The 72089-nt window shown below is 43.2% G+C and overlaps 1 protein-coding gene across 3 annotated transcripts; it reads right to left on the bottom strand.

The window, feature by feature from the left end:
* Window positions 1-27655: 27655 nt before the first annotated feature.
* LOC111146602 (antizyme inhibitor 1) lies at window positions 27656-59659 on the bottom strand. Of its 3 annotated transcripts, XM_022502226.1 has the most exons (13): window positions 59302-59659; window positions 54359-54496; window positions 47439-47584; window positions 41843-42041; window positions 39370-39543; window positions 38753-38925; window positions 36682-36816; window positions 35350-35431; window positions 34820-34894; window positions 33564-33726; window positions 30727-30842; window positions 30202-30416; window positions 27656-29986 (listed from the first exon to the last, which is right to left on the bottom strand). In XM_022502226.1, exons 4-13 carry the CDS (start codon window positions 41942-41944, stop codon window positions 29875-29877), a joined length of 1347 nt encoding a protein of 448 aa, XP_022357934.1. In that variant the 5' UTR covers window positions 41945-42041; window positions 47439-47584; window positions 54359-54496; window positions 59302-59659; the 3' UTR covers window positions 27656-29874. The 3 variants fall into 3 exon arrangements, with proteins under 3 accessions (XP_022357934.1, XP_022357933.1, XP_022357935.1); XM_022502225.1 differs by lacking the exon at window positions 47439-47584; XM_022502227.1 differs by lacking the exon at window positions 47439-47584 and having other exon boundaries at window positions 30727-30839; window positions 59302-59656.
* Window positions 59660-72089: the final 12430 nt, after the last annotated feature.

Here is a 72089-nt window from a genome sequence, read left to right as displayed (position 1 = left end):
CCTCCTAGAGCCTCCCCCACTTCTCCCCTCAGCACTCAGAACAGGAAGTCTTCACCATCTTACTGCTGTGAGGGGCTGACAGGGAGGGATAGCGATGCCAGGTGGCAGGAGTGTCCGAGAGCACTAGAAACACTCAAAGCCAAAAGGGGAAGACAAGGAAGGCTTGACCCCCCTGTGTGCAGAGAGATCTGAGGAGGGCTGATGGCAGAGACAGCACCTAGCATCCCTTGGTGGCGGGGGCGGGGGGGAACACCATGGGGGCCTATGTCCACAGTCTGACTGAACTCAACCAACCACACAGGCTAAATTTATGAATTTGATCACCAGGGAGCATGGTTTCCCGTCTCAGAATCTCTAGGTAAGGTGTACAAGGGCAGGGGCTGGAGACAATTCCCTGCATGCTGTGACCACCACAGCCTAGCCCTGAGCACCCACTGGGCTCTGCGGGAGGACGGCCAAGAGCCCAGGAGATGGAGTTCCTGGTGTGTGCACAGAAGCACAGCTGTTTCCTTTTAGCATTATTTTCTAGTGCAAATTTCAATTACAGCCAAGTGTTGGAGGTGACAAGGCAGGCAGAAAGCTGTAAGAGCAGAGTAACAGAGTTGCTGGTAGGTATTTCCTCCCGAGCTAGAATTTTCATGGGCAGCAAAGTGGACTAGGACAGCCCAGGTTTTAGAGCCAGAGTGGTCTGGGTAGGATTTCTGACCCCACCACTTATCAATTGTGTGACCTAGGGAAAGTTCCATAACCTCTCCTGGCCTGCTTCATCTTCTGTAAAAATGGGATTAAAAGCACGTCGCCAGATTATCAGAGAGATGTTTTACTCCTAGGCTGTCCTTCCTTCCTTTCTCTGCCCTCCAGTGAATGTTCTGGTCCAACATACAAACTGAAACTTCCCAGGGCAGGCCTGCCCCTTCTCCCTCCCTCTCCTGTCCTGTTCACTGGGAAAGGACACAAGAGCAGCTCCCACACAGCCCTGGGAGGAAGGCCCTGAGGAGGGCCTGCGCTTCATCCCTGCTAGCCTAGCAGGGGGGCTGGGAGGGGGTGGGCTGCAGCTCTCAGGCCCGAGAGCCCCACTGGCCTCTGGAAGAGACTGCTGGATTCTCACCCAGTGGTTTCTCCAGGGCCCTTAGGCACAGGTGCCCACACTTCCCTTTCCCAGGCTACCTTTGGGCAGTACACAAATAACTCACCCGGCTAATGCCCCAGATTGGCACTCCAACCTTGCAGGAAAGGCCTGGGGAGATTCAGTGACCTCAGCCCCAGAGAATGTGGGGGAATTCAGCATGAGGCAGGGCCAACACAGCCAGACCTGAAGGGGAGGTCCTGGCAGGCTACGGAGTGTACAGGGTCAGCTGAGGTGTGGGGCCCTATTTCTATACCCCTGGGAGTCAGGGTGACCCCTCAAGCCCATGGAAGACAAACCAACCTGCTGCACTTACATGTTACCCATTGCCACCCTGAGCCCATCTTCTCCATTGGCAGCTGCCCAGAGAAGCCCGAATTGCTTTCAGGTTGACTTCAAGGCTTCCTTCTGCAGCTGCTGGGCCCTGCCTCTTCCCTCTAGGGACACAGAGCTCCGAGAAGAGGTCCAGAGTTTTTTCCCAGCACCCCCCTGCCCCCCGCCCACTGTGGCCGCCGTAGAGCCAGACGCCTGGCCTCCCCAGAGTCCCCATGACCTGGCCTAGTCTTACGAGCCTCCCTTCCAGAACTACCCCCTCTCTCTTCCCCTTGGAGGCCTACCCAAGGTTGCCAGATGGAGCAAATAAAAATACACAATGAATAGTTAAATCTGAATTTCAGAGAAACAATGAATATTTATTGTAGTATAGATATGTACTATCCAGTATTTGGAACATATCTCTCCTAACGAAATATTTGTTGTTGTATCTGGCTTCCGATTTAATAGGTCATCTTGTATTTTATCTTATAACCCTGGCCCTACCTCATTCTTTAAATTCTAAGAATGTCCTTTTTCTCTGTACTTTATCTGTGGGGAGACAACTGGACAGTAGGGTACGTGCAAGGCATTAGTGTTTTTCATGTTATTACAGATATTAATCTGGTCTTAAAACTCTGGAACTCTACTGATGTTTGCTAACACTTCTTAAACTGAACTTTTTATTAACTACATATTTTGTAGTCACTTATTAAAATAAAAATTTCCAGTGGGTAATTTTTTCCTTTGTTTTTCTTATTTTTGTTACCCATATGTGTTTTGGATATGCCCTGCTAGTACATAGGAAACCATTCTTACCCTATTATCAATGTTTTTAAAAGAAAATACTATTTTACCTTTCTTCTGTTCTTTTTTTTTTTTTTTTAGATTTATTTATTTGTTTGAGAGAGAGAGAGTAAGGGCAGGGGGATGTGCACACAGGGAAAGAGAAACCCAAGCAGAGTCTACACTGAGCACAGAGCCCGACTCAGGGCTCGATTTCATGAACCTGAGACCACAACCAGAGCCAAGACCAAAAGTCGGGCGCTTAACCCACTGTGCCAGCCAGGCACCCCTCTTCAGTTCTTTTTAAGAAAATCTCAGCCACCATGTACCCTGTTTCCCTTTGGAAGGGGAAGCTACCAGGTGGGTCCAGCTTTCTCGAAGGGGTGCTCACTGGTGAATGGCAAACACTCCTGGTATATGCACATTCTTGAAATTGTGCTCTGGACTTGGAGTATGTGAGACCCGAGACCCAATGCAAATGGCCAGGGCCACAGGGGAGTCTCCCTTTGGGCATGCTTGGGGTTATAAGAATGTCTCCCTTCTAGGTTTGCTGCCTTCTGCAAAAAGGTAACTGAAATAGCAATGTTCCAACGTCCAGGCTCACAAGAGTAGGGAGCGGCGAGGGCTCCTCCAGGATAGGCACAGAGCTCCCTGCTCTCAGCCTCAGGGCACGTGGCAACTACCTGAGCTACATTTGCCATGTCTGAAGTGTTCTAGTGCCCCTCAGCTTGGAGGGTCTGACCTGGCAGCCACCACGCCCCTCCGAGGTCCAACTCCAGGTCACTGGGGAAGAATTCTTAGAAATACGCTGGCCCTCTCCGGGCAGTACCCTGGCAGGGGACCAGCTTGGTCCCTCCCTACCCTGGCAGGGGAGCCAGGCTTCCAGCTGCCCAGCCCCGCTGAGTCTAGAAGCTAGAAGCCAGACCTGGGACGCAGGCCTTCCTCAGCCACACCAGGCAGGGCCTCCCGGGTTGAACCCGCAGGGCTCCAGCTGCAGGTTCCCCCCTCCTCCCCCCTCCCTCCCCTTCCCACGCCTCCCTCCCAGGATTCCCGAGGACTTTGTCAGTGTGCCTCACGCCAACATCACACCCACCCTGACTCAGAGCCCGTGAGACAATATACATGCCACTCAGAGCTCACAGCACGTACCCGCCTTCCCGGAGCACTGGCTGGGGAGGTCTTTCTCCTGCCTCTCATCTCCTTCCACCTGATAGGAAGCGCCATGGTTAAGCACTCAGTCACAGATTGAAATTGCTGGGTTCAAATCCTGGCTTTCCCACTTTCTAGGTTAGGTCACTTAACCTCTCTGTGCCTCAGTTTCCTCATCTGCAAAAGGTGGCCAATCATGATCCCTGCCTCGTAAAGCTGTCGTAAGGATTAAATGAGGCAATGCATAAAAAGAGCTTAGAGAAATGCCTGGCACGTTGTGAACATTGGCTAAATATTACTTACTGGCCATTATCGAGACTTGGCAGGTGTCCTCCATAGTCATCGGCATGGTGGCAGTGGCACACAACGCTAGGCCCTGAAGGGAAGGCATACAGAAGGAAAGCTGTGGTCTCCATTCTCAGCTCCAGTGTGCCCTTGGAGAAAACCTGAGAGCACCTGCCTGGTAGATTTCTGTCGTGCTTTGTGACCACCTTTATACAAATCCTTCGAATGTTCTACCTGTGTTTGGGGAAAATCCCGCAGTCCAGGTCCATGCCCCTCTCAAGGCAGAAGCCAGAAACTCGATCTCCCAGCATCCTTTGCAGGGGAGAACAGGCTCCACCAATCAGATGTGTTCACGTGAGACCTTGCGGAAGCAGGAGACCTTGGGCCCCTCAAGGGCAGACAACTCTCCTCCATGCTTTCCTCTGCTTTTCTGTAGGGGGTGTTATAAACTGAATGGTGTCCACCGCCCAAAGATACGTTAGAATTCTAAACCCTCGGTTCCTCAGAATGTGGGCTTTTTGGGAGATGGAATCTTTTCCAAGATAATCAAGTTAATGAGGTCATTAGGGTGAGCTCTAATCCAATATGACTGATGTCCTTATGAAAAGGGGGGAATTTGGACCCAGAAACATGCACATAGGGAGAAGGCCATAGGAAGCTGAAGGCAGAGACAGGGTGCTGCCTCTCTAGGCCAAGGAAGGCCAAAGATGGCCAGCGACCGACCAGCAGCTGGGGAGAGGCATGGAGGCACAGAAGCCACCAGGAGGAACCACGCTGCTGAGACCTTGATCACAAATTTCTAGCTTCCAGAACTGTGGGAGGATACATTTCTGTTGTTTAAGGCTCCCAGTTTGTGATGATTTGGGATAGCAGCCCTAGAAAATGAATACAGAGGGGAAGTTCCAGTGCTTCTGTGTCAAATGGAAACTCCTAAGAACAGGCAATTTCATTTGTTTTACTTACTAGCACATAGAGGGCCCCGAAGAAATGCATGTTCAGTAAATGAGTGTCTTCTTCAGAGTTCACAGCACAGGGCCTACAGGACAGAGAAAGGTCCGACAGTCACAGGGCGGGGGGCGGGGGCGGGGGGGCTCTTATCTATTACTATCCAGCTCAGCTGTGGTCCAGGAGGGAAAGTACCTGCCAGATATCCGAAGAGCCCCCGATGCAACAGGGTCTCCGGCCTGTGTGGGCGGCCACAGGGCCTTGCACCTTCACCAGAGACACCTTAGAAATCCCATTTGAACTCTCTCATTTTAAAACCCACAAAGCCCATGGAGGCTCTAAGTGACTTCCCGACCCACGTCTTTCCATGTCGTGGCACTGCAACTCAGGGAATCCTCAAGGTCAGCCAGAACACACATCAACATGGACCCTTTCAATCAATCTGTCTTCCATGCTATTTTGCTTTCCCTGAAGTTTCCTTCCTTCCTCCCTCCCTTCCTTCCTTTCTTCTTTCTTTTCTTTGCTTTTCTTTTTTTCATGCATAGCAAGGTCATAATGAGAAGTCACTTCGTGGCAGGGAGAGACTCTGAGTTCCAGGGGAAAATGATAATCTTGCCTGCGGCCAGTGCAGTGATTCCTGCTGCATATTTCCTAGTCTGATTTCTTTGGACCTAAGCTAATACCTCTGCGACAATGGCTTGGGGATCGGGGCAAAGATCTGCACAGCATAGCGGACTAGTCTGAGTATGACTGGAGACCTTCTCTCATTTGGACTGAGTGTATGAGTGAGTGCATAGGACTGTGTCTGTATGAGAAAGAGTTCGGTGGTTTGGGGGGAGATGGACCTAGGAAGGCCCTTTCCCAGAGGAAGAAGAGCGGCTGTCCCATGTTCTGTGATGCCAAGCTGCCTGGCCAGCTCTCTCTCCATCTTCATTTGCAAACCAGATCATAATGAGGACTAAAGTCACCCAGATGGGTCACGGGGAGTCCACAGGGCCCTGCCCAGGAGGGTTCAGCCTCTGGGCCACACCCGGGCCTGTCTGGGAGTGGGCCTCCCAGTGGTAAGAAACGTGAGCCTCCCCACTGCAACTGCAGAGGGGCTGGGCCTGTCCCTCACAGAGAGCCCTTTGTGCCTGAGAAAGGACTGGCAGACTTCCAGGCACGGCCCACCTGCAGCCACCCCGCCCCGCCCCGCCCCGGAACTCTCCACCTTTCCTCTCCAGCTAGGCCTCCCTTCCTCACAGAGTGCAGCCGCCACCTTACTGAGGGCAGAACACTGGGGAGGAGGCCTGGGCTTTTCCAGAAGCGTGACCCTGGGAGCCCCTGGCTAGAAACCAGGGCGACTCCAAGGACTGCTGCCCTCATGCTGCAGCAGGCGGATGGAGCAGGGGCTGATGACAGGCTCACCTGGGGAGCCAGGGGCAAGAGAGAGCCAGCCATAGGGTGGAGGAGAGAGCTCTGAGGCAGAAAAGCCCTTCCTGCTCTCGTCCTGCCCCGATAAGGGTGAGATACAGTATCATCTGGTTTGCTGCTGGGGAGACACCATCACTGAAGGTCCATGATTACAATGGCAACTGTTCATGTTCCTTTAAAATATTAAATTTTAAAAAACCCTACAAGAAATCTCATGGGCTTTTCAGAGCCTTCCTCCCCCGCTGTCGGCTCCCATTATGAATCGAGGCATCTTCCGCAGAGAGTTAATTACATGTTGTGTGAAAGATACAGGGCTTCCTTTTACATTTTTTTTTTTTTCTCCTTGATGGGTCCTAACCCTTTCAGCTGCCTGCCTCTGCCTCCTCCCTGTGCTGCAGGGAGGAGGGGCACGGAGGGAGGAGGAGGAGCAGGCCTGCCATCCAGGAGGCCCAGCAGGGGCGCCTGGCTCCCAGCCGCAGATGGCTCAGGGACAGCCCTACCCATCTAGGTGTCATGCTCCGCCACGGGGAGATCCTGAGCGCCCGCGATCATGACTGAGCGCAGATGGAAGGTGTTAATTTAGGGACCCAGCCCTTGGCCCCTCCCCTCCGAGATCTCTCTCCTTTTCCTCTCCTTCCCTCACCAACAGGGCGAAAGGCGGAAGGCAGCGTGAGAACAGCATCCCAAAGTCTGAGGGAAGGCACGGAAAGGGAACAGGACCCCTTCCAGGAGGCCTGATGCAGAGTTTCACAGCCTATGTTCTTAGTTCCTTTTACTGATTGTTCCCACCTGTAGCCCGATAGTTCATTCCTGAGATGGATCATCTTTTCTCTTAAGAGGCGATGACCAACTCCAGAAGCAACAAGTGTGGACTAATACCTTGAATTACTGCCTCTTTGAGGTGTTGAATTTCACCTCCTGATGAAAAGGTTCCCAGCACAACTGTGGGGCCCTCTCCGGGCAAGCTACAGCTCCCCTGGGCTTGACAAGTCACAGGACCCAAGGGCCAGGGCCCTCTTAGCCAACCCCTGCCCCAAGCCAAGACACACCTTAAAGTGGAGAACCTTCTACCATCCTCCAATATCGCTCCAGTAAACCAGCAATAAAGGAAGCCTCAAGGTTGTGAGTTAGAAGTAATCAGGTCTATAATTACGATTCTCAACTAACTGCCCACAGATTAACTGCTTTTTAATGGGGCAAACCTTTCATTGTGGGCCGCTGTCCTCCTGCAACTATACCCTTCCTAATTCCAAATTAGGGCAGAGTCTGGGAATGTTAATTCATTTTAATTATTAGCCTAGCCTACTTTAAGAAACACAATCTGCTGCTCCTGGGTTCCAAAATAAAATACGAATATGAATTTTTCTATTCTTTTGGATATCGTGTTTTACAGCTGCCCGTCTTAGTTGTCGGACAACCAAGAGTGGACTCGAAATAAATAAATAAACAGATAAATAAATAAACAAATAACTCCTCTGTGTATTCGGCTTGATTCTTCAAAGCGCAGTGTAGGCCCAGAGGGCATAACTGGTGTGACAAACCACACTGGATTACTGACGAGTGGGTTGTCCGTGGCCTCTAAGGCAGTTGGGGGTGGGGGGGGCAGGGAATTCAGCTCAAATGTGTAGAGCCTGTGAGAATGCTAATTCCCAGGCCCTGCACCCAGACATCCTGATTTAATAGGTTTGGGGTGGGGCCTAGAATTCTTCATTTTTTAAAAGATTTATTTATTTGTTTATTTATTTGACAGACAGAGACACAGGAGAGGCAGGCAGAGAGAGAGGCCCAACCCACTGAGCCACCCAGGCGCCCCTAGAATTCTGCATTTTTAACTAAGCATCATGGGTAATTCTGATGCAAGTAGCCCCCCAACTTCATGTTGAAAAACTCCAGAGGGGTTATAGCTGCGGCTTATAAGTGTAACAATCAGCCAGACAGCCAGCAGCTGCTGTTCCTCTCCCAGCCATAACTTACCTGGAACGTATATTCCAGGAAACTATTTATATATCTATTTTTTAAATAACATCATTTTTTCACCTTGATTATAAAGGTATTGCAGAGGGGTGCCTGGGTGGCTCAGTGGGTTAAGCCTCTGCCTTCAGCTCAGGTCATGATCCGAGGGTCCAGGGATCGAGCCCCACATCCTGCTCCCTGCTCCTCAGGGAGTCTGCTTCTCCCTCTCCCTCCTGCTCATGCTCACTCTCTCTCTCTCTCAAATAAATAAATAAAATCTCAAATAAATAAAGCTATTGCAGAGAACTTATATAACGCCATAATTAAACAATAAGTCACTCATAATCCCTCCATAAGGGGTGGCACTATTAACATTATGTTGTGTTCTTCCCCTCTGTATATTTTTTATAAAGCTGACAACATACTGAATATATCATGCCATTTTCACTCCCTGCATGTTACTATTTCTTTTCTGAATTATTATTTCTAAGGCTATATAATGTCCCCCTCGTGTGGATGTGACTTAATATCCATCCTTAAGTGTTAGATGTTGAAGTTGTTCCCAGTAATTAATTATTATAAACAATATTGAGATGGATATCTCTATGCATAAAGTTTATCAAAATTTTGGCTGACTTCGGTAGCTGGATTCCTAGAAGTAAATCACTGGATTAAAGGATAGGAACTTTTTTTTTTTAAGATTTTATTTACTTATTTGACAGACAGAGATCACAAGTAGGCAGAGAGGCGGGCAGAGAGAGCGGGGGAAGCAGGCTCCCAAGCAGGGAGCCCGATGCGGGGCTCGATCCCAGGACCCCGGGACCATGCCCTATGCCGAAGGCAGAGGCTCCAACCCACTGAGCCACCCAGGCACCCAAGGATAGGAACATTTTAATTGATAAAAAGACTACCAACTTGCCATTCCAGCTTGTCCCCTTGCAAGCATACAGAAGAATGCCCCTGGGCTGACCACCCGCTCAGCCTGAGCTACAGCCTGATAGCAACACGCTCTTAACCGTATGTTATGGGTTGAATTATTTTCCCTAAAAAAGATTGCAGAATCCTAACCCCCAGTACCTGTGACCTTATTGGGAAACGGTCTCTGTGGGTGTAATCAAGTTAAGAGGAGGTGATCAGGGTGGGCCTTTGTCTGATATGACGGATGTCCTTATTAAGAGGAGAGTGCCATGAGAAGACACAGACACACGGGGAGAATGACCCGTGCCCATGAAGGCAGAGACTGGAGTGACGTGGCTGCGTGCCAAGGAATGACGCCTGAGCTAGGAAGCAGAGAAAGGCTACTACCTAGAGTCTCAGAGGGAGCACGACCCTGCTGACACCTTGATTTCAGATCTCTAGCCTCCAGAACTCAGAGCTAATAAATTTCTGTGGTGCTTGGTTATGCATTCCTAGGCAATGAATATACATACGTTCTCCGGATTGGTGTTTGCTGGGCCAGAAATGGCTGAGGTGTAAAGGACAGTTCCTGCTCCCTTTCCAAAGGGTACTCTGTGCAGCCAGTTAATCTGTCCTTCCTGGGAGGATTTCCTGCTCCCGTGCAGGGGAGCAAGTGTCCAGAGCCCAGCTGGGACCCTGGGGACCATCAACCATCGGAGCATCTGTTGGCGGGTCTAGCTTACTGTTTTCCCTCAGTCACATCTCACATAGTAGAGGGGCAAAGAAAACAAACTTTGCATTTTTCTTCAAACTCTTGGATTTGACTGAATGGAGTAAATTATTTATTAGGCTTTTTCAACACTTCCTGGATTAAAACCTTGTTCAGCAGCTCAGTCATGCCTAGTGTCTGGGCAAAGGTCATCTTTGTCACTGATAGGCCTCAAACTGAGTCGTGATCAGGTTTCTCTCAGATCCTTAACCCAGGATTGGTTGGTAGATTACACCGCTAGTACATTCTTTACCTCTCCTAGAACTGTTGGTCTTTCCTCCAGTGGCTTCTGAAAAAGAGCTCATTTCTCCCTTAAGCAGACCTTCTTGACCTTGGACAGAACCTGGACCTAAAGAATCCCCAATGGAGAAAATCATACACAGGAAGAAAATTATATCAGGAGGGTTTTACCCCTACAGTTAGAAAGTCTAAAACACTTGAAGCTGCTCCTTATTGAGCGCCCTTTACTGAGTGGCTCGTCCTTCTTCTGGTCCTCACAAGGGCACTAAGATGTGGATGCAATGATCTCTATTTTACAGAGAGGTAAAACCCAGGCTCAGGCAGATCAGCAGGTGTCCCAAGGTCGCAGAGCTCAGCCGTGGCTTAGCCAGAGGTAGAACCAAGATTTTCCTACAGTGTCCTGGGCTCTCTGCTCTATTACATGCCCAAGGATGGCTTAGAGGAGCTTCACTTCTCAGTGGAGTGATAAATGCCATCATTTATCCAGGATGCCGGATGTTTTGAGGAGTTATGCCAAACTTTTGGAGGCAGATATTTCTAAGTTAGCTCAGTTTCATGTCCAAATTTTCTGGTATCTGCAGTAATAGAGAATTTTGTTACATGATCCCTGAAAATAGTCTAACCTCTGCTAATTCATCTCTTGATCTTATACCTACTTTCAACGTATCTTTTCCCCCAAAGTTGAAAAAAAAAAAGTAACCCCTCTAAATGCATACGAGGAATCTTACATTTAATGGTCTTTGAAAAAATTTTGTGAAGAAGCCTAGCCCCTCAGGGGGAAAAAAGAAAAGAGAGAGAGAGAGAGAGACAGCCCCTAATATTTTTTGTATTTTGTATGAATGTATTTACACATGACATGTTAGCTTTAATGAAGTCCATCTGTCTTCTTGAGTGTGGATGTACACACAATGGGCTAGCTTTAGTGAGTTGCACTTAAATTCCATTGACCCTCTGCCCTCGTTCCAACTGCTAAGGGAAGGAGCAAAGACTTTCTGCTGAGTGGCCTCTGGAATCAGCGAGGAAGATGAACCTGGGGCCCTGGGGCTGGGCTAAACCATCAAGCAAGGAGCAGGCTGGGTCAATACCCGAGATGAGGCTCTCATGGAAGTAGAGACAGCAAGCAGGAAGCCCAGTCAGACACAAAGGAAGACTATGAGGCCACGAATGGGGCAGAGGGGGGCAGAGGAGGGCAGAGTTGACAGCTAATTCATTTCCTCAGGAGCTCCACCAAGGGGGGAGCTGCAAAGATGAAACTCTGGGCCTCCCAGCAGGCCTCTGGGTGGAGAGGGAAGTTGAATTCAGCAAAACCTCTGAGGCCATACAAAGCGAAGTAAGAGTTCCTTGGATGCATGGGCTGGGTGCATTTAGACGGTGGGGCAGGAGAAAGGAGCTTCCCAAAGAAGATGGCAACAGAACTGGGCCCAAACCAGAAACATGAGAAATCAGAATGTGAAATGCTGGAGAAGGTAACCCTTACCGAGGCAGTTCTCAGCCTGAAAAAAAAAAAAACAACAACAAATGTGGAAGTTGGGGGTGGCAGGGTTTGTGGCTTAAATATCCGGTCACAGCCCTCCTCCTGCACCTGGCCTTGGCTCCCAAGATAATCTCCACTGGTCCAGCCCCCCAGCTTACCCAAAGGGCAACCACACGGGGCCCAGGACCTTCCACCACCAACACTTTCCTTGCCAATCCCTGGTCACTCTTTCTGCCCTCCGATGTCACAGGCCTCTGCATCCTGACCCATCTCAGCAAATTACACCCCTTGATTTCCCAAGAGGATCATTTTTAACTCTTTTCTACAGAGGCCTGTAGCACAGAGCTTCCCAGAAGTCTGGTTCAGTGCTATTTTGAGTTGGACTGGATTGGCAGAGATGAGCCGCCCACCCGCACACTCGGGAAAAGGCTGCCCAAGGAGAAGGGGGCCAGGAGCTCCCGCTCTACGTGAGCTGGAATGAGGGTCATATGGGGCGAGAAGCAGCTCACATGGTCCCTGTCGAGGCTGTGCTGACAAATAGCTCTGGACAGATCCGGGCGGGTTTTGTTCACCCAGCTGTTGTGCTACTTCTGCCTGCAAGATGAGACACGGACACCCCCCTCCCCGGGCTGGCATCACTTGTTGAGCCGTGGCTTTGGAAAGAACAGCAAGTTAAATCCCGGAAAGAGCCCGAGAATGAAATCCAGCTGGAGGCCCACCAAGGACAGTTGTGTCTTGCTCATCCTGGCGGGCTGCAGCCCCCCTCCGGCACCTGGCCTTAGCTCCCAGGATAACTGCCACTGATGCCGCCCACCAGCTTCTGGGAACGACCACCACACAAGGCCCAGGATGGCGGGGTGAGGTGGGATGGGGTGGGAGTGGAAGAAACGGTCTGCTGCCCTGCTGTCCTGGCTCCTCTGCCTTCCTTCCTGTCAGCCACGGGGCGGGGAAGCCTATCAGGGCCAAAGCAACTTCCGGGTGCCTCTTAGGCCACTGCAGGTGGTGCTTTTTAAAGGGTGCTTTTGCCCTCCTTGAGCGTCCTAGAACCACAGGACGCAGCCTCTCCAAGTGGTTACTGAACAGGGCCCAGACTCCTTCACGAGTCTCATTACTGCCTGCCAAAAGCCCATCGTCTGTCTTCAGGAGGCTTCGGCCTAAATTCTCAGGTCGTAAGAAATCACCTGCTCTTAAACTATTTCTTTCCTCTTTTTATGCAGCTTCCTTCCATCTTCCTACCACCATCCCCTTCACTCAGCCGCCACCCACCCTCTGGTTACAGAGGTTCTGGAAACCCTGGGACCTACATCCCCTTTGAAGAGTGCGGGGTGGGGAGGGGGGTGGTCGGTGGTCTGCAGCCTCCACTCCATCCCACCGCGGTCAGGGGAGGAAATTAGGTTAAGGCAGTGCAATTTCTTCAGGCTGGGCCAGAGCTGCCCCCATCGAAGGGAACTGGCCCTCCTACTTAAGATACACCGTGCCCCGGGGCCGAGGGTGTCCACTCGGGGGTCCCCCCCACCCCCGCAAGTTGCCCGGCGGCCTTTCTCAGCAAGCCCCCCTTCCGGGAGCGGCTCGGGGCCGGCCGCCACCCACCCAGCGCCGGCTTCAGCACGTGGCTCTGGGGCGGCAGGCTTCCTCCCCGCCCCCGCAGCACCGCAGGGTGGTTTTCACCCTCTTTCGCCCCTACCCCCCCCCGCCCCCACCGTGACTTCTTGTAAAGAGCTGCGCCCGTCCCCACCCACCTCCGCCCTCCCGCGGCTGCCAGACCCGGGCCGGCCCCCCCACCGCCTCCCCCGGAGGCAGCGCTTTCTCCGCCCCTGGCAGCGGGCTCCGCTTCGGAAACTGTTGACTCAGAGGGTGGCCGGGCGGCCAGCGTCTGATGTCAGCTTGGAGCCGGGCCAGGGGAGGGCGGGCGGGAGCGCGGGGCGGGGAGGAGAGGCGCGGGGCAGCCGGCCCGGGGGCGCCCGGCCGCGGCGGGGGGCTGTGCGGCGCGCTCGGCGGCGGCGGCTGCGGCGGCCCGGGCGCCCGTGAGTCACGGTGCGTCACCGCAGCAGATGCCCCGGGCGGCCGGAGGCTCCCGGGCTCCCGCTGACTCATCACAAAGTCCTGCCGCGCGGCCCGGGAGGCGGGGGGGTGGGGGAGGGGAGAGGCCCTTGGCGGGCGGCGGCCGAGGTCGTCTGAGGCGCGCGCAGCCGGAAAACCCCAAGAAGGCGGCCGCGGAGGGGGCGCTGGGGCCGGCTGGCAGCTGCCGGGGTCGCCTGAAGCGTGGGGCCGACGACAGGCGACAGGGGAGGGAACCGCCCCCCCAGCAGCCGGCGCGCCGCGTCAGGGGCCTACCCGTCCCCCTTCCGCAGTCGTGCTGTGCCTCGCGGGCCCCCGCCGGGGTGAGGTGGGGGCGAGGGCCGCGGGAGGCTCCCCCCACCCGGCCCGTGTCGCACACGCCCACGCGCCCAGCTATCGGGAGAGGACGGGTCCCAGACACCAGCGCTGGCCTCGGGGGCGCCCGAGGTCGCGGGGCTCTTCCCCCTCCTTTTAAGACTTGCGGTGTGTCTGGGAAGAGACCGCACCAGCTTCCAGGGCCAGGACGCCCGCAGTCCCGGTCTCGCTCTTGGTATCCGACCCCCTCTCTAGCGGCCTCTGCCCTGGTGCTGTCGCTCCCACGTGCTGGGTCAAGGCCTGGCCCAGGCGCTTTCGTGTCACTGCTGGCTAACCACAAGGCCCTGTGCTCTCAGAGATGCAACAGAGGGACCAGAGAGCTTCAGGAAGGCGCATGAGCAGAGAGAATTTCTCTGCGTGACTGTCCACCCTGTCCTGCAACAGGGACAAATTCTTTAGCATTCAAGAAGACTCTTCTATCCCAGGTGCTCCCCATCCCCAGTGACAGGTGGGGGAGGAGGAGGCCCAGAAGAGTCTATTGATCCTCACGCTGCAGATACAAGCCGGCCAGGGAAGCAACCATGGGCACACCTTGTGCAGGAGGAGAAGGGTAACAATCACATAGAGGTCCTGGTGGAGCTGGCATTAGGGTAGGGACCTTAAAGAGGAATGATTTGAACAGATGGGGAAAGGACATTCCAGACAGAAACAAATGCCTGGAACCAAAACCTAGAGGCGGGAAGAGCGAGGTGAGTTCTGGGAATGGCAAGCAATCTAGTCGGACCGGAAAAGCTGAGGCTCCCAAGAGCAGCAGCAGCTTGGCCTAGCAGACAGATGTGGATCTCAGAAGCAGGCACAGTGGCCCAGAGGGACCTGGAACCACAGGGTTCCGCCCTCTGCCCCAGGGCACTGCGTCATGCCAGTTCCCAGACAGATGGATTCCTTCCAAGAATTCCGCAGTCCTGCTGTCACAGCTGCTGGAGCCTCCCTGCCTTGGATGGCTTTTATTAGTCGGTGTCTAATGCAAATCCTCTTTTGTTCAGATTTCAAGTACTTTCCTCCTCTGTCCTTTGTTCATTATCTATTTAGGTCTCCCTCAGGGTTTCTCAACCCCAGCAGCAGGGCAGAATTACCTGGAGGTGCTTTACAAAACACAAATTTTGGTGCATGGGCCCCCTCCCTTAAATCTGACTTCTTCAGCCTGGGGTGGAGCCCAGGCATCAGCATTCTTTCACTGGGCTGCCAGGGATGAGAAGCCCTGATGCAGATATCACCGCTGAGTGCGTCCAGGTCAGGCCCACACTCAGAGTGGGGCCTCCTGGCCTTCAGACTCTCTAACTCCAGCAAACCCTGAGCACGGCCTTGGCAGATCTCCAGGAGCAGTTGGACTCCCTGAAGCTGGAGCTGAAATGTGTTTCCCAGGCATCCACTCTGTAGCAGAGGCCAAAGTTTCCAACAGGAAGGGAGGGTGAGGCTTCTGTTTGCTTCCCAAGAGCCAACTGGCCTTTCAAGCCAGTGATAGCCACCATAAGCCCCACCGGCAGGAGAACAGGAGTTGGTGAGAACTACAGGCATTTCCCACGGACTGCACGTGCCTGGCAGGGGGCCTCGGTGGAGATGGCACCAGCTCCTGCATCCCTGGCCCTCAGAAGTGGAGGAGGGCCGCGCTAGGACAGATTGGGGACCTGGCCTCCAGGTCCTCTTTTACCTGCAAAATGGAGGTGAGGATTCTGGCCTCCTCCTGTTTTGCTAGTAACAAATTTAGGGGACATCTCCAAATCTTTGCCTTACAACTCCCTCCCTGTCTGTCCACCGCCACCTCCCTAATCCAGGGCTTTGGGGGAGGTCCTTGAAGCCATATCTGAGGCCCTGCCTTAGGAAGGTCAGGCTGAAGAACTTGGCAGTGGCCTCCCTGCTGCAAGGGAAATGACGTGGATTAACAAGAGGGTAACCAGCCAACCTTCCCTGGGACTGACTAGGAAGAAGAAATATGGCCTTGAGCCCAGGGAGGATTCAGACTATAGGAAGAATTTCCTGACAAATGACAGTGCTGCCTAAAGGACTCATGAGAGTCTGTGAAAGGTGGAGATTCGTCCTGGGCACCTGACCCTGTCACCACCAGCAGCGTTGTTCCCATTTGACAGATGAGAAAACTGAGGCTTAGAGACATTCAGTAACTTGGTGAAGCGGTCACATCGAGGCAGGGCGGGGGTTGGAATTTGAAAGACCAGCAGTTAAAAGCAGTGGGCAATGTCTCCCTGCCTTTTGACTCTAATATCCTAAGATTTTGTGTTTTTTATCTTAAGCCTTGCAACAAGAACCTTAGAGAAGCCACACTTAATCCTAGTGTCCTTGAAATGCTGTGCATTCTTCTTCCTTTGAATCCCCATCATGTTAGAGGAAACTCTACGAAGGTAACCAGTGTTTACTGCAAGGTCTTTCCTGGCCCAAATCAGGGCAGGCTAGAGACTGACCAAGGTCTCAAGAAATACAGCAGAGGGAGAGGTGCCCCGAGATGGCCCTTTCTTGCCTTTAGGCATGGACAGTTCTCCCTTGGGATTCTCCCGGCACCTCTCCTTGGACTGTCACCAGATTCCCGGCGTGAAAGCTACGTTTTACAGACTAGGAACTTGAGGCAGGACAGAAGTCTCACTCACTGGGAAACCACTGTGTCTGGATCGGACTCCCTAAGTTCTCTCCCCCGCCGCGTCGCAGAGGCAGGCCTGACCACCCAGTGCGGACCGGAGCGGTAACCCGGCCGCACTCCCAGGCCACCCCTCCCCCGGCTGCAGGGCGGCCCGCGCCGCGGCGGGGCACACAGGAGGTACCGTCCCGGTGCGCGCGCACACACGCCCGAGCCCAGCGCCCGGCCCCCGAGCGCCTGGGAGGAGCCCACTTCCCTTCCCCCTCCCCTGGGAAGCCGCCGCCGGGGGAGGGGGCGGCCGCCAGGTGCGCAGAAACCCGGCCTCCCCCTCCCGCCCCCACGCCTGTTCCCGGCGCGGCAGTGTCTCGCCGGTCACGTCTCCCCAATCGGATCCAAAGTGCGAGTCAGCCGCTGCCCGGTCGACCCCGCCGAGGCGGGGGCGGGAGGGACCGGGGGAGGGCAGAGGCCGGAGCGGGCGGGGCCCTGCGCGGCCCCCCCCCCCCTCGCCCGCTCTCCCTCCCCCCCCTCGCCCGCTCTCCCTCCCGCCCGGCGCGGGGCGCGTCTGCAGGGGCCGGACCCCGCCCGCCGCGCCCCAGTCGGCCCCGGCCCACAGCGCGAGGCGCGGGCGAGGCAGCAGCAGCGCGGCCGCCGCCCCAGCGGACCGCTCAGCGGGCGGGGGCGGGGGCGGGGGCGGGGGCGGGGGCGGGGCGGGGCGGGGCGGGGGCGGGGCGGGGCGGGGCGGGGCGGGGCGGGGCGGGGCGGGGCGGGGCGGGGCGGGGCGGGGGAGGCCCCTCCGGGGAAGCCGCGAGACCGCGCTTCTCCAGCTGCGCGCAGGCCGGTGTTGCTGGGGAAAAAAGCGCCGCCGCGGCCCCGCCCCAACCCCGCGGGCGCTGCTCCCCCTGCTGGTCTGGCCTCGTAACTGCATGCGGACCCCGTCTGCCCTTACAGCGACGAGCGGAGTCTGGTCAGTAGAAACTACTGGTAACTTAAAAATCATCATTCTTTTTCACAGGAAAAAAAAAAATTCAAAAGCGAGTCCTGGACAGTGCAGGAAAATGTGGAAATGGGAGGAAAAAAATCAGTGTGCCTGTATCTGGAAACGAACACTGTTAAGAGTTTTAGTGTCTACCCTTCCAGTGCTTCATATGGACAAATTTGTGTGAGTTTATACTTTATAGAATAAAAAATACAGGGGCGCCTGGGTGGCTCAGGTCATGATCCCAGGGTCTGGGAGCCTGCTTCTCCCTCTCCCTCTACTGCTCCCCCTGTTTATGCTCTCTTACTCTGTCAAATAAATAAATAAAATCTTTAAAAAAAATAAAAATACTATATTGTCCGCTTTGTGAATGCTGAGGCCTTATTTTATTCATTGCTCGCTCCTCGGTGTCTAGAACACTGGCAGTATTCTAGATAATCAGAAACCCTTTGTTTCTGTCTCCATGGGATCATGACTGTTCTCACGCTTAAATTTTCTCTTATGATCCGTTGACCCCAAAGATTTATGTAAGAGATGGGTGGTAAAATGGTCCACTAGCTCCCTTAGCTAGAATCTGAAAGCAGGTGTGCTTGGGATTCAGAATAATTCACAGTTCACCTATAAGCTACCCCCCACACACACCCAGAGTCTGGACAGCACACTGTAATCGAACACACCAGATTCCTGCAGCAAAGCACGTGGCTCTTCACACCAAGTAGGACAAACAAACACCGTAAACAGCGGCAGGTCAGTGTAGTCAACTTTTGAGGTCAAAGTTTTTACCAAACTAAACTCGAAACTTGGGTTTCCAGAGAATTTTGAATTCTGAATTTGTAGTGACTGTGGACTTGCACTAACTTCTGGTCACGCCTGAGGGTGTGACCCTCTGCTATGCTCCCCTATTTGCCTGTCTCTTGCACATTTGGTATGCACAGTAACTCCAGTAACTGAGGTGCCAACTGATTTGATGTGATTGAATGTGGGGTGCGGGGTGTGAAGGGGTAGGATTTCTTTGGGTTAGATCTTTGGATGTGGTCGTACCTCCTTCCCTACTCCCAGCTGCCACCTTCAGGCCAGTAGACTTGAGCACCTGGTGTTTGCATCTTCTTCCCAGACTCTCTTCCGGGACCCAGCTTGTCCCCAGGGACCCCACTGGGGATTTTGAAAACGAGGAGCCAAATGTCCCAGAAACACTTCCCCTACCCTCCCAGAGCACTAACTACCATGACAAAAGGGACACTACCTTAACTTCTCAAGAAGGGTATGGGAACCACGACATTCATATATGTAGTCTTTGTGCTGGGTCTCTCTCTGAGCTCCAAACTGAGTATCCAACCTCCTTCTGATATCCCCACTCGATTCCTACTCCAAATTTACCTCAAATGCAACATATCCAAGACCACACTCGCAAACCTCCCCTCAAAACCTAGTCCTCTTCTGTTGTGACCCATGTCAGTGCTCGAGCCAGTCATCCACGTAGTTACAGGAGCTCAACTCAGGCACCTTCCACCTCCTCCTCCTCCGTCCTTATCCGACTCATCCCATGTCTTGCCCAGTTACCTCTGAAACAGCCCTCCAACCCTTCCCTGCTCTTCACCTCCACTGCCATCAATGGAAGAGCCTAACCGGCCTCCACTTCCAACTCGTGCTCTACTTGGGTCCTTTTTCCACAATGAAGTTGGATGAATCCCTTTGAATCAGAGACTCAGTTGTGCCACACAGACACACATCCCCGGGCCACCAGGAGCAGCTGCCCAGGTTTATGACCTCACCTAGGATTCTGCGGTGCGTGACATGCGAAGTCATTTGACAGCTCTAAAACACCTCCCCCCACCACACACTCTTAGCTGTAAAGATGGTAATTTTCCATTTCTCCGAGGATAAAAATGGAAATCCATGGAAAGGCCTGCAGAGCTCTGCCTGGTGTGGCTCTGTCCTGCATGGTCCTTGCATTATGAGCCTCTGTGTTCCAGGGGATACTGGCCTTCTTCCTCAGTCCCTTGAGTTTCCATCCCAGGGCCTTTCTCTGCACATGTTGTGCCCCTTATGTGGACCATTCTCCCTCCATCTTTTCACCTATTTAACTCCAGCTGTCCAGTCACATCTCAGCGCAACTGTTCTTTTCCCAGGAAATCTTCCAGGTCATGCCAAATGCCCCATCCTAGGCCCTTCAGCACCATGTGCTGCTACTCCACAGCTGTGACTCTCATGTTTTGTTTTGTTTTGTTTTAAGAATTTATTTGAGGAGCGCCTGGACAGCTCAGTGGGTTAAGCCTCTGCCTTCAGCTCAGGTCATGATTCCAGGGTCCTGGGATTGAGCCCCACATTGGGCTCCCTGCTCACAGGGAGCCTGCTTCTCCCTCTCCCTCTACCTGCCGCTCTGCCTACTTGTGATCTCTCTGTCAAATAAATAAATAAATCTTAAAAAAAAATTTATTTATTTGAGGGGTGCCTGCATGGCTCAGTGGGTTAAAGCCTCTGCCTTTGGCTCAGGGTGTGATCCCAGGGTCCTAGAATTGAGCCCCGCATAGGGCTTCCTGCTCAGCGGGGAGCCTGCTTCCCCCTTCTTCCCCCCCCTACCTCTCTGCCTACTTGTGATCTCTGTCAAATAAATAAAATCTTTAAAAGAAAAAAAAAGAATTTATTTATTTGAGAGAGAGAGAATGAATGAGAGGGAGGTGGGGCAGAGGGAGAAGCCAACACCCTGAGGAGCAGGGAGCCTGATGCGGGGCTCGATCCCAGGACCCTGGGATCATGACATGAGCCCAAGGCAGATGCTTGACAGACTGAGCCACCCAGGCGCCTGTGTGACTCTAGTAGTCTTAGCTGTATCTGCTGGTCCGACCCATGCCTGTCTCCCTCAGGATACTGTCGCGTCTGGGTTGCCTACGGCGGTGTTGCCAGCCCCTGGCCCAGAGCCTGGAGAACGTGCTTCATCAACGTGCGAGTCAACGAATGTCTGCTCGCCTCGGTTCACCCATCTCAGGACAAATCCAGGAAGTTAACCAGAAGCAGAGAAAGGAGGGGGTGTTTGCGAGTTCCAACAAAGAGCATCTGTTCCGTGCAGGGATCTGGGGACGGGAAAAAATGCAGCCCTGTCCTCAGAAGCTACTGAAACAAGGCAGCCTGAGGAACCAATTCACTGACAGCCTTCCAGATCTTCATGTTTAAAATCACAAAAATTAACCCATGCATCTAGCAAAGCCACAACCGCAGGGACCTTTTCCCTACAGGTAAAAGGTCCCATCTTGGAGTCTGAACCAAGCAGCAAAAATCCCCTCTCAACCAACCAGACCTTATGGCTCCCTGCTTTGTGAGGGCCTCAACCACCTGACCCTTCAAACCCCATCGAAACCCTCTCAGATCGAGAGTCTCTGGAGGCTCACATGGTGTGGGAGTTCCTCAAATGCATCAAGCTAAGTAAACTTGGCTTTGTGTGGCCACAGGCATGTCCTTGGTGGGTCTGACAGTCCCAAAGGAGCTCATACCCCACCTGGAAAAACCCACACTCCAAGTGTAACCACCACACATCCCTTAAATACCCAGGTTTTCTAGCCTTTCATGACTTCGTCTCACACCTGGAAACAGTGGTTCACTTCGGGCTCAGGGTTCTAGAAGTAGTCACAGCACGTGGAAGCTGTGCCTTGTTTGGGATTTGTAGTGGCAAAAGGGGGCGCCAGGCAAGTGAGGCAGGAATCCCCCCTCCCTCCTAGCTCCTCCCCACTTCAAAAGCCACTGTAGCCGTGCAAAGGACAGAGAGGCGGGGGCACTTGTGAGGTTCAGAAACATGAGAACCTGAGAATTTAATGCTAAGTGAAATCAGCTTAAGCATCCCAGAAAAGACGGTTTACGGTAACTTCCGAAGCACTAAGCATAAAGGTAATCCACGGGCGCCATCTAGTGGGATGTCACTGCCGCCCACACCCTGAGCTCTTCCTTAAACTGCCGCGCACAGCGTGAGCTACCCCAAGAGCGGGCCGCCTGTGCCCTTGTCCGAGACAACTTTTTGAGCTTAATTACCCCTCCCGCGATGCTCTGAGCTGTCAAAAGAAAGCCAAGAAAATCTCACTCATAACCTATAGATGTTTCGATTTTTATGAAATTTTTTAAAAACTTGAATTCAACGTGTTTCCCTTTAACCTGGCCGCTAGGAGCCTCAGTGCTAAAATGGGGGGGGGGACAATATTTAACAGGACCTTATAATGATCATTTTTGCACTAACCTCACCTACGTTTTATATAATTTTTAAAGCCCCTCCCCCCGGTTGCCCCTATTCTAGTTTCTATCTTATATGAAACCCATTTTTCCAAATTTGAGGGAAAGATGGAGTCATCAGTTACTTCACATGGGGTCTCCATTAGCTTCCTAAATATCTTATCCAGGAGTCTTCAGGAGTGAGAGGGTTCAGAGCCTCAGGATGCAGCAAGCTAAACTCCAGCGAGCAGGAACCTGGGAGACATAATGTCTATCACGTATTGAACCTTTCCTATATGCTGGACACTTCCTTTGCTCTAAATGTAAAATGCATTGCATTCTTACAATCCAATTTCTATACGTGAGGAAATAAAGCTCAGAGGCTTGGGGCAATTTTCTATACACCAATAACTAATATGTACTTTTATGGAAGAGGTGACTGAGGCTCAGAGAGGTTAAGTGATTCATCCAAGGTCACACAGCTAGGAAGTAGTAGAAATGGAGTTAGGATGCCCCAAGTCCATGTTCTTAATCACTACTCTACTGAGTTTTCATGAGCTCTGAGTCTGGCATCAGCCAAAGCCAGAATGGGAAAAGCAGGGCTCCAAGTTTCAGGGTCACAGGCTGGAAGAGGAAGTTGCCCACAGAGGAGCTGTGTGAATCACCTGCAGTTGCCTGTTACATGACTGGGGTTGTGGCTGACAAGACAGTTTACTCGTGTGGAGCCCAGCATCCTGGATGAGCGATGTGGGCATGCACAGGCTCAGACCACTTCCTGTGCCCAGTCTAAAGATCAAGGGGGAGCTGGTGTGTCTGTCAGACGTTATCTGGAAGTCAGCGAAAGGGTCTAGTTAGCTCCCTGGAATGAAGTGCCATGTGGGCGGAGATTTAGGGCTATTTTGTTTACTGTCCTACTGTTAAAATAGTGCCTGGCCTCTAATATCAAAAGATACTTGGAGAGTGAACAATCCAATGAATGAATACATGATAAAGTTGAGCCCGCCCTCGGGCTTTGCTGTGAAGGAACCGAGCTGAGAGGTGCTGAGGAATCGCACAGGACGGGCAGCAAACCAGTGCCTGAGGCCAGCCAAGGCCTGCCTAGAAAGCAGACTCCAAACGGAACTGCAGAAAAACTGTAGATTCATCATTCAATCAGAACGGTTTCAGCAGCTCACTTTGCAGCCATAAGGATGGTGGCCTGAGGGGGGGTTCCTGGTAGCAAAGAGACCAGTTAGAAACTATTGAAATCGTCCAGTTAAGAGACAGTATGTCAAGGGCTCCTGGGTGACTCAGTCGGTTGAGCATCTGCCCTCAGCTTGGGTCATGATCCCAGGGTCCCAGTCACGCATTGGGCTCCCTGCTTTGTGGGGAGCCTGCTTCTCCTTCTGTCTCCTTCTCTGTCTCTCATGAATAAATAAAATCTTTAAAAAGGGAGAACAGGAAGTCAAACTGGCAAGTCTCTTTTTTTTTTTAAGAGGGGCAGGGAGGGGTAGAGAGAGAGACAGAGAATCCTAAGCAGGCTCCACACCCAGTGCAGAGCCTGACCCCGGGCTAGATTTCTCAAGGGTAAGATCATGACCCGGGCCAGAATCAAGAGTCGGACGCTCAACCGAGCCACCAGGTGCCCCCAAACTGGCAAGTCTCTAGACCCAGGCATGACTTCTGGTGTGCCCTTTGCCCGTGTCTAGGTAGGTTTGATGCTGTGTATACTCTGGGTCGTGCGTGTGGCGGTTTGCAGGCTGAAGCTGGGAGTGGTGAATGAGGTACAAGGAAATGGGGGAGGGCCTTCTCAGTGGCTGGTCTGGGGCCTGAGTTATGGGGAGAGGAAGGTTTAACATGTTGAGAATAAGAAGGGGCTGCTCAGATTGAGGAAACTAGTTCTTGGACATGCTCTCATGTCCTCAGTTACCCTTTGGGATAGGCCATGGAAGTCTGAGTTGGGGGCTTCACTCTCCCCTAGAGAACCATCTGGAGAGTTGCAAAGCAGCGACGCTCCTTTCAACTGCTTCCAGACTCCTGAATCACCATGCAGGTGTACCTGGCAACTCACCTGAGGGGGGGGCTGACTTCAGATGGTCTCCCTGGGTTTCCTTGAGTCACAGTCTGCCTGTATTACTCAAAGGCAGTTCCTTGCTCTAGGTGAGAAAAAAATGGGAAGTGGCAGAAGTAAAAGGCTGGCACTCATGTTAATGAAGTCAGACTTCTCCAGGTTGGAATGTTGGAATGAAAACAGAGGTGTCTAGAAGGCAGTGCTACAGAATATTAAAAGCCCCTGTGGAAAGTTTTCAGGTGATTTTTTAAAACTGCCTTCTTTATAACTTTTCTGTTACTGGAATCTTTATTACAAAATAATTTCATAATAGGAAAAAACAAAGATCTCTCTGTGGGTAAAAAGAAAGAAAAAGAAGGAAAGCTGGAGCATGTAATAAGCAAAGAAAGGGAGGGGGCAGAAAGGAGCAGCCACTGAGAGGGAAGGAGTGGACAGGCAGGAACCACCGAGGTGGTCAGGCCAGGGGTCCAGGGTCAAGACCTTGCCCCATCTGAATGGCAGCGTACCTGTCGTTACGGGCTTTGTCCCACCCAAGTTCATACTGAAGTCCTAATGCTCGGTACCTCAGAATATGACCTTATTTTTAAATAGGGCCATTGCCGATGAATTAAAGCTAACATGAGGTCATTAGGGTGCAGCCTAATGCAATAGAGTCGGTGTCCCTGTAAAAGGGGAGATTTGGGCACAGACACATACAGGGAGAACCCATGCGTCCATGAAAATGGCCATCTACAAGGCAAGGCGAGAAGGCAAAGATCCTGCCCTCACAGCCCTCACAAGTAACTAACCCTTATTAACACCTTGATCTTGGATTTCTCGCTTCTGGAAGACCATAAACTGCTGAAGCTCTGGTCTGTGGTACTTTGTTACCGCAGCCCTAGCAACTAACACACATTTTAGCAAAATCTGTGGCTCTGACCTGACATTCAACACGGTATAGCCTTAAAAATGAAAACATAGTAAACCCTTTTTCTTTCCAGGACTGGGCGCTGGGGTACTCTTGCAAGGTTTCCTGCAGGGCTGAGCACATCCAAACAACATTCTGCAGGCAGCTGCGTCCCGGAAACCCAAGCAAAGACAATGGACACAGGCTTATCCAGTGTTGCGCTCGAATCCCTGCTCTGACCTGTTCTAGCCATCAATTCTTGGGCAAATTCCTTAACTTATCCGGTTGTCCATTTCACTGAATGCCAAACAAGGAAATTAGAAAAGAATCTCTGGGACACTTACACCTCATTTGTGAGTCACAGCAGTGCCGTGAGGCTGTGGAGAAGTGAAGAAGTGACGTGGCTTAAGGCTAGGCTTTATTTCCAATGTCTGTGTCCCGTTTAATTTGCTCAACTGCCACCAAATGGCTATCACTGGAGAGTGGGGTTGCTGATAGTGAAGGCTTGAATGAAATCCTTTATTACTGGCATTTTTCAACCCTACTCCCTCCCTCCTCTATGTTCTGGAACCACTTTGTTCCAAGGTGATTGGTTTTATTTGACACCAATGTTAACACAACATGAACTTCGTGGTACTTAGTATTTATGTCTTCTAGAAACGCTAGTGAAAGCAGAATGTGACACCCAGTTGAATCAGGCTTAGGGTTATACAAAAATGCACATTCCCAAACATCTATCTAGCAGCCACCTCGGCTCACCAAGTGTTAGGAGCTACTAACACTTCAACTGGTATTACAACTTTCCAATTTCAGATAACCCCTCTTCCATTACTTCACAAGTTTGCAATCCTCCCACTCACACAAACCTTGGGTCTTTCTCCAATTGCTAGTTTGTTCTACTTGTGTATTTAACTAATGTGTAAAACTGTACTGAGATTTTAATTGGTTACTATCCATATTACAATGTTGCACTGACAGTGCTGTGCTCTGAACCCAACATTTTCCCCGACAGCCTATGGTGCAATTTCAAAGTTTAAGCGTTTTTAAGGAAACAGGTCCAATTAGCAACAGTTAGCAAAATAGCAACACTGTACATAAAAGGTAGGGGACAGAACATCATGTTACTTGGGGATATTTTCCTTCTCAATGTGAACTTCTCACGTTCTGCTCCAATGCCCTACCCCTTCTGTCTAACTCTAAACCCAGTTCTTATCCAGGCAACATGAAGGCAACATTCGTACATCTTTAAATGATTCTTTTCTTTGGGGAACCAAAAAAGTGCCCCTCCCTCTCCCGGCAAGTTGTTGCATCCTTGTAGAATTAGAAAAGGAGAAAAATCAAACTTGAAAAATACTCTTGCTTCATTTCTGTCGAGAAGCGTAAGGAAGAGTATCTTAAGAGGGTAGGTTTAAGTCATGAAGAATTAATGCTGAGGGACAGTCTCAGAGATAAGACACTGCGCCCTTAAGCTTGGAAATTGAGTTGCCACCAGTGAAAAACAGACTTGGAACACAGAGTGGAGAAACCCCCAGAAAGCAATTTAAGACACAGGATAGATGGGAATCAATGAAATCCAGAGAAAATTCCTAACCTTTAGTCAAGTGACCCCTCTTCTACACACTGCTGCTAAAAACGGGAGTGGTGGCAAAGTTGTAGGCACAGGCACACACCAGATAGTCTGGCCACCACCATTTAGGAAAAGCTTTAATTTCCCTGGGCCTAAATTTAATCTGAGTAATATCCTACTAGTTTACTGCAATTACTGCAAGATTTCCTTTTGCACTCTTGTACAACGCTGGGGGGAGGGGAGGCATTGCATGATCATCTGTCAATTGCAGATTCTTAACTTTTCAGATTTCTATAAATTGATCCAGTGGCAATCTCAAACTAGGCCATCAGCTGCACAGGGTTTTGATAGGCATAAGCAGTATGATGATAGGATCAGGATTTGAAAGACCACTCAAAAATGGAATTGCTTTTGAAGCTGTAGTTAGGTCAAGGAATTCAGGAGCACAAAACGAGCATATTGGGTAAAGCCTTCTAGTCACAGCCATTTTTAAGAAGTTTGCCCAGTCTGTTTTCAACAGATAAAACCCAAATCCTTCAACCATGTAACACTGGACAGAGTGTGCCTGGAGCTGATCTGTGTTCCCCTATCTATACTCCATTCTAGGTGAAGATCTCAACTATGATTAAGATACATGTAGTACCCACAAATTTCCCCAGTAACCTTTAAGGTCAGGCACTGCTACTTTTCAGGTTAACTTCAACTGGCTGAAATGGATGATCATTCATTATCAGAATTTCTTTAAAACTAAAAATGCTTTCCTATTTCAATACTTTCTCCTGTCCTGAATTAGCAACGAAGAGCTAGGAGGAAAAAGTAAAAAAAGAACAAAAAATCAAACCCACACTATCCTTGATTTGAATTTGACTGCAGTCCCAGCAGAGTAAAAGGTTCCAGAAATCATAACTTGTCATCAAAACACAGCCACGTTAGAGTCAGCAGCTTATTAAGTAGGTATAGATTAGCCTCCAGCAATGCCAGGGAAGACCAGAACTGGTTTTTGTTTCTTATTCCTGGTTAGCTTTACTCCCATTATGAAACCCTGAATCTGCAAATATACCACTCTCTTATTTTGCCTTCAGGATGGACAAGACAGGAATTGAAGTATTTGGAGGATTTATTCACAACTTGAAGGTGGAAGACTACTAATTCTTTTCTGATCTTATACTCTAAAGCCAACTAAGCAAGTATTTTTACTATATTGTTGGTCAAGTTGCTAATATCTACAGTATGAAAATACAAAGTCCCCAACAAGGGACAAAAAAGATTTGACAGTGGTTTTTTAAACACAGTATTTGCATTGAATGTTACAGTGTCCACAATTTCTTGGAATACCTACCTTAACTTATATAAATCAATTTTATTTAGTTTTAAGTTTAAAATTTAAGAGGCTGGTAAAATTAATGGGTCTAGAAAACATGGCCCTGGAAAGAGATCATCTTCATGCTCACATGTACTGAACTTTATCAAAATCTTTCATATGTAATACCCAGCATTATTTTACCAGATTTGCTACTTTATAAAAGATTCCGAAAGAATGCTTTTAAGTTAAAACATATACAAAGTTGATATGCAGAATTAACTCTTTCACGATAGAAGCCAAAGTAAAACATAAGGAGGAATAAAAACATTTTATCTTGTGTATTCAGAATCACACACAAATTACCTTTACAGTTCAATTTACTATATAGAAATCATTCGGGTTTTATATTTTCAGTTAAATTCTGAACTGAGATTACAATATTATAAAAAAAAAGGATTATTACATTAATTCAGTACTTTTTAGCATACCAAATTGAAATACATAAGTTCAAACTTCAGATTTATGTGAACAGTCTTCAAATACAATACAGACATTTCTTAAGGTTACCATCTCATTCACATGTGAAATTTGCAACTCTGAGCTGTTATACATAGAACAACTCTCCTATGAATATGGCAGAGCTGACATGCCATGAAGCTCAAAGCTGTATAGTCAAGCCAAGGACTCAAAGTCGTACCATCTTCTAAAAGGTCTGCCATGTCTGGACCACAAAATACAACATGTAAAGAAGGCTGGGAATAATTCCTCCTCTTTATTACGGTTAAAAAAAGTTCCATGTAGCTTGTAACTTTGCATAAAACCCCATATTATACCTTGGTAAAGTCCAAGGACAATTATAGATGACAATGGATTAGGGTCTTAAATTTAATTATTAGAACCCATGAAATTCAAATGGGCATCAATCAAATCAAAAAATATTAAGCACCTACTGGTTTAGATTGAAATTTATTAGAGATTCATGATCAATTACTTTCCACCTTGAAATCAAGGTGTAAAAACCAGCTATTAAGTGCATTCCAAACTTCTCCTATGTAGCACAGGTAGAATTTTCTGTCCATTGGCACCAAAGTGAAGTCACATTTCCTCTTGGGAGACAGAAATTCCACATCTGAACATAGAGTAAGTTAGGAAAAAATGACCCCTGTTTTTTATTTTATTACTATGGTGATTCTGAGATCTAGGATTACTAATACACTAGCAGTGAACAACGCAAACTCTTGGCGACAACCGTCAGGTCAGTAACACTAACTCCCTTCCCCCAGTCACAAAATTTTAGTATGAAAAGAATTAAAATTACTAAGCTGAACAAATGGAAAACAAGAAACTAAGCATAACTAAAACAAAACAAACTCCTACTAAAGTCTGAAATCACTGCAATTAAGAAATTGAGAACAGGTGTGCTTCACCCCACCCCTTACAACTCTGAATTTAAATAATATTCCGTGCAAAAGAGCATCAGGTTTCTGGATATAGATGTAGCCCTTCTTTATGTTTTAGTGCGCTGCAGAGTTTTCTGCGATTTTATTTCCCTCCCCCCACAGGTTTATTCAAAGTATTTAATAGAATCTTCCATTTCAGCCGAAAGATTTGTAATTCAAAGATTTACTAAGGTATTCATTCTATGCATTCTATCTATACAGAAACACCTATTAATTATTACAATTGATTTATGCAGAATTAACATTTTTGGTGTTAAAATTGTTAAACATCATGCTTACTGCACATCAACTCTCCATAATGAATCTGAACTTCACAATGATTTACCAAACATTTTACTTAAATTACTATTTAAATAACTGAAAAAAATGTACTGAGCCAAACTAAACTTAAATGGGCTATAAAGGGGGGGGGACCTTCAAAACAGTCCATATACACATCTATTTCAAAACTACCTTTGCTAGCTAGCCCCTTTCCCAAAGTTTTAGCCTGAAAAAACAGTAAAATCTACACAAAATTTTATTGCAATCATACAAGGGTTACATTAGGTCAAATACAACAAATACTATGATGCAATTTTACATTTATTAAACTACAGTTCAAAGCACAAATTTACACATTCTAAATACACTAAACATATCTAATGAAGTCACACTGGTCTTCCACTGACATTTGATATATCTGGGTGAAAGACATTTAACTTTACAAGACTTTTTAACATGAATCCTTAGTATAAAAACTGTGTACTTGTATGTAAACGATTTAATGGGGAACCCAATTAATGGGCTTCCATCTCCACTAAGTCATCCATTTTGTTGCATATTTTATTTTAAACGCTTAAGGGGTAGGACAAACTGGTAAGTTTAAATCTGGATACATTATCTAAATCTCCCAATTACCCCCCAATGAATTATAGATGAGAGCTGATTTTGTCTGGTCCCAAATAGCTATTACTAATAGATTTTGTTTCCAAGAGAATTAACAGAGTAAGATTGTTTGAATTTGTTTCACACGGAATGTAGACCAGACAAGCTTAACCTGCAACTTCAGATCTAAAGAAGCATTAACGCCTGTTTAAGCTTCAGAAGAAAAGCTATCTTCTTGGCTCAGCTGAATGCAAGAAGGCACAAAGAAGAAGTTCTTCATCATTGTGTCTGAAGTAATTCCAGCATCTTGCATCTCATACCTTTCAAAAAACCAAACACAAAACCGTAATTCTAAGTTTAAGCACAAAGACTACACTAACACAAAACAAATGGACAAAGAAGTAAGATTATAAAATAACGAATCTTCCAATAACCCTTAACAGAGGAGCATTTTGCTATGACTTGTAAGTTAGGCATTTGTTACAGAATTATCAAATATCCAATAACCTTTTTAAAAATGAAAATAATTCCTTACCAATCACTAAATGACATCATGTAGTAAATAGCTGGCCTCTGAAAATCATTAAAAGCAGATGGTTCATGAAGAGAATCTGCTCCCATGTTATCAAAGATAAGCCAATCTCCCACATTCAGCTCAGGAAGAAGACAGCTTTCCACAATTTGATCAAGCTCATCACAGGATGGACCCCAAAGGCTGCTTGTAAACAGAGGCTCATCTTCCTTGTATTTCTGTCAGGAGGAAAGAAACTTTTTAAATTTTTACTCATGTTCATGCAGGTATTGAATTTGAGGGTGGCTGAGAGCATTTTTCATTAGATCAGATTCAATATTCCTATGAAAGGCAGGCCTAGAAGCAAGGGCAATGATGCTCCTTCTGAACTCTAAGGAAGGCAAACACTCAGAAAATGGCAATATTCCCTATCCTAAAGTATTCCTCCAAAAATTGGGATGTACCTTCAAAAAAAAAAAAAAAAAAAGAAAAAAAGGTCAGTTAATAAACTGCCAAATAAGCAGTTCTGTTATTTGTAATACAACTTGCCTTGTGAACCTCTGGAATGGTATTTAAGTCCTCAGACAGTTTACTTGCAAAAGAACCATAAACACCATCATTCATATAATACATGAAGGTTGGTTCATCACTTCCGGTTTTTTCTACTGAAATAAAGCAGAAAAAATGAAGATGAATTTACATTAAAATGTCTAATATAGTTAAAAACTATGCAAAGCATAGCAGACTGGAAATTTATAGAATACTTTGTTTTCACATTTCCCAAACTATTTAAATTAACTTTAAAAAAACCTGATAGATACTGATATACCTTAAAACTGTTAGCCTAAAAAAACTGAAAACATACTTCACAAAAGGAAGATGATCAATGTACACATGAAAAAGGTGCTCTACAGAAGTCACGAGGTAAATGCAAATTAAAACTACAATGATCCTGGTCTGGGGCGCCTGGGTGGCTCAGTGGGTTCAGCCGCTGCCTTCGGCTCAGGTCATGATCTCAGGGTCCTGGGATCGAGCCCTGCATTGGGCTCTCTGCTCAGCAGGGAGCCTGCTTCCTCCTCTCTCTCTACCTGCCTCTCTGCCTGCTTGTGATCTCTGTCAAATAAATAAATAAAATCTTAAAAAAAAAAAAAAAAACTACAATGAGCTTCCACTACCACATACATACTGAATGGATAAAATTAAAAAGGGACAAAACAAAAAAAAAAAAAATCAGTAAAAGTGGGGAACAATCAGAACTTGCACATATACACCACCACCAGTGGGAGGGTAAAATACCACTTTGTAATCTTTTAAAACATCCACTCTGTGACCCAGCAATTCTATTCTTGGTCATTTCTCCAATGCAATGAAAAATGTCCACAAGACTTACACAAAAATAAGTTTTATTTTTAATAGCCCATAACTGCAAACAACCAAATATTCATCAGCAAAGATAATAAATCATCTATTCAGTGGAATATTAGCAATAAACATGAAACAAAGTAGTTTGATCAGGCATTATATTGAGCTATCCTAAAATACATGCTGGATGATTCTATTTATATGAAGTTTGAGGGCAGCCCAAACTACTCAATGATGCAAAAACCATCACAATAGTGACTGTCTGGCAAAGGAACAAACCTAGGAAGAGAAAACTTTGATATGACATTTCTGTTTTTATAGTGGTGTCAGTATATGCTTTCTATTAACTTGTCCAATTATATACTTAAGTTTTTATATAGGGAGTATAATCTTTTATCAAAAACCAACCTGAAATGGATAGCAAACCTCAGGTTCAGTGGTTTGGCTGTTTGTGGTGGTTATGAGTTAGCTATTCGGGAACACCTTCTGCATCTGCCATACTTCAGGAAACATGTGTATGTGTGGGATAATGGGAGCTAGTTTTTCACCGTTAGTTAAGGGAGTTGCAATATGTAAGGAGAAAAACAGAAAGCACCATGTAGTATACTACGTGCGCAACTTTTGATGATATACACTTACGTCTGCTATGTGTGTGTGTGTGTACATATATATATATATATATATACATACATATATATATATATATATGCACGTACACACACACACCCATTTTCTGGTTCTGTTCAGTGAGAAAGCCCAGATGAAATGATCCGTCAGTAGTAGTGAATACAACCAATACTCACTCCTTTCTTGGTTTTTAAACTACCACTCTCCATTAAAATGAACTAGAGGCTCCTTGGAAAAATCACCAATTCTTGGACTGAGGCAGGTAAAGAACCTGGAACATCTGGATGTACCATGAAGTAAAAAAGCACTCGGGGAACGATGAGGACATGTCAGAAGGACCCCAATTTTGGACAGCAAATAAAAATAATCGATTACATCATCTGCTGAATAAGTATCTAGGAGTCTAAACTACTATAAATAAATAGAAGGGAAAACTCAGATTAAGTAAGAGTCAGAAATTCACTGATGTTATTAAAACTAATTGGGTAAAGTACCAAAAGAAAAAGGTTATTTACAAACTATCTTTCCACTTCATAATGAAGAAACCCACCTGACACCACCTTAACTGGGTGATCAAAATGGGAAGTCCCTTCTATTCTTACTGCAGCTCTTCAACTTTGAGATATTTAAAAAACTCAGAAGAAAAAATTTATTCTTCCTGCTAACTTAAGGGGGAAAAAAAACTATAGGAATAAATCTTCTTAATGTAGAAGAGTACTTTCTACATTTTTTAAGTGGTATTTGTCAGCAAGACAGACTGTCTAGTGTCTCTGTTGGTTTGACTAGAGACAGATTTAGACTCTGCTGGCCCTTGTTATGTAAAAAAGTATAAAGCAGATCCTCCCTGTGACCCATCTGACTAAGAGGAACATAATGAAAGACATTATAATAAAACACTGGCTCTTAACAAGATAGGAGAATCAATCACCTGGGGGAAGTTTATCTACAACATGACTGACTAGGGGCATCTGCGTGGCTCTGTCCGTTAAGCAACTGACTCTGACTCCAGATATTGGCTCCGGTCATGATCTCAAGGTCATGAGATTGAGCCCTGCCTCGGTCTCTGCACTGGACAAGGAGTGCTTAAGATGTTCCCTCCCCCCGGCCCACCCCACATGCATGTGGGGTATCTAAAAAAAATAATAATAAATAAAAATGCATATCTAAACATCAAAACCAAGAATAAGATTTCAGAAGTCTTACGGAGTGATAACTTCACTAGGGCATTTTAAAAAGCTCCCTAGCTGCCTACAGCTGATGGAAGATCGCCCACAACCTCATGATCCATACATGTCCATGTCCTACAGTATTTTATACTTGACTAGTATCAGACAATTTCAGTTAGTTTGAAGATGAATTTATCTAACAGAAACAAAATTATAAACTTTGTAACTTACCTCCAGAGGAAAATTTATCATTCTCAACAACTTTCTTTGCAATGATATTAACTGCAAGTGTAAATGCAGAAGACACATAGTAGCTTCCAGGTTCTGAGATTATCTTAATGCCAGATCCTTCAGGAAAGTAGACATCCAACAAAGGGCTGATAACATGATTAACCTATGAATTTTAAACCCATTATGATTTCAATACTGAATTAGATAATTCACATTAAGAGATTGACTGGCTTCCTAGACAACTTAAAACCAAAGTAGTTCCAATTACAGACCAGAAAGCTTAGCTATTTAGCAATTATCTTCAAGCAATTAAGCAGGCTTTGAGACTTCTAAGTTTACATTATCAGAATGGCATTAATTTTAAAAATTTTGTAATTCCCGGGCGCCTGGGTGGCTCAGCGGGTTAAAGCCTCTGCCTTCGGCTCAGGTCATGATCCCAGGGTCCTGGGATCGAGCCCCACATCGGGCTCTCTGCTCAGCAGGGAGCCTGCTTCCCTTCCTCTCTCTGCCTGCCTCTCTGCCTGCCTGTGATCTCTCTCTGTCAAATAAATAAATAAAATCTTTAAAAAAAAAAAAATTTTGTAATTCCCATGGCAAACAGCTACTGGTGATTGTTTAAAATCATGTTTCTATACTCCTTAACACTAGCAATGAAGGAGCAAATCATCAAATCAGTTTCTAGATATTACAGAATGAGGGATGGAAGGGACAGCAGGAAGGTGAGTAGTAATGTACATCAGATAAAACAGCTTAAACTGTCCAAACTATAAATTCATTTGTACCATCTAGTACTCCATTAGAACAGAAACAACTGAATACAGACTTTTGTAAGTTACGCTATAGACTTCACTGAATTTTATTAAGCTTTTCAAAGTTAGCTAGGTCTTCTCACTGCCTCTTATCTTCTTGGAATCAAATTTTAAACAGATGTTTCTTATTGGTTTATCTCTTGCCATTTTAAACCCTTGTCTATGGGGTGCCTGGGTGGCTCAGTGGGTTAAAGCCTCTGCCCCTGGCTCAGCTCATGATCTCAGGGTCCTGGGATTGAGCCCCACATTGGAATCTCTTCTCAGGAGATGGCCTGCTTCAGCCTCTCTCTCTGCCTACCTGTGATCTTTCTCTCTGTCATATAAATAAATAAAATCTTAAAAAATTTTTAAAAATAAATTAAAAAATACACCCTAGTTCATATCTACTAGTTAAGTAGCAAAGTAATGAGATTACTCCTGTATATCCATCTGCTGAATTAAATTTACCTCTTCCAACTGAAATTCAGTTCCTGTGAAGCCTCCGCCAATATCTAACATGTTCATCGTGAAGCCAAATTCTCCCTAGAGATGGAAAAAAATACTTTAAATGCTTATCCAAATTGTTATGGCTACAGGAACATTTCAAAAACCCCTTCCCAAGGAGGTAAATAATAACTGTTACTAATCCTTTATGGCAATGGCTTTGGTCTCTACCAACAGAAACAGATTTATTCAGTGTTGTGTATGTATATTGTGTATGTATATACTGTCTTCCTGATGATGTCTGTACTGTCTTGCAGACATATGCAAGTAAATTACTATTTTCATCCCTTTACCTACTTAAAAAATAAGACCGTATGGAACTCTTGCTGCATAGTCTGCTTATCCCCCGCCTTCCTCTCAGGTCTGTGCATTTGCGCACACATGTTCTCTCTCTCAAATAAATGGATAAATCATTGAAGAAAAAAAAGATGAAGAAAAAAGCAAAAATAAGATCCTGCCTAAAAATATCAAAATAATTTAAGGAAAAAACTTACAGCCATGTCAAACACACATCGAGCATCAGACAGAGCATGTACATATACTTGAGATTCTTTGCAAGCACTTGAAACATGAAATCTGAAAGAAAGAGATTAATAAATTTAAAGCAACAGTAAATTTTAGAAGCCCTTCCTATCATTCTTTTCAGTTCTCATTCACCACACTGACACAGTATTCACAGTAATCTCATCAAATATTTAAAGAATTGGAGGCACAAGCCTCTAATTATCCAAGTTATAATACAGGATTTCAGAAAAGACAATGTTTGAGTTAATACTGTAACTTCTTAAAGAATTTTTAACGAGTTTTCAGACAGGCTTTATAACTAACACACAAGCACATGCTTTTATGTATACATAGTAAAGTAACAAACACCAACAATATAATTAGATCATAAAATCTTTAATTTGAATGTACAACTTCATCTGACAAAATAAAAATGTCTACTGTGAAATACAAATGAACATTAATTCAGCTGAGTATTACTAACACTTGTTAGTATTACTTAAGAGATACTTATCAGAGATTCAGAACAGAATACTAAAATTTAATTGAAATACGGTTCTGTATCCTGACTGTGGCAATCTTTAAACAAATCTGTTAAATTTATATGAAGTATAAACCCAAAAAGTCAATTTTACTGTATATTAACTTTAAAAATAGAAATATGAAAACTCTCAAATACTTGTCAGTATCTGTCACCTAAGACAGAATTAAACTTATCAGGGTGATTCTTTATCCATCTTTTTGAATAATTTAAAAAGCAAGATCTAGTACTGCAGTAATATTAGCAGTGGACTGGCATCTCAAAAACTTTGGAGCTCTGTGTTCCAAATTTGACTCAGATCATAGTTCTGAGACCATGATCAAATCATTAAATCACTCTGGGTATCCATTTCTGCACACGTAAAAATCAAGAAGGTAATAGAACGTTTTATTGGCATGCCCAGGGGATTAAAAAGAGAAGGAATACAATTTAAAGATGGAGTTAAAAAAAAAAAAAAAAAAAAAAAGACAACTCAGATGAATGTTCTGGTATTCATTAGAATTCTAGTAGGTCCTCTCCCTCCAATTTAAAAGGAGGGGTTTTAGATTACTAGCCCAACTGAATTTTTATTTACTATTTTACCTCTTAATTAGGGAAGGGAGAGGTATGTGTATAAAATTATATGAAGGATAAAACGTATTTGTCCTTCCTAGACTAAAAAAATATATATATTAAACTGAAAGTTCAATCTATTAGACATCATACAAATGAAGTGTAAAAAGATCATCAGAAAAACAAAGACTTATCACCATAAAATGGAAGTTTCAAACGAAATACTCACTTAACACCAATAATTTGGACATCAAGTTCCTTAGCACATTCCAAGAGATGCCTACAGTTCTTCAGGGTAGTGCCAAACTTCATGTTACCCTCTTCGCCTCCAATATTATCTTCTGTTGCAATATGTAGTAAGACCCTAAGAGAAGGGGAAGATGATTGGGGCAGAGTTGGTTTACATCATCATCAGCACATGTGAAGCCTGAAGTTGTAGGAAGTATGTTGATTATGTTGCCAGTGCTCCCAAATCCAGCGACGGTTGAATCAAGTGAACCTAATGAAAAACAATCCTGTATAGAGAAAAAACTAGCCATTAGGGCCTAAAGCATGAAGCTTACAAGGACGGGAATTTGGAAAATGCAGGAAGTTAAGACTCTGTTGTAGCAGCAAGAGTCAGTGGGCTCTGTAATGAAAGACGACATTACTTTCAAATGAAGTCCATCAGTCCATAAAACCACCTAGAAAGACTAAATTGAATAGCAATGCCATCACTGTCTTTCAGTTAAGAGTTATCAGGGCTTTTACATGTTTCAAGTTTCCTAAACTGTTCCAGCTGGTTAACCTTCTACCACTTATTTTGAAAATTCCTATTAATCTCTTCCATCTTACAAAAAAAAATTGGCAAGCTTGGAGTTATTTAATGCGTCTAAACAGTAGCCTTTTAGATACTGATTGAAATCTACTTGGTATTTTCTTCCAAATTATGACAACCAAGACAAAATGAGACTGTCTCAGGAGATACTCAAGTAATTACCAACCACTAAAACCCTCAAATATGCAAATGATGTTTGGAAAACTGTTTTCCCAAGGAAGTCCTAATGAATGACTGCTGATCAGAAGGGGTTAAGTCTCATAGAAGCAAATTATTCTTCCTCTGTGCAGAATCAGCTCTATTAAGAATGCACCATCCACTTTACAGTTAATACAGTAACCCCAGCTCAGGGCTTATCTTCAGAAGATCGTTGAACAGAAAGATTTTTCTAGAGATAAGTGGTTCACTAAAATTTCCCCCCAAAGGCCTTATCCAAACAAAGGTTTTTAGGGTAATCAATCCTGTCAGGACACCTAACAATACCATCAAAGTTGGTAAGAAAATTACAAATGTACAAGGAAAATATGGATATGATACCTATATACTTTCAGGACCACACATACTAACCCTATAAAAGCTATCAACTTTGTACTAATACAATATAAATTTTAGTAGATCCTAAAATCTTGAAATACCAGTTCATGACATTAAATCTGCCTTTTTGCTTTTAAAAAGTAAACTTTTTAATTAAAAAAAAAAAAATCTTCGGATACATGCAATTACAAGTTAAAAAATATGTATTAAACTTCCTATTCAAAGAGAAGAGTGGGTCTTTAAAAAAGAAACACCTGGGCGCCTGGGTGGCTCAGTGGGTTGGGCCTCTGCCTTCGGCTTGGGTCATGATCCCAGGGTCCTGGGATCGAGCCCCACATCGGGAAATCTCTGCTCAGCAGGGGGCCTGCTTCTCCCCCCACCCCCCGCCCCCGCCGTCTCTGCCTGCCTCTCTGCCTCCTTGTGATCTCTGTCAAATAAATAAATAAAATCTTTAAAAATAATAATAATAATAAAAAAATAAAAAAGAAACACCTGCATATACAGACTAGGCTCCTAAGACACTGTCACTAAGGACAAACATTTAGGAACTACAGCCAAAGGCAGATTAAACCCCCAGCCAACCAGGAAAAAAAGCTGACAATCCTGTTCCCAACATGACAAATAACTACTAGTAGGGTTGATGTGATTATGAAAATACATCTGTGGCCCTCATTTTATTATTCCAACAACCACATTTTCTTGCTTGAATTCAAGATTATATATTCCTATTCCAAACTGCCCTTATCTTATCCCAGCTCTATAAAAAGGACCCACAAGTGGGCACCAATAAAATGCCAGTAGCATCTTCCATGTCATAACTTTAAATAAGTTTAAAAAAATAATTAAAATACACAGCACTGCTCTACATAATGTCCTCTTCCCAGGCCAAAGACAAACCCAAACCCTAGACCATAAGGTAATATTCCCATGTACGTGGTTTTACACTTACTTGGCATTTGGGTGATTACGTGCAATTTTCTTCAACTCAACTTCATTGTCACATGTCATGATATTCACTCCAATCTTTGCTGCGTACTTTATTTGAGACACTTGCTTGCAAGGACTTATGTAAATGATGTTTTCTGGAGACACACCCAATTCTTGCACTAAAGCCATTTCAGTCTATAAAAACACATTTTAAAGTGTCATCTAAAAGGCAACATTTCTATTACTTTTCATTTAATTACTATTTTATACTATCTTTGTTAAAATCCTTCAAAAAGGTATTAACTACCATCAGAGAAATCTCATGGTTTAGAATTATTTTGCTTTCATCAGAAGTTAACAGTCTAGCTAGCTCCAGCCTAAGAGAATGAGGAACAAAAAGTTCTTGATTAAAGATTTAAAAAAAAAAAAAAAAAAAAAAAAGGCTTTTTAAAGTCTCCTCTCACTGAAACTTTCCTTTCATTGGTACACCTGAAAAGTTTGTACATTTCCATTAGGCTGCGAATTTACAAAAGAACTTAAAAACATCCGCAAGTGAAACTTCCTTGCAATTTTTCTAACTAAGTTAAAGTGAGTTCTAAAATGTTGCATTTCAGTGACAAAATAATGAAAAATACTTACTTTACTGGAGCAAGCAAATCCAGTCCCAAGAGCTGCCAAAATCTCAAGTACAGCTGGAGCGGAGTTGCACTTTACTGTGTAGAATGGCTTGATCTGAGCCACTATGTTCTGCCACTGACTGTGTTTCTTCACAATCTTTCCAAGATCTCCCACAAAAAATGCATTTTTCCCCGTCTGTTGTGATCGTGGAAAAAAAAAAAAAAATCAAAGAACTATTGAAAATAAAGTACCATAAGTAGTAAAGAACTCCCTTTTTTCTCCACAAATGAGCCAAGATACACACTGACATACACTTCCACATTGAAGGCTTAAGAGTCATTAAGACAGATTCAGCAAACACAGGAAAATCCAAACACCTTTCTTTTTAAACTTTGACATTTTGCTGTGCTAAGCTGGCACATAAAATATTCTTTACTTTGCTTTTTTTAAAAACGTTATCAATTATAGGGACTTTCTACTTTATAACTGCCTCCATTTGGGGTGACTGTAGGAGGAGACCACCTGTTTCCTTCCATGCTTTGCTAAGCTGTTTAAAGTATTCACTTTGGTAGTTCAGTATCTAATTTCCTATTACAGTGAGTAGAATCAGGAATGTTAAACAAAATAAGCTATATATCTCCATTATAAATTGCACCTAACGACAGGATGGTAAAACAACAAAGCAACACAACTTAAACAATGTTTAAGGAGACAAAGTTGGTAGAGAAGACAAAGAGAATGACAAAATTGTATTTAAAAAATACAGAAGCACACTGAATGTCAAATAAACCTGAGTAAGGATACTCTTCCCTCAAAAATAAAAACAGATTTTTATTAGGGATCTGGGGAGATCAGTAATGATTTTAACAGGGTTACTCTAGGGGTCAAAGGATTGTAACATGTCAGGCAAAGTGTAAGTCACTCAATGTTGGATGGCAGACAATAATCTTATTTATAAGACACAACACCTAAATATTGTTTGAAAAGCCATGAAGACAGTATTACTGCTTTCAATTCTTTAATACACACTTGAAAATGTACACTATTGGAACATACTGACCAGGAAACAGGATTGGAAATCATGGTTTTTGCGTGGCAGATATGGGACAGTTATACTCAAGTTACTCCATCCTTTCAAGATATGCCATTCCCAATATATTAGAGACAGAAAATTTATTTTCACTTTAATACAAAAAAAAAAGAAGAAGAAGAAGAGGAGGAGGCCATTATGGCTACCAGCAAGAGAACTGGGACTTAAAAACAACCCACAAGATGTTCAGTTGTAATCACTTTTGAGCCATATAATTAGACGACAATGCTAGGAGAGCACAGGATTTCAGACTAACCCTTACTAAATGCTACTGAATGTTGGATAATTCAAGATTGTGGGACAAGAATGAATGAAAGGAGTATTTCAAAGATCATTATCTGGCCCACAAAGAATGTTGCAAAAATTAGATTAAGAGAGAGCTCAGCATTACTTCCACTAGGAGGTTCTCTAGTGACAGGAGAGAATTAACTATAAAATGGTTTGGTTATACAATAGACTGAACAGTATGGCAAGTGTCACTCCCCCACCCCATCCCAGATTTTTTTTTTTTTTTAAGATTTTATTTATTTATTTGTCAGAGAGAGAGAGGGAGAGAGAGCAAGCACAGGCAGACAGAATGGCAGGCAGAGGGAGAAGCAGGCTCCCTGATGAGCAAGGAGCCTGATGTGGGACTCGATCCCAGGATGCTGGGATCATGACCTGAGCCAAAGGCAGCTGCCTAACCAACTGAGCCACCCAGGCGTCCCCCCATCCCAGATTTTGATGGCAGTGGAAAGAGAAAGGGATTTTGTTGAGATGTGGGGAGATTTGAGCACATCTATAAAGGTTAAGAAGTTTTTTGGTATTGTATGACTGAATACCAGTAACATGAAAACAATTCTTCAACAAGTTTGAGGAATATGGGAAATCAGCCCCAACAAAGAAACAAATTTTATCAGTAAGGCAATAAAGATAATTCTATCACTAAGTACAAAACAAAAATAATCTTAAGTAACAGTGAATAGGAGTCTGTAGAAGCGGACACTTGGTGTAGTAGAGAGTAAACATTCTGTGTAAGTCATCAAATTCTCATCCAACATACAACCAAGATTATCTGAAATATAAATTATTATCTACTCAAGTATATATAGATTTGAGGAAAATAAGAAGCCAATTAGTGACTAGGAGGACAGCAACATAACAAAAAAATAGAACATACAAGAGTTGGGTGCTAAAAGGCAGAGCAGAGAAAGAGCTATAAGGAAGCCTTTGTTTTAACATGGGCTAGAAAGAAAACCTCATCACTACTCAAGGGAAGTGGGGGCATAAAATTAAGACAACTTGAATAAGTTAACATCTGAAAAAAGTACTTTTATCAGACTAACTTCTTGGAAATAGAGCAATGTTTTAGAATTCAGAAATTTATAAACACTGTATCTGAGAAATATGATATGGCACACTTACCAGGGTATGTTCATAAACATAGTTATCAATAACATTTCCAAGGTTTGTTCCTTCATCCAACAGGCCAACGGAGTAGTTTGCATCGTCAAGAAATCCTTTCATCTCAGCCGTATTCCACAAAGCCGAAAGTCATAAACCAGGAAAAACAAGAAGACGGGCCACCAAGCCTTACGTCTGGGTCCTTAGAATATGCAACAAACTGTCAAAATAGAAGTTTTTTCAAAATCTGTATTATTTCACTAGTTAACCTTAGCGTAGTTGTCAATGCAAGTGTGCTAAATGCCTAATTAAGTGAGGAATCTGTGATCACTTAACACTTGCACACTGGTTCATTTGAGATCTTGTAGTGCCCACTTTGAAGTGAATGTGTATTTTATACATTTAAAAAAACTGAGCTCAATATGACAATTTAAGATAATCCACACATGTGCAGTTTATTCCCAGTCAATACGGTCACCTTATTTACACAGAGTTGTAGACCTAGTCTGTTATTATTAATCTTGTTTTTCATAACACATAAGAAATTTCAGGAAAAATTCATTCTAAGTAAATAAAACTAGTGAAATACCTATCTGCAGCCAAGAAATTAAAATACTGGGGCGCCTGGGTGGCTCAGTGGGTTAAAGCCTCTGCCTTCGGCTCTGGTCATGGTCTCAGGGTCCTGGGATCGAGCCCCGCATTGAGCCCCACATTGGGCTCTCTGCTCAGCAGGGAGCCTGCTTCCTCCTCTCTCTGCCTGCCTCTCTGCCTACTTGTGATCTCTGTCAAATAAAATCTTTAAAAAATAAAAAATAAATAAAAAAAAATACTGGTCTAAGCTTCAGTACACTGCCAGCCACATCCCATGGCATACTAACAGGTAACTACAGATACAGGTCTTCTAAATTCTACAGCAGGCGAGAAAGTAAAGTAACAGCAATGGGTGGGGGTAGAGTGACTTTAGCAGACCAACTATAGCTTTGATATAGACTGCGCAGCTCTCACCTCAAGCTGAAAATGGTACCAGCTACACCAGGTTAGCAATGTTAAAGTTTCTTATGAAGTAAGCGGAAATCCTTATTGGACTAGAAGTCAGAAAGACTCACATGGTTGTGGCTCTATCATTTAATAATTACATGATCCTAGCTCAATTTCTCTAAACTTCCATTAATTATATTAACTACTTCATCAAAAGGCTGCTGTAAATATATTTTATATATATATATATATACAGTGCATATGAATAAAAAATACTTAAGTGCTGCTTCAGAACAGAGCTAAAATTAAATTGCCAATTGCCAGAAAACACAGAAATGCCACCATAATTTAAAACTAGGTACAAGCTAGGCACTTGGTACATCCTAAGCCATTTAGTAAGAACTCTAAAAAGGTAGGCTAAATCTAACGTCTTTCCTATGAAGAAATCTTTCCCTTCCCCCAGATCACCCATTCTCCTCTAGGTAGCATATACTGTTCTATCTTCTTTGCTGAATTCACTGGTCCTTAAAGGCTGGTTTAGGCAAGAATGTCTTTTAACATAAATAAAATGTCCATTACCAAAACAAGTCCTCCAGACATGATACTACTCACGTCTGGTACTGATTTCTGGTTGCTACATTAATAATGCGCACAGGCCATCTCTTGGCCATCTATTTTAAAACTTGCACAGCCTTTCCTGTCATTCTTGATTCTCCCTTTCCCTCCCTCCAAGGCTGCTGTATGTGTTCACCTTTGGTGATGGCCCTCCTCTGAAAGGTATACTCCATTTCAGTGGTTCTCAAAGGGTCAGATTTTTGAATGCACCAAAACAAACTCCTCAATAAGCCATAATATTAATCAAATTCCATGACAACCAATACTTAGTTTTTAACTTTAACAACTTCATTTCCAAAAAGTCAACTACATTCAGTTTAGCTCACAAAACCTCTTTCAAGCAACAGCAGGAACAGAAAAATTAAGGATATTTTACAAAAGAGTTAACTTAGGCATATCTAAGTGAGACTTATTATTTATGAAGTAAAACTGTAGCCTGGACCTTCTCTAAAGGTTGTTTTATCAGGAGTGAAGTAAAACTGTAGCCTGGACCTTCTCTAAAGGTTGTTTTATCAGGAGTGATGTAAACCTGTGCCCAGAAAGCAGACATTTTAGGCCCGAGGATACATTATTTATTTTAAACAACCTTTAATAATTAAGGGCAATATCCAACTATGCACTAAGGGACAGAGAAAAGATAAAGGTTACTTATTTAAAAAAAAAAATAAATTCAAAGGTAGGTATAAGAAAGTACAGCAGCAACTTTAAGTTAGGTTTAGCATTACAAATCTTTACGGTCAAACACCTCTCATTTATATTATCAATAATAAAAAATACGTAAGACCTTCAGCCCAATATTTCAGTTACGTATTTAACTGGGAACCTTAAGTTATTAATCATGGACCTCCAAGGCAAATGCTGCCAAACAAAAAGTCTAGTTTAAAGTCAAAAAGATATGTACCTCAATTTCCGATAGCTGCAGTCCTTATAGAAAGGGTGATTCTCCTCTATCATCAGGATTCTCAGTACTTAAAAACATCAGACCCCTTCCATCCAGTCTTACTTACCTGCTGAATGCCTACATTCTTAACAGCAAACATTTTTTAGGGCAACGTGCCAGGCACTGTTTTAAGTACTTTATACATATTTTCTCAATCCTTAAAACCATAATAACAGTATTACCACCATTTTAGAGTGAAGATACTGAGGAACAGAACAATTAGCTCTAGAGATGCCGATGATCAAATTATGTTTAAAGCGAAAAAAATCTGGGGTGCCTGGGTGGCTCAGTCATTAAGCATCTGCCTCTGGCTCGGGTCATGATCCCAGCATCCTGGGATCAAGCCCCGTGTCAGGCTCCCTGCTTGGCAAGGAGCCTGCTTCTCCCTCTCTAGCTCCCCTGTGCTTCTGTTCACTCTACAAGCTATCTGTTATAAATAAATTTTAAAATCTTTAAAAAAAAAAAAAAAAAAAAAAAAAAAGCTAAAAAATTTGTCTCCCAAGCACCCCCACCCTTAGAAAAGAGGTTTCCTTTTTTTAGAAACCCAACAGTAACTCTCAGTCTGATAGAGCTTTATCGTATTTCCATAATCAAGTAACCATTTTTCAGATATATAAATTCCCATAGTTCTAATAATAAATAAACTAAATTCACATACGGTATGAAAATATCCTATTACACCTACCCATATCCTTTTAGCCTTTATAATTATTTTCTAGATTTTTAACTTTGTTGTTCCTTCTGCATCTTTTGTCTAATTCTCAGGTAAACCCCAAAAGTGAAATTATTTTTTCCGGGGACACCTGGGTGGCTCAGTCGGTTAAGCGTCTGCCTTTGGCTCAGATCATGAACCCAGGGTCCCCAGATCAAGTCCCACATCGGGCTCCTTGCTCAGCAGGGAGCCTGCTTTTCCTGCTTTGTGCTCTCTCTCTGACAAATAAATAAAATCTCTGAAATTACTTTTTCTTTTAACCCATTTTATCAACTGTCTATTTACATGAAACAATGTGCACCCATATTAACAAATGTATACACCTCCATAACCACTTGTATGAACTTGAGTTCCCTTATGTTCCGTTTGCAGTGAATCCCCAAATCTACTTTAGCTAACCACTGAGCTGTCACTATAGATCAAACTTTTGTAGAGGTGAAATAATTTTAAAATACAACCCAGAACTAAAACAGGTGACAAATAATGAATGACATGAATAAAAATATTGGAAAGCGCACCCTGCTCTAACTGAGGAATGGTTGTGAAATCGTTGTATTATCACTGAAATGCAACTCTCACTTCAAACGTAACCATAGTGTTAGTTCACCAATCCCTTAACTCACAAAAGGACCCTGATGGAAAAATAAAATTCACTTACTATATTGGCAGTACTTAACAAAAAGAATGAAGGGACTAACACACCCAAACCACAAAAACAGATGTAGTATGTGTAACATTATTTTATTTCCTTAATTTTACTGAGCACTGCAGTAAAATTGTTAAACCAGCACAACAAAGCCTATACACATAAAAGACAGTGGATGTAAGTGAGCTCTATCTCCCTTTACCTTGGATGGTCCCTGAGGGTTTTTTCATGCTCCAGTAATTCCCAGCTCAGAATAGGTGCTCACAAACAGGTGGACAAAGGTGTCACAACTCTTAGGAATGGGGAGTTCTTAAGCTTAGGATTGGCTTGTGACAGAGAACTCCTTCAAAGTGTTGAAAAAGATGGTCCATCATTCACATTTTTTTTTCATCATTCACATTCTTAAAAGGAGCCCCAAAACAGTGACCCACATATAAATGCAAAGCTCAACTTTGCATTTGTCAGTTACTGTTAAAAACTGAAAGTCATCCCCAGGAAAAACTATTACCTCTAAAGCATATGCAAGACATAAAGACCTTCAGGTGAGAAATTGTCTAACACATTCTGAGCTAACAGACCTTTTGTTCAAATGAAATGTCACTTGGAAGCCCAAGATTTCTAACAACTAAAAAGACTGAAGTAGGTGGTTAAAGGAAGGCTGGTTCTTTCTTTCCTACTCCCTGTATTTACCCCAATCTCGCTGAAAGAAAGAGTCCTAAAAATAGTTCATAATCGTACCTCCAGGAGCCTTTGCCTACCTTTCTTAACATGTTAGCAAAAAATATTTTAAAGCTCCACTATCTCAAAAAGTTTTATGTTCTACATTTCTGCCTCAAAGCACTAAAGAAGTGTTTTGCTAGTTTTCCAAGAGGCATTTGAAGTTACTTGATGTTAAACCAAAAATCTAGGACATATACAGCATGTCCTACAGAACCAGAATGAAAATGTAAGTGCGTATGTGCTGTGGGTGAGCAGTTTATATTATATATCAGATCTGCCAACTTAATCCACCTCAATTTTAAATCCCACAGGGAATTTCCAGACACCTCACCATTAAGGATGCCCTCAAACCCAGGTAATGCCAAACTTCACCCCAATCCTCCAGTCCTGAGTGTTCATTCCCAAAAGACACTGCACCATTTTTTATGGCTTATAAATCAGAAATGGGACTGATTTACTGGCTCCAACACATTAGGACACATTATGTGGTCAGCGCTAGACACTGAACTGTTTACATTAAACTTCAGAAATATCTACTCTATGTAAATCTTGGATTTCCAAATGGAGCAAATTCATTTTTCATAAAACCTATGAAGTTTATTTTTTATCAACAAACACTAGGAAGTATTCTCTACTTATAAGCCTTCAAGCCATGTTCACAACCAAACACCTTACCAATGTATGGTGAAAGCAAGCTCAGCTTCTTTCACGCTAATATAATTGCTGTAATCACAATACTACTTTTGTAAGTAATTTCCTCTTAGATACTGTAGCTGGGGAGAAAAAAAAGTGTTTAACATTCCTTATTTACGCCTTCACATTGGTGCTTTCTGATAACACTTTTTTTTTTTTTTTTAATGAAGAGCTGCCAAAGAAACAAAAGGCTTCAAAGAACTGCGCACTGTTCCCTGGAGCCTTCCATGAGGCCGCTGAGTCCTCATGTTCACTGAGAGTGTAGCTCCAAGAGTAGTGGCTGCAGCAGCTGGGCACTTGCCTTGTTACACACCTGCTACAAAGGCTTCTATAGTTGATTGTACTTCAGAAGAAACTGATACATCTCTCAAATAATCACAAGATAATTCTGGCAGCAACAGCCCACTTGACACCAAGCTGGATGAATATGAGTCTTGGATTTCTGAAGTGAAGACCTCCCTGGAAGTAGAACAGGGAGAGCTGAAAGGTTGAGAGTACTGTTTCAGATACATGTAAGCAGGAAACCCAACCTTAATATATCAACCACTTTTCTAAAAGGACGTTTACTCATTAAAGAATGAGAACCTGAGATATTTTGAAATTATAACCACTACTGTAAAGAAGACTAAAAGCATTTTTTTGTTGTTTTTTAATATATAATTTGAGGACTTAAAACTCAGCTCACAGCTTTAACAATAGATACAATGCTGTCGAAGTCACCTCTGCATTCTAACTCTGAGAGAGATGTTACTTACCACATAGAATGCCTTTGGGCAAAAGAACATTAGAAGAGGAGTCTCAAAGATGACTTTGGCATTATAGATGCGAGGCCTGGAGAAGGTTCGAACTACCAGAAACAGTGACAGGAAGCTACCTAATGGAGATGGTACAAACTTCCAATAAATTGTGAGGACCGTTAAGACCATGTGGATTTTTGCCATACTGGACTGAAAGTAAGTGATGGATAACAACAATAACCTATACTGAGTACTCGGAGGCTGCTTCAATCAACAGTAAGTGGAAAGCCAGTAATGGCAATTAACATCCTTAAAAAGTTACTCTTCAGGTGATGAGGTTAAAAAAAAAGAAACAAACAAAACAAAACCCTGACTAACCCTAGAGGAAGATTATTAAAGGTTATTGCTGAAGAATTATTTTAAAAGAGCAAGAATAGGAGACACATTAAGGGTGGGGGGAAAAAAAACAAAAAACAAACAAAAAAAAAAAAAACAAAAGAAATGAGCCCAACAGGCTAAGTTTCAAGTGTCTAGGTAAAAGCTGACCCATGACATCTCAAGATTCTAAAAATACATCTTAATGAGAAAACAAAAACACAGGATTTTAATACCCATATACTTTTACACGTGGAATTGAAAGATTAAGCTCCCTTTAAAAAATGTGTCTTGACTATTTGATGTGAAGGTTAATTTTTCTTGAATAAGTGTATGTACCTCACACAAGTAAAAATATTTAAATCCCTCTTGGTAATTATGATGCAGTATCATTAAAGAAAACTACTGTAATACAACATGAACAGGAAATATATAGCTGTATTAATCTTAAGCTTTCTGAGCTTTATTGATGTAGTATAGGGAATAACTCTTTAAACAAAAAGACTTAATTATTATTTTGATTACCTTATAGGGCAGATCTCACTGTCACTTCTCCAAGAAGATTATATATAAAACTCATGTGCAATATAATGACTACAGCAAATACAAGTTAAGAAACAGAATACCTTACAAGCCTATACATCTTTCCCAGGTGGCAGTGGTTGCATGTCCCCTAAGCATGTTCATGCTTTTCTAATCATCATTTCCTTGTGCTTTAATAGTTTTATTGTTCTATATGCCCCTAAAACATTGGCTTTACTGGTTCTGAACTAAAAATGGCATCCCTGTTGTTTTTTACCACAACTGACTTTTGTTCAACTTTATAGTGCAGACAGATACGACCAAAGTCCATCAATTTTCACTGCTGTGTAGTATTTTGTGTAGATATACCATTTATTTACCTCATCTGGGTCTATGGGTTATTTCCCACATTACTTATATTATTATTTATGACATAATTTCTATTTTTTATGTACCTAAGAGGCAGTGCTATTCAAACTATGGTCTTCAAACTAGCTGATCCAGAAGTTAAGAACCGAGCAGTACACTACTTTAGGCTGTGGTACAAGATACTAGCTTGCTGAGTGGCAGCTTAGGTAGCACTGGTCTAGGGCTACATATAACTGCTAGGTTTTTAGTGAAAAAACGGTCTTCAACTCTTGCTCATTTTTCCTTTAGGTCTTTTTTGTGCTTTTTACTTGTGGGAGCTCTTCATGAATTCAGGATAGCAAATACCTCATTTGGAGAATTATTTAGGGATCATTTTTTTTACAGTGTCCATGTTGAACATACTAAGACCCCTTCCTACTTTTTGGTTATGCCCAACAGAACACCATGTTGACCAGCTGACCATGTTGAACCTAGATAAGAAGATACAACACTTATTTAGGAGCTCTTTATAAACCGTCATCAGAGGATCCTTGCAGCAAAAAGCAAGAAATAGATGAAAAGAGGCATGTATTCAACATAAACCTAATAATGTCTGCATAAGCAAATAAATCATAGTAGGGAATTCTATCCTAACAGCATGGTAAAGAATTCAACAAATTAGGAAAAAAAAAATCAGCTAAAATATAAAACTGAAAAGCCATTACAAGTTAGTTTTTTATTAAATATAAGAGAACATCTATTTCTTATGGTTCTTACTAATTTATGTTTTAAGATTACAGGTATTCATGTTCACAGTAACACTATCTTAGAGAAACACTGTCCAAGAATTTTCTGTGATAAGTGACATTTTATCTTTGTCCAAAACAACAGCATTAGCCCCAGAGAGCTCCCCAGCACTCACAATGTGGCTCATGCAACTGAGAACTGAATTTTATATTTTATCTAGTTTTAACTTTAAAAATTTAAATAACCACCTGGCTAGTGGCTACTGTACTGAAGAGAGCAGTGCTAGAGGATGCTATTTTCACAAGAAATTTTAGATCAGGTCCACACACATCACAGATTAAAACCACCCCACCTCCAAATAACTTTGTTCAAGGTAACAAAGATCAATTCACAAGTTTACAAAGTTAAACTGTAGGGGCACAGAAAGTAACAAACTCCACAGCAAGTTCAGAAGAGAGATTTAAAATGTGTTTACACAAGATAATGAAGAAAAGGCAAAAAGTTCAGAGAGGAGGCATTTGAAAATAATTGGTTATCTTGGGCCCTTCTTCAAGTCAAGTAGTTACAGGCATTTAAGACCTTATGGTGGCTGAGTATGGCCCAGACAGGCTGAACATCAGTCTAATCCTTGTAACTCAGTTATGCTGCGCAAATATTTTCTATTCATGCCATAACGTTCCTCACATTACTCAGTGGAATAGAGGAAAGGATGGCTAAATCTTCGCTTCAGTTAGCTTGTGACAAATTCCTTAAGCGTGCAAGGATGACCCTGGAATGGAGGTGAAGGACAAAAAAATACTGGTTTCCTAAGCACCTCCCCTGCAACAGCCTCCTTAGGGTTCTCTGAACAATGGCCAGCACAGAATAGCCTATTTACCTAGATTTTATAGTTTACAAGGTACAAATGCCTTATTCACTCCTAACTGGAATTAAGTGTCTCAAAATTTCAGGGGGAGAGGGGAAGTCTCAAAAACACTGAAATAAGACTATGTAAAGGGAGCATAATGGAACACAAAAATTGGTAGCCATTATTAATTCTCCTGGCTCAACTGTCTTTTGTAATAAATGCAAGAACCATTTTATCCCCTTTAAAAACTGATCTATACTGCCTTCCAGTCTTTTTGGCCCTCACAGAAAAGATCCTAAATTTGCCTAAGGAAAAAAAGCCACATTCCCCAAACACTGTTTTATTCATTAATGTATCTTCACATTGTGCTTGTACAGAATACTTTCCTGCTAATTTACACCAGCAGTGAGGAACCATCAAGTACTATCTTATGTATGTCAGGGGATACACATACTTTAAAAATTGTGTTTCAAGGATAGCAGTTTTTTTCAGGTTTTTTTTTTTTCTTTTTGTCAAAGAGCACCAACAACCATTAATGAATGTTCTGTTGAATTTGTTTGCATCACAGAATCTGTAAATTACCCAAACTAAATGGTTAAATAGTTAAAATAATTCCAATTTAGTTACAGTAGATCTTATTAAGGCATATGTAAATATCACCAGGAGACAAAAAGGGAGTATTTAAAATGCTGAGGATTCTCATGAAGTTTCTATTTGAACATGGTCAACTACTGAAAACCACGTAAAATATTTTAGACAAATTTTAAGAGCCCATTCAAACCACTCAATTAACTGAAACCTATTTCTAGATTTAGATATAACTTTTAAAAAGTATGTGGTAATGATTAATTCAATCTGACTTCATTACCAGGTCTGCTAATAAAAGTAGCTGGTTAGAAGAGAATTTAGTTTTCTGGTATGCCTGGGTGGCTCAGTCAAAGCGGCTGCCTTCAGTTCAAGTCATGATCCTAGAGTTCTAGGATCAAATCTTGCATTGGGCTTCTCCCTCTGCCTGCTCTGCCTGCTGTTCCTCTTGCTTGTGTGCATGCGTGCACTCTCTCTGTTAAATAAATAAATAAACTCTGAAAAAAAGAGAATTTAGTTTTCTGGAAAAGACTATTTAAAATTTTTCCATGAGGCTACTTTATTAATTATAAAACAGTGACAGCTAAAGTAACTTGAGAATCTCCCCACGGGAAAAAAACACACCAGCATAAAGCCCTGAAGAACTTTTTTAAAGGCATTAAACTTTAAAGGGAAATCCTACAGCTTAGACCATTTGTACAGAACTAGTGGAGTATTACACTGTTCAGAGAGAGTTCACATAGCTATATGCTTTGCAATGCCAAGTTATTTTCCACAAAAGCCAGTGTGTTAAGCCCTTTTAATGACTTCTGGTTTTCCAAACAGTACTATTGCTCCCCAGGATTTTAATGTCTAGTATAACTGCTATCTAAGGACATTTCTGAAATGCAGAACTTTCTCTTGCCATTTCTACTAATTCTAGTCAAGAACCTTCGGAGTCACATCTTTTCTGAATTTAAAATTTCTCAGATTTTAGAATGGTACTATAGTACACGTGTATACACACATACACACACACACACACACACACACACAAACATTCTCTAGGAGGCCAAGCTAACAACCTCTAATCACAGTATTTCTACAACAAAATTTAGGAATATCGGCACTAAATGGAATAAGATAAAAACAGCACCGGCTCAGCTCAAGGTTTTGCTCCCAAATCAGTTTAGGTTGCTTCTAGAAGGCTATAAAAAAAAATTTTTCAAGTAACTTTTAGACTTCAGAATTATATACATGAAGGATTATGGACCTGTAACTTTATAGCAAAGCTTCAAGTACAGTTTTGTTCAATAGTATACATTGTACCTGGACATAATAAATCAGTTACTCTGGCTGCCAGAAACTGCAGAATAAATATCTTTCTTTAGTATATTCTACCTGTGTTCATCCACCCCCAAAAGGAGTAAACTATGGACTTTCCCAATACTACATTAATTATTTTAAATAAAAACTGCTTTCCTAGATTTGGCAGACTCATTTATTAACCTTGTATCAGTTCACAGATACAAGCTTAAGAGGAAACATCGCTAAAAATATTAATACATTATATTTACATTAAAGAGACTTCAATTAAATGCCTGCCTACTAGATGCCAACTAGACCCCACCCCAGAAAAGTTAAATCTCCAAGCCAATGAGGGTGAAATATTAGATATTTTGGAAACAGAACAGATGACTAACAACAATTAAGAAATAACTGACTTGGTACTGAGATGGCAGTAACAGCGCTTCTCTCTACCATGCATGCAAGCCACCTGGTTAACACGCAGCTTGAATCTGGTTTGGGTAGGGTGGAGATTCTGCATGTTACAGATGATACTATAATCCCAAAACCCACATTACATTAACAAGGGGTGCTTAATACACTCAAAAATGAAAAATCATGGTTACCAGTTTAGGGCTAAAGGAACTGTTCTAGTTATAGCTATGATTTAAAAAATAAGCAGTTTGCTCAAAATCACATAGCTAGGAGAAAGCCAGTATGAGAAATCCTCTAGTCAGGTTTTTGTCAGTAGAACTTTCAAGAAATCCTACTATTTAAACTGTTTATTTCCCCCCCTCTTTAGCTTTGCAAATGTGTTGAGAAGGTCTAATTTAACTTAATGTAATTAGATAGAACATTTTTATTGGATAGAATCTATTTAACATTAGACTACAGAAACACTAAATTGATACCCTAAAGCTTACTGAAAACTTCAATTATTTCCTCCAAGTCTCTGGACAACCTAGAAACAAACCTTAAAACCTAAATGTCAATAGTAAGAAACCTATAATAAATTAAAAAAAAACTATACAAATCTAGCAGCACAAATTAAAAGAACATTTTTCTGTAGTATTATATTTTGCACCAAGTTTTAAGTAGAGTCCAAATTTATCCAAGAAAACCTGTTCAGAAAGTGACATGCTGGGAGACATACATTTATCATCTCTCAGTAAGTCCTCTAAAAACAACCAATTTTTCCCCACAAGCTGAGTATTACATAAAGTCATTTTATGAAACAATTATAAACTCAGGTAATCCCATTATACCTGGGGCAAGATGCTCAAACTATTAAAACAAGAAGATTCACCTCTTATATCTCACGCTGTGGGGACACATAGCTTCAGTGAGTGGTATGAAGAACAGAATCTTTTGCTCTATTTAAATATGTCTCTTTTCCAATTAAGCCCAAATACTTAAAAATTCACGAAGTTTAACAGTTGAATGATAGAACAAACCACTGCCTACACTTTAAATTAAAAACAAAGAATACAAAATCTCTCCAACTTATATTAAAACCTGGATTTCCTAAAACTTGGGCTTGTGGTAAATACTTAAGTATAGTAATACTTGTTACATACTCAAAATAAATTAAGTGATCCAATCACTGGTAAACAATGCATACAAAATTGAATCAGTATACCCTATAATTGTCAAGCCTTTATTTTTAGAACTTTTAAAAAAGATCTTTAAAAGTTACTTCACTTTAGGAGATAAGAACACTTTCAAGTTTTGAAAAAAACTGAGCAACAAGAATTCTCCTTTACTTCAATCTTACAAGACCCCTAGCTTAGATGTGAAAATACTTACATGGACAAGTTAGGAGATGGAACCCCCCTATCATCAGCTAGGTTCCCAAGGTGGCTCAGCGTTGAAGTCGAACTGCTCTCTATACAGCACTTCTCCTAGGCCCTCTGGGTAGTTGTATACTTGGTCAGAAAGTTCGCCCTAAAGAATGAAATAGAAGCAGTAGTAAATAGTCCTAATTTAAAAAGAAAAAGGTTGTGGGGTGCCTGGGTGGCTCAGTGGGTTAAAGCCTCTGCCTTTGGCTCAGGTCACGACCCGCATCAGGCTCTCTGCTTGGCGGGGAGCCTGCTTCCTCCAATCTCTCTCTCTGCCTACTTGTGATTTCTGTCTGTCAAATAAATAAATAAAAATCTTAAAAAAAAAAAAAAAAAAAGAAAAGAAAAAGGTTGTGCTTCAGCAGATTAAATTGACTTAAAAATTAACTGTAGGAATAAGTTTGTTTTAGAAGAGCGTTTCACTAATCACATTGCACAAATGATGTTTTCAAAGGGTTTACCAAAGCACTCTTCCCTGTAGTAAAAATTTCCAAACTGCTACAGTACAAAATTCACAAAGCTTGATGTCATGATCCACTTCCCAACTTGGTATATCTACCTACTCAGTTTCCAGACTTCATCTAATTTCATTGTCACTTTTATTTATCCTCTAAAAACCCAAATTTCTAAGGGACCTAAAATTGAAAATTTCCAAGTACCCTTATTAACTTGATGTACAATGTTCTGGCATGATCCATAATTTGGATCTACTCAGAACATTTCTTACTCTCCAAATTCCAAATTTTTTTAAAGTGTAAAATCTTACTACATACCAAAAAGATCTATGACTTAGCTGGATACATCATGTATGTGAAATAACACTTGATACCTGCTTCGTACATTAGACAAGTAACTTGAAGTATACACCTCTCTTCCTTATACCTTAACCTACCTAGACTTAAGTCTACAATCACTAGAACATACGAATGTTTAAAGTGCTTAGCATGTTACAAAATGCTAAGTTTTAGCAATGGTTATTACCTATTACAGTTTCCTTAGATGGACTTTCTCACCTCTAAACTGCTATAGTCTGTACTTCTAATCATAATCAGGTGGTTGCTACTTTAAAGCAATATATCCTGACAGTATTTGCTAGAAAGGGTGGTAAGGAGGAAACCAGAAAATTAAACTAGAAATTAGCATGTTAAGGATCAGAGAAATTTCAGAAGTACTCTAGACATCTCTAAAACATCTCAAAAAAATAAATATTTTAAAAATAAAAAAAATAAAGCATCTCTCATCTCCACCAGGATAGTTGCATCCTGTGGTTCTTTCGGCCTACTAAGAGAATCTGCTCACACACATAGATGAATCAAGAACCCATATCAACATGTAACAGGGATTAGATTAGATTCCAAATAATATATTCCCAACAAAATAAAGATTTTTGATTCTTCGCACACCAAGATAATTTTAAAAATAAATTAAAAGCCGACACATGCTGGAGACAGAGACAGAGTTTATTCTCAAGTATCCTAAGGAATAGGATAAGTATCCTGGGTAAGACACTCTCATCTCCATCCCTCCCCCAAGTATCCACACAGCTATTTTGCTTAATGCAATCCAAGAGCAGTGATGTATGATGTTAAGGATATTAAACTTCAGACATTCAAAAATGTTCTTCAGCATGATCTCTAAAACATTCCCATCTAACAAAAAGAAGGAAATGAAGGCCCTAAAATATGAAAGACACATTTTAGTAAAAAAAAAAAAAAAGGGGGTACACAGGGTAAGAGGGCCATTTACATAGAGAATAAATAGAGTATTTGTATAATTAAACCAAAAAGAAATTAAATGAAAATGTGGAGAAAAGGAGGTATAGGAAAAGATAATTATTCTCATTTAGAATGGAACGTGTAATCAGTTGTATGATGAACAAGACTACAATCTAGTTCTTTAACTGAAGAAAATGTCTCTTGTTACTTCTGGATAAGCAAGCACAGGGAGAACTAGTCTTAACTAGTCAGCAGGTTACTAATCCCCTCTAACACACACAAAACCCAAAACCCTCCCAACACCTTTATAGTAATTATCCCAAAGCCTAGTGGCCCCAAATTATCAGTATTTCTCTGAATGACACATAGCAATTGCCTTTACCAATGACTTTTAAAGGTATTCTTTCCAACTCCTCCCCCAAACTCCAGTCTAATTATGAGAAAAATATTGGACAAGCCAAACAGGGGGGCATTCTACTGGATATCTGGCCAACACTTCTCTAGGCTGTCAAGGACAGGACAAACAAGGTTAAGAAACAGTCATACAGATCAGAGAGAACTGGGGAAGACATGACAACTGAACATAATGTGGTACCATGGGTTATCCTGGAACAGAAAAAGAACATTAAAAACTGATGAAATTCAAATAAAATCTGCAGTTAACAGTAATTCGTCAAAGTCTTCTTTAGTTTTCACAGATGTACCACAGTAAGATGCTAATTAATAATGTGAACTCAGTGAGAGAAGTACACAGCTCTGTACTACCTGTGCAACTTTTCTATAAATCTAAAATTACTCCAAAATAGTTTATTTTATAAGATCAGGCAAAGTATTCACATAATGGACTACCACTGAGAAATAAAAGTAACAACCTACTGATTTATGTACCATGGATGAATATAAAAAAACCTACTGAGGGGCGCCTGAGTGGATCAGTGGATTAAAGTCTCTGCCTTAGGCTCAGGTCATGATCTCAGGGTCCTGGGATTGAGCCCTGCATCAGGCTCTTTCCTCAGCAGAGAGCCTGCTTCCCCCTCTCTCTGCCTGCCTCTCTGCCTACTTGTGATCTCTGTCAAAAAAAAAATAAAACCTTAAAAAAAAAATCTGCTGAGTTAAAGCCTTTTACACAAAATAATGCTTAACAGTTTAATTCCATTTACATGGAAGTTCTAGAGCAGACAAAACTAATCTATGGTTTAAAAAAATCAGAATCCTGGTTGCCTCTGGAAAGGACGGTGTGTGACATTTGAAGGCACAAAAGTTTCTGGGGTGAGGGCAAAGTTCGATTATCTTGACAGGTTTGGAGCACACAACTCTATTTTTTTTGGTCAAAACTCATAAAATGAGGGACGCCTGGGTGGCTCAGTGGGTTAAGCCGCTGCCTTCGGCTCAGGTCATGATCCCAGCGTCCTGGGATCGAGTCCCACATCGGGCTCCTTGCTCAGCAGGGAGCCTGCTTCTCCCTCTGCCTCTGCCTGCCACTCTATCTGCTTGTGCTCACTCTCGCGCTCTCTCTCTCTCTCTGACAAATAAATAAATAAAATCTTTAAAAAAAAAAAACAAACTCATAAAATGATAGACTTAAATCTGTGCATTTTACGGTTACATGAATTTTATCCGAAGCTTTTTTTAAAGGAATAAACTGTATTAAACTATGATATGTGCTTATGAACTGAAGTTAGAGGGGTGGCGTATTCTGGCATCTCCAACTTTGAAATACACGGAAAAATGAGATGAGTTGATGAAAAGGACAGCAGGATGGCAAATAAAATGCTGTTAAATGCATCTAGGAGAAGGTACAATTCTTCTGCCTTCTCTCTATGTCCGGAAGAAAACATAAATTAAACCTGAGTGGCAAAAAAAGAAGACATTGATTACTTGATTACTGCACCTACTGTCTCATATTTAATCATTAGGAGCCTATCTTTCCTACTAAATGTAAACTCCTCAGGGCTTGTCTTCCATGACCAGCACCTACACTCTCACATTTGTAAAAGAAATTAAAGATTAGGGCCCGCCCGACAATCACTGGCTATATTTCTGCCAGGTTCGTTCCATCAACTCCTCCCCATCATAGAGCACTTCTCTCTCTCCCTTAAGAGTCCTCAGGTTCCCACCCAAGCTGGGGCTTAAAGGTGGAAACACCACGGAACAGAAAACATCTTAAACAGATCCCAGGTGCCACTAAGAAACCCAGGTAATCTGAACATCATGGGTGTAAACGGTGTACCCGACCTCAGGTTTCCGAGCCAGCAGTGTAGCCCAAGAAACATACACGCTCAAGAAATATTTTGGGCCAGAGTTAAAACACGTCACCATCATTCCGGCTGGCAGTCAAAATAGTACTTGATAAGCCACCCAAGCCTACCGTTCTCCTTCTCACTGCCGGGGAATCGTGGCGCGGACGGGAAAACGAAGCCATGGTGACTAATCCTCAGGCTCCAAGAGGTGACTGAGGTGAGTGAAGGCGACTTGGCCCAATCAGGAGCGCCGCAGTGGGCGGAGCAGCAGCCGCGAGGCTTCCAGAAGGGGCCAAAGGCCTCTCCCTCGCTACCTGACACCGGGGCTTCCCTGCCTCCGGCCCCGAGTGGCGTCAACTTTCCTCCACCAGAGGGGGGCCGCACTCCCCGCACCCCCAAGAACCCGTTCTCCTCCGGCAGCTGTCATAGGAGGCCGCCGCCAGACCCGCCCCACTCCATTCATAAGGCCCCAACCGTAGCAGCCCTTCGCGCCGCCTGCGGGGATACCGGAGGCGACCGCGCGACCGGGCTCCGGGCCGGGGTTGCTAGACCAGGGCCCCTCAGGACTGCGGCCCGGCCCCCTCCCCGGAAACAGCAATGCACCACGGGAGAGGGGTGGGGGCCGCACGCCGCCAGGAGACGACGCCGACCCCCGGCGGAGACCCCCGCGAGCGCGCCCACACGCACACGCCCCCTCGCTTAAACCGCGGCGGCTCCAACTCGGTCGAGCGGCAGGCGGCCGCCTGAGGTCCCCTAAGCGCGCCCGCCACCCCAGCCCGCCGCGCCGCCGCCGCGGAGGGACCGACCGCCACACACACCGCCGTCCGCCATGTTCGAGGCAGCTGGCCGCGGGGCGCTGCGGGGCCGCCGGCCGGGCGGCGGGGCCCAGCCGGCAGGTACCCGGCAGCTTTCCGCGGCCGGCCCCGCGCCCCGGCGCCCCTCAGGTCGGTACTCACGTGAGATAACGGCCCAAAGAGTCGGGTAAAGCGTCTTCTCTTTTTCGGCGGAATTTTTAAAGAGGGATGTGGTTACCTTGAGCAGAAATACCCAAGGCGGCCTGGGCCATAGGCTGCGGGGAGGACGTGGGGGAAAAAGCGCGGCACCGACACCAGCTGTGCAGCAGTGGCGGCGGCGGCCGAAGGGAGAAATAGAACAACGCGGGTAAAAGAATGGCGAGGACTGGGTGGGGAGAGAATTCGGCCTCGTCACACTGCAGAGCCGAAGAACGAGAAAGGATGAGAAGAGGCAGAGAAGGAGAGGAAAAAAAAAAAAAAAGAAACACCGCAGCCGAGCTAAAAGCCGGAGTGTGGGAAGGCGGCGCCGGCGACGCCAGTATTTATAGTAAGGGGGCGGGGTCTGATGACGTCACAGCCGGCCCGGCGGCCGCGCGAGCTGGGCGGAGCCGGACTGCGGCCCTGGGCAAAGGGAGGGAGCGGAAGAGAAAAGCGTGAGACTAGGACCGGGCTGAGGGGGGTCGAAAGGGGGCGGGGCAGGACGGGCGACCCCGGGTGCAGGTGCCGACCGCCTGGTGGCTTCCCGCCCTGTCGCGGGCAGCGGTTTTTTTGCCCGCGGAGCTCCTGGCGCGCGGATGGGGGCGGTCGAGGGAAAAGAACGCGCCTGGGTCGGAGCGCAGCGTCGCCCCGCGCCTCCACCCCTTAGGCGCCTACGCTCGCGCTTGTCGCTGGCCCCCGCGCACTGGGAGTTGGACCCGGTTCTCTGGCGGCCACGACGCGGGGTGTTGTCCCGGGCCACGGGCGGCTGCACGCGTGCACTGCCTGAAGAGGCTGTAAGGGAGGCCTGTGAAGGCCTTCGTCCGAACTCCCCCCTCGAAAGCACTACGCTATTTGAGGGTTCCCCAGGCTATGCCTGGGGACTGGCCTCCCAGGGTGAGGTTTCAGCACCGCTCTCCTTAATGGCTGGGATGGGTGGGCCCTGTGCTGGTGAAGTTACAGAGCCTTGTGCTCGCGTGAAAATGTCCCCAGTGCTTGTATGTTACAATATGGTGCTTTAGTTTTTTTAAGGAGTGTGGCCTCTGTGTCCTCATTTAAAGGGTTGGTACAGTCACACCCAGTCCTTATTAATGAAGGACCCGTGTTGGAGAGAGCATTACTGATGTTGGAAACGCACAATATTTTAATCCTCCACCTCGTTTTCGCATTTTAATTTTACTACTTAATAACAGATTTTTTTTTTAACTGGGGACCTGGTACGACCTACATAACTTTTATTCTCATCTTTCAAGAATGCCTTCAGATTAGCCATCAGGAACTTTGAGTCCTCTCATGCTAAATCCTTGGGACTCAGAGTCAGTAACACAAATGAAATAATGTATTACACATCCCTCCCAAGTTAACATCTATGAGATTAAGACCTTTATTTTTCTTTCGTTCTTCCCCAGCTTCAGTTTATTTTGTGAGTAGCACTGTAGTTTATTAATAAAATGTAAATTAGGAAGGAAGAGAGAGAGCTTTCCTGCGTGGAAAAGTAGCAAAGCTGAAATGTGGGCTTTTGGAGGAAAGTATTAGGTAAAACTCGGGAACTGTGGACTCTTCTTAACTAAGTTTTTCCATATTTCATTTTGCTGTATCTTGACTTTCCCTTTCATCCTTTAAAAATTCTTTTTGATTCAGAACATTTATAAATAGCACTTTACTAGACCTCCTGGTGGAAGGAGTAGGCTAGAGATGAACAGGCTACTTGAAATCTTGCTTACAAGCCAGCAGGAGAAGTAAGACAACTACACAAAATAATTGGATTGTTTACAGATAAATAAGTAATATGCTGCATAGACTCTAGTAGAGGGAGAAAATGATTGCAGCTAAGTGAGAGAAAGGCTTCTGGGGAAAGTTGGTGATAAATTTTGAGAGTAGATGTTCCAGACATTGGGAAAAAGTGATTTTGAGAGCAGATATTCTAGACAAGGGAACCAAGTGAGAGAAGGCACAGAAATTGGCCAGTTTAGAGTACTCTGAGTGGGCTTTCTGGCTCCAACATAGGGGCCTGGATGCTAGTGAGATTGAAAAGGTAGGTTAGGGCAAGATCAAGAAGTGATCAGAGCTTGGACTTTATTCTGGAACCATTTAAGCAGGGACACAATATACTCAAAGATGTTTTTTTGTTTTTGTTTTTGTTTTTTTAAGATTTTTTATTTATTTGTCAGAGAGAGAGGGAGAGAGAGCAAGCACAGGCAGACAGAATGGCAGGCAGAGGCAGAGGGAGAAGCAGGCTCCCCGCCAAGCAAGGAGCCCGATGTGGGACTCAATCCCAGGACGCTGGGATCATGACCTGAGCGGAAGGCAGCCGCTTAACCAACTGAGCCACCCAGGCATCCCTCAAAGATGTTTTTAAAAGATAATTCTGGCATCAGTTGTCTTGAAAATAGAAAGCTTGGGAAACACGGTAAAGGATACTCTTACAAAAGTTAAGAATACTAAGGGGTTCAGAATGAATGGGAGGGAAAAGGCATTAAAAGAAGAGAAGGTAATCTTGAATGTCAAGAGGGATAAGAAGGTGTCAAATGATTTGGGTATACTAAGCTAATCAACAGGGAGAATTCTGGAATCATGAACACGGGTAGAAATAGAAGGACCCAGTTTGGAGGGTAGACTATGAGCCTGCTTTGAGCATAGTTGAAGGTGTTGATATAATATCCATGTAAAAAGGGCCCAAAGGCCCTTGGAAATTGGGAGATCTGGAGCCCTTTCAGCTATGAATTTGGGAACCTCTCCTATAGACATGATGATTAAGGAAATGTTGAGGTCTGTAGGAAAAGGGATATAAGCAAAGGAACCTGAAAAATGCCAGAGAGGAGAAGCCGGCAGAGAAAACCAAGAGGACCAGCCAGAGAAGTAGAAGGAGACGTAGTACTTAGTACTTAGACATAGTATAATGTCAAGCCATGCAAGAAGGAAGGTGTTCCGAGAGGGAACAAGTGATCAAGATGTCCGTCCCATCCCTCAAACAGGATGGGGAGAGGGTTCTGATTCTGGCAAATGGCAAATCATTGGTAAACTCTGAGCTCATGTTAGGTTTGGCTTTTTGTCCCAAAGTTTCAATCATGGGAGTGTTCTGAATTTTAGAAAAAGGAAAACATGAGGATGGGGAAAAGAAAGGCTATGAGCACATGGCAGAGAGAACCCTTGGAAAACTATTGTAGTGATCCATTGAGAATGATAAGGGCCTGAAAAGAAATTATCTGTGACTTTCACTGAGTAATTTCAGTGGAGTGAGAGGCACAGAAGTGAAGTTTGAGGAGTAGCTGAAGTGAAGTCATTGGATGTTGACCACTCTTTCAAGTGGAAGGTACTGGACCTGAGCCTAATTCAACATCATTTGTACCATGAAGCTATTCAACAACCTATTATTCAAACTATGTGCCCTCATGATTAGTGCTTGTGCATTCAAAACTAAAGAATAATGCAGCTAGCACTATTGTATTTATTGTATTTGTTGAATACAGTAGAACCTTAAAAACTGTGCTTCAGTGGACTAGCCAACGTAATATGTAACTTTAACAGAACGATAGCTTCCTAATGAGAACAGCATATTTAATTGTGTTTGGGGTTTGAGGTTTTGTTTTTTTTGCCAAATCAGGTTACTCATATAGAAAAACACAGGTAGTGCCAGGGGAAGTATTATTGTTATTAAACAGAGAGCCCTAAGATAAAGCCATACAGTACCATTCACACTTAGATCATCCTGGTCTATTGATTCAAACTCATTTGCTTTCATGCCAATAGATGTAAAAGTTGGAATGAATTAGATTGCTGATAAAGACAAGTGACTCAAAAACAATAGGTACACCTAAAAACACCAGCCTACAATAGAACTATCTTGTTATCACATGTATAAATGTGACAATTGTAGAGTCCAGTTGTAATCGAGAGTAAAAACACAATGGGAATGTTTAAAGACAGCTTAACAAGCAGCTTTATTGCTAATGTACATTCTTAGAATACTCTTTATTATATAGAAAACTAAAATACATATTTTGTTTTGGGTTTTTTTGAGACTTTAAAAGTTTTAATGTTAAGTTTCATCGGAAATGGTAATGCTCTTTGAAATTCAAGCATTTTAACGAATACTTTGTAAAAATGACATTTTCAAACTGATACACAGTAGAGGAAACAGGACAGATTATTAATTTTTAGCTGTATTTCCACATTTCAAATTTTCACATAGGCAAAATATATATAGCTTTTGAATAGTTTAAACATTCACATTTTTTAAAAGGTTTAAGTAATCTCTACACCAAACATGAGGCTTGAACTCACAACCCCAAGATCAAGAGGCATATGCTGTTCCAAATGAGTCACCCAGGCACCCCAAACATTCACTTTTTTTTTTTTTTTTTTTTTTTTTGGTGGGCAGCAAAGCCAAGTTTATTGGGTATTAGTAAAGTGATAGCACAAAGCTCCCAAAGAGGAAGGGGACCCCAGAGGGTTGCCCTAAACATTCACATTTTAAAACTCGGTATTTCAGTTGTCTACCATATATTTTGGTGAACTCATAATCTTCTAAAAAGCTAACCTGCTTCACAAGAACCTGGTGCTATGGCTTTTATGAACTAGTAAAAATGCATAAGAGTGTTTCCAAATTACTTTGCAGGGTTCAGAACACAGATTATATACCATTCTTTCCTTGAACGAGATAGATCTAAGGTGCTGTCCTTTATTTGTTAAATATCTGTTAAAAATCTTTTAGAGCTGTAATTCCTTTACCTAGGTTGATTTTCACCTCAGATGGGAAATCTCTTAATTTGAAAAGAGAGTTTTTGTTATCATGTTCATTTTTTTTTCTCACAAAATTTAGGTCCCAGAGCAGTAGATTTCCGTGACCCTGCATCCCAGCACTGACTTGAAGTTGTTCATGTCCATTACCCGTCTTTGTCCACAGGGTAATCTAATCTGCAGAAGGGTATGCCTGGCAAGCAAAGGGTGGCAGAGCCCAGATTCAAACCCTGGTGTAAGGAAGTTTTTTTTTCTACTGAAATGGTAGCTGTGTATGTCATTAAATATGGGTCAGCATTTTGCCTCTCTCAAGTGACTTGGATGCTTTCTGTGATAAGCAGATCATAGGCAATACACTGATGTCTCATATTACGAATAAAAGATGTAACAAGTTACTGTTAATTTAAGAGGACTGCTTCAGAAACCTATGTAAGTAGCCAAAACAATAATCCAGTTTTACGAATCAAATATAACATACATGTCTAGAATAATCAGTAGACATGATCCATGAGTTTGCTCTCTTATATCTTCATCTAATCCCTGGAAATGAGGAAATCCCTGGAAAGTTAATTTCATGGTCACTTTGCTGCAAGGCATTGTCTGATAACAAGTGTTTTATTGGTTGGGTAATATATAGTAAGGCTTCTATTTCTTTGTCTCAAAACAGCTGCTTGGCAGATATTCCTAAACTTTTTGGTTATAGGCATAGGACATAGGAGCTCTGAAATCTATTCTTGTCCAGTTTCATTTATGGTTTGCTTTATTGTCTTTAACAAAGAACCTAGCCAAGGTACTGTCACATGGGCACCTGCATGATTGTTAATAACAGTAACTATAGGCTACATTGTATTTAACAAGAATCTTTAAATTACTTTGTCATTTAACCTGAAGTTTTACAAATCCTCTTGTAAACATTTATATCATTCCGAATTTGCTTTATCTAATTATTTTATTTTATTTTAAATTTTTAAAAGATTTTATTTATTTATTTGACAGACAGAGATCACAAGTAGGCAGAGAGGCAGGCAGAGAAAGAGTGGGGGTGGGGAGAAGCAGGCTCCCTGCCAAGCAGAGAGCCCGACATGGGGCTCTATCCCAGGACTAGGACCCTGGGATCACGACCTGAGCCAAAGGCAGAGGCTTTAACCTGCTGAGCCACCCAGGCGCCCCTACTTTAACTAATTTTAACTGGAAGGAGAGGAGTCCATGCAAAAAATACAATGAAAGATTGCCATGGGATGTCTCACAGAGCAGAAAGCTATCTTGCCACTGGGTTTGCTCAGAGGTACAGAGGAGATTTCTGCCCTGGGAGAATGTTGGACCAGAGGGACCTCTTAAACACTTTCCCTCCTTAACCATAATGTAGAGGTGAAACACACTCATTGCTATTCATTATATACTATTTTTTTAAAACAGAATTTGACATTACCAACCGTAAATATGATGAGTGTACGTTAACATACAAAGAAGTTTTCTTTATAATTCTTTACTTGCTTATACTAAAGTTAGGATGCTTTTTATCTGCAATTGGCCATTTTCTCAAGTCCTCCTCTTCCCACAGAAATCAGTACCCTACAATAGAAAAAAAGAGAGAGAAAAGAAAAGAAAATGTGTCTAATTTGAGAGGGAGAATAGCATTTTTCAAATAAATTTTAAATTGGAGTCATGAAAATGGGAATGAACTGTGAAACAAAAAGTGGGATGTTTCATATATTTGTGTACCTAGTTGCCAACAAAAGAGTGTTTGCTATTCAAAGAAAGTGAATGAATAGAAAATGAGGGACACTATACTAGTACAACATCAAGAATGCTTTTCTTAAAAAAGCCAGTCATTGTTCTTTGTACACAAAAACAATGGTTCTTAACAGCGAATTGACTCCTAAATCAAAGATCCAGCTGCCAGCAGCAGCCCTCGAGTGGGAGTTGATTTAATGCAGAGGGTGTGTGTTGTGGCATGCCTCCTGCTTCCCAGGCACCGTACCCTCTGGCAGCAGAGTTACACGACTTTCGAGCACTGGGATCCAACACGGTCTTGCTAACCCCACAGTAAAATGATGAACTAAACCTTTTCGTTGTTAGAGAACAATGGTCAGAAAAGCAAAATCCATATTCTTGCAAAACCATGAGCTGGCATTGCTTAGGGCCTCCTACCAATGCTTCATCTGCCCTCTGGTTGCTTGGATCCCAGGGAGACAGATCAGATTGGGCCAAAGCCTGGGTGATCAGACAGCCCCAGAGACTAATGCAGACTTGCAGGGAAAAACCTAGGGCAACTAATTCTATAGTGGGAGCCTTAGTTCTGAGGAGAGAAGCCCTTGGAAAACCCAGTTCATGTTCTGCCATGTGGGCCACTTTGGGAAATTGCCAAATGAGCTTATTTCAAAATTCAGCCATACTCTTAAACTAGCATCCAGAATCTGTAGGTGAAGAAAGCAAGAAAGTGCTAGAATCTGGGTCAAGTATGGAGGTATACAAAGCTCACAGAATTAAACAAATTAACAATGAAAAACAAAACTAGAATATCAGCTTTATCATAATAGAGTGATAGCCTTGAAATAGGAGAACAGCCTTTGTGTTTTTCCTAGGTACATCTGAATTGTAATCTTAAATTTCTGAATAATTTCATCCAAGTTTTTAGTTAGTGTACTCATAAAAATATTTTTAGAAAAAGAGATGGAACTTAGGACCACTGATTTATTAAAATGGCTATCAAGATCCAGTAGACTAAGTTAAACTATTAGGATTTCTGAAGATATATTTGAAATCTTGATAAAATTCTATGAATCAATATTTCATATTTCATATGGTTGGAGATTTTTCAAATTATGAAATATTTTCTTCATGCTTGCCATATTTCCAGCTTTAAAGTTAGTACATAAGAACTCCATAGTCCAGGAGCACCTGGGCGGCTCAACTGGTTGAGCATCTGACTTGATTTTAGCTTGGGTTGTGATATCAGAGTTGTGGGATCGAGCCCCTTAGCAGGCTCCAGGCTCAGCAGGGAGTCTTACTTAAGATTTTCTCTCTCTCTGCCCCTCCCCCCACTCATATGCACTCTCTCTCCCTCTCCCTTTCTCTGAAATAAACAAATCTTAAATAAAAAAAAAACAAAAAACTCCACAGTCCAAATTATAATCATAAAGCTTTTTTTTTTTTTTTTAAGGTTTATTATTTTAGAGAGAGAAAGGAGAGAACAAACAAGCCCCTGGCAGGGAGGGGGAGAAGGGAGTGGTCCTAGGGGCAGGGAGGGCGGCAGTTGGGGAGAGGGACCAAGAGAGAAGGAGAGAAACAGACATACCCCTGAGTGGGGAGCCCAATATAGGGTTTGATTCCCAAGACCCCGAGATCATGACCTGAGCCAAAATCAAGAGCTGGACACTTAACCAACTGAGCCACCCAGGCGCCCTTAATCATTAATCTTTTAACTCGGCCATCTTGTCTCCTGATAAACCACTGTTTATTCTTTAATTAGGAATCAATGCCAGCATAATTTTCCTCTCTGGAAATTTCTATGACTTTTCCCTCTGAGTAAAACTGGTTTTTGTCTTCTTTGTGCCCCAACTGTGTCTGTGCCCAGCTCAGTGGATGCAATATTTATTAACTTGCCCAATTTAGGTAAAGTAGCTGCAAAAATAAATGAGTATGCGCATCTGTGAATGTGTTACCTGCTAAAATGGCCCCCAGTAACCCTGTCTTCTCTTGTTCATACCCTTGTGTAATCCTTTCCCCTCAAATGTGGGCTATACTTATTGACTTGTTTCTTTTTTTTATTATTAAAGATTTTATTTATTTGAGAGAGAGACAGAGAAAGCGAGCATGAGCAGGGGGAGGGGCAGAGGAAGAAGGAAAAACAGACTCCCTGCTGAACAGAGAACCCAATGTGGGACTCCATCCCAGGACCCCGGGATCGTGACCTGAGCAGATGCTTAACCAACTGAGCCACCCAGGCGCCCCATATTGACTCGTTTCTAATGAACGGAGTTTGGCAAAAGGGAAATATTACTTCTGAGATCAGGTTATAAGAAGACTGGGGCATCATCTTAAGCACCTTCTTTCCCTCACTCACTTGCCCAGGGAGAAGCCAGCTGCCATGTTGTGAGTGCCCTTATGGAGAGGCCCACACAGTAACATACTGATGACTCCAGCCAACAGCCAGCAGAGATCAGAGGCCACAGTGAGCTTGGAAGCAGACCTTCCCCGATACCCACCAAGCCTTGATAAGACTGCAGCCTGAGACCCAGAGGAAGTTAGTAAATTGTCAAATTCCTAGAGCTATCCAATAGCAAAGTCCAAATTCCTGTCTCTTTTCTACTTCTTGATTCAATACTCTGCTATCTTCTATGTCCTCTGTCTTCTCCCCTTGCTCTAAATTTTTTCCCCTTAGATAATTCCTTCATTCTTACAGAATTGTTTGACGAAACTATTCATGACTCAAAAATTGGTATCTCTAGTTTTGTTCTGTCACTAAAATGCAGCTATAAATGGCCAGCTGCCTTTAGGATATCTTTTCTTTTCTTTTTTTTTTTTTTTAAAGTTTTACTTAAGTTATCTCTACATCCAATGTGGGGCTCGAACTTATGACCCTAAGATCAAGAATCGCATGCTGTACCAACTGAGCCAGCCAGGAGCCCCTTGGACACCTTCTCTAGGATGTCCTGTGTCATCTCAAACTCAAGATTTCTTCGTCTATAAAATGTGATCGTTGTTCCACATGGCCAGTTGTAAAAGTCTCTTTTATCTGTAAGATTCAAACAAATGTAGGTCCCAAACTAAATCCATCACTGTCTACCCCTTCCCCATCAACTGATCCTATTCCTTTTTTCTCTCAATCAGCCAGGTTCAAGTATTGAAAAATTTTAATCCTGTCTTTCCATCACCTTATCCATATATAAAACAAGGGCTACTTGTTTGTTTGTTTTTTTAATTATCTTCACCTTCCTAGTCTAATCCTATATCTCATCGTGCTTAGACAGAAAAGAATGTAGCAAGTCCAATTTTTCCAGCCCCTATTCACTTTGCATGGACATTTCTCGTACTAATCTTCCTTAAATGCTGCTTTCATCTGCCCTCCATGGGCAAAAACCTGTAATGAACCTCTGTTTTTTATAAATCATGTCTCGACTCCTCTGCTGACTTATAAATCTCTCCAGAACCCAGCCCCACCCTTGGGAGATAGCATTCTAATCCCAACCTAAACCTTCAGCTTTAGTCTGGTTTGCTCAAGGGCCCTCAAGCGATCTGCTACTGTCTGCTTCTGTGAGTCTGTACGGATATTTTATTGCGGACCCAGATTTACCACCCAGTGTCCTAGCTCAAGTCAAACATCTTGTTCAGATCCCAGGAGGCCTGTTGCTCTGTTACTAAACTTGACCTCACAGGTCTCTCTGGGCCCTTCAGGCTGCTATTTCTCACCAAACCACCCTATTTGCATACTGTATAAGTGCCTAAAATGTAAATGTCTCCAACCATCCATCTTATCCTATACACTGGATTCCAGACTTCCCTGTGCCTTCCTACATTCTTTCCCCTGCCGCTCCTTTCTTTCTCATGCCCTTCTGCTGCTTCCTTTGGACCCCCATTTCACGGTGGACATCCACATCCCAAGACTGTCTCCCATTGCTTGTCTTAACAGAAACCTGGTTATTTTATTAAAAAAAAACCAAAAAAAAAAAAAAACCAAAAAAAAAAAAAACATAGCTTCCCCTGCCTCAGTTTTGAATCGAGGGGTATTTGCTCTACCAAACCTCATATACTTCAGGGTGGGGAAGCAGAGTTGGCCTTTTCCCAGCTCCTCAGTCCTATGGCCAGACCATTACTCTGAAACTAAATAACAGATTAAGCCAGCTGGCATGCCCACTCCCTACCCATGCCTGTTTCATGTAACACATTCTTGCCACTCCCATGATAATTTAAGAAAAAAAAAAGGCATCTAGTTCATTATCTTCTTTTTCCTAAAGTAAAGTTCCTATATTACAGCTTTAAGACAATCTTCATTATTCTTTCTCTTTAAGACGATACAGTAGTAGTAAAATTCCCCTATAATCCCATCTATCTCCACTGCATTCCATTATTCCGCCTCACTTATATCATTCTGAAACTGCAGTCTTGAATCTCCTTATAAAAAAATACCTCCGGAGCACCTTGGGCTCCCAGCATTTTTACTGTTCAACTCCAGAGACCTTCACCTACCCTCTGCATTAGAGTTCTTCAACCCCTTCCAGCCACCTCTTGCCACCCCCATACCCTCTTTTCAGGTATAATTGCCCAATTTTTTTTTTTAATGGACCTGAAATTCACACAACATACAATTAACTATTTTAAAGTATACAATTCAGTGGCATTTCGTGTATTCAAAATGTTATTTAAATACTACCCAAAGTAATTTACAGATTCACATGTAATTGCTATCAAAATCTAATGGCTTTTTTTTTTTTTGCAGAAATAGAAAATAGAATTCCTAAAATTCATATGGAATCTCAAGGGCCCCCACATAGCCAAAATAACCTTGAAAAAAAAATTTCGGGGACTTACACCTCTTGATTTCAAAATGTATTACGCCATAGTAATCAAAACAGTGTGGTATTGGCATAGGACAGAATATAGATCAATGAAAGAAATAGCCCAGAAATAAACCCTCAATTATATGATTTTCAAATGATTTTTAAAAGAGTGCCAACACTATGCAGTGAGGGAAAGAGAGTCTTTTCAACAAATGGTGCCGGGGAAATGTATATCCACAAGGAAAAGAATGAAGATGGACCCTTACTTGACATCACAGACAAAAATTAACTTGAAAGGATCAAAGACCTAACCAGAAGACCTAAAACTGTAAAAGTCTTACCAAAGAAATAGGGGAATAGCTTCATTACATTGGATTTGGCAGTGATTTCTTAGCTATGAAACCAGAGCACAGGCAGAAGTAAATAAATAGACTAATTTGATTTTATGAATATCAAATACTGTGTGCATCAAAAGACACTATGAACAGAACAAAATGACAACTCTCAGAATGGGAGAAAATCTTTGCCAATTACGTTCCTAATAAGAGATTAATATTTAGAATATAGAGATAATTTTTTTTTCTTTTTTTTTTTTTTTTTAGATTTTTTTTTTTATTTTTATTTATTTGACAGAGAGAGATCACAAGTAGGCAGAGAGGCAGGCAGAGAGAGAGAGGGAGAAGCAGGCTCCCTGCTGAGCAGAGAGCCCGATGCGGGGCTCGATCCCAGGACCCTGGGATCATGACCCGAGCTGAAGGCAGAGGCTTTAACCCACTGAGCCACCCAGGCGCCCCAAGAGATAATTTTTAAAAGAAGAATGTCCTCTTACTATTTTTGTGAGCTAAAAGATAATTAAAATATAAAAGTTTACTATTGTCATATATGTGTAATGTGTGTATTATCAAATAAAAGTATATATAAAGATCTATATTATATGCATACACATAAAGAGAGACTGTAAACTTCATGAGATTTAGGATGGTGTCTGGCATGTACAACAGTTTTTCCTAAGGCCTGGTGAAAGGTCTTGGCCCACAGTAAGTATTATGTGTATGTATTTTACAGAGAGGGACAGAGTGAGAGTACTCATGTGTGGGGGAGGAGTGGGAGAGAGAACCTCAAGCAGACTCCACGCTGAGCTCAGGGCCCAACACAGGGCTCATTCTCACAACTCTGAGATCACGATCCCTGAGATCACGACCTGAGCCGAAACCAAGAATCAGACACTTAACTGACTGAGCCACCCAGGTGCACCTTGGTATATATTTTTAATTAAATGAATGAAGGAGAGAGAAAAATACTCTTATTTAATCCCCCACATTACCACCAGCATTATTTTTCTATAATTCAGATCTGAGCGTGCTGTTCATGCTCAGAATTCTTTTTTTTGTCTTGTTTTTAGTCTCTTCTTTTTTAGTGTATCGGGTGACTCCCCAAAGAGATTATTCTGTTACTATGGCATTCTGCCCCCTGCCCCCACATTAGGGAATGGAGAAAGAGGGAGCATCAGGGACT

The sequence above is a fragment of the Enhydra lutris genome, unplaced genomic scaffold (assembly GCF_002288905.1).
Source record: "Enhydra lutris kenyoni isolate GAN:26980312 unplaced genomic scaffold, ASM228890v2 scaffoldscaffold14, whole genome shotgun sequence".
In the NCBI taxonomy this organism is placed as follows: domain Eukaryota; kingdom Metazoa; phylum Chordata; class Mammalia; order Carnivora; family Mustelidae; genus Enhydra; species Enhydra lutris.
The sequence above is the reverse complement of the archived record's forward strand: the minus strand, read 5'-3'. Positions and strand labels throughout refer to the sequence as shown.

What these genes read in the sequence shown, in the direction of transcription:
- LOC111146602 (XM_022502226.1), bottom strand. Translation starts at nt 41,944, where the DNA reads ATGAAAGGATTTCTTGACGATGCAAACTACTCCGTTGGCCTGTTGGAT. An exon ending in ATGTTTATGAACATACCCTG is followed by an intron (nt 39,544 to 41,842) that starts GTAAGTGTGCCA and finishes CGATCACAACAG; the next exon opens with ACGGGGAAAAATGCATTTTT. An exon ending in CGTAATCACCCAAATGCCAA is followed by an intron (nt 36,817 to 38,752) that starts GTAAGTGTAAAA and finishes CCCTTCTCTTAG; the next exon opens with GGTCTTACTACATATTGCAA.